Raw genomic sequence first — 65,764 nt, forward strand, 5'->3', positions numbered from 1 at the left:
CAGCAGCCACATATCCCAGAACCAGAGGCTGATTGGAAACACTATTCTCATTGCACAATAATGCAGGGACATAAACAACAAGAGCCTGTCTTTATTTGAAACTTTGTTATTTTGGCTATCATGGGCTTTTTGCCTTAACGTTGACTTTTCAAAACAGTGCACTAAAATATGCACATTAATGACTTTTTGTTGCCCCCTTAAATTTTTTGCCTTATTCACCTAATCCTGATCCTAGCCCTGGTGAAGGATCATGATGCCCACAACTTACAAATCGTTCTTTTTTTTAATATATGGATATGTATTAATCATATGAGTTTACATATATGGGTGTGTGTGCACATGTGCATTTATATATGTATATATGTGTATACATTTCTATATGCATATGTATGTGTATACATGCCTTATATGTATATGTGTGTATATATGCATGTACATGTATGTACATGTACTTGTATATATGTGTGTGTGCATACACACATACATAGAGAAGCAAATGTAGCAAAATGCTAACAATTGGTGAATTGAGGTGATGGGCATACAGATATTCATTGTTTTATTGAAAATTTTTTGTAAGATGGAAACTTCAGGATATAACAATGGTGGGAGAAGAAAAATTAATAAATGGAAATTAAGACCTGGTGTACATTTGTTTACAAGCAAATTTGTTAAAATAAGAAGCTACTATTTCAAGTATGATCTGTGTATTTGTCCTGGTGCAGGCTCTGCTAAGGGAAGGAGATGATGTATTCCATATGCAAATGGAATATATCCATGCAAGTGCAGCCCCTGGCAGTGATAATGCAATGGGTAAAAACGTGAAGTCTTGCAGTGTGGAGAGCATCCTCCCCGACAAGCTGTGGTTATTCAGCGATTCATCCCTCACCATGGCAGCTTCAGGCGATGTCTCTGAAGTGTCAGCTATTCTCTTTGCATTCAATTCATAAAATCTTCTCAGCAATGAGCATTGTTACTGAAAAAAGATTCATGTACAAATCTCATGTTTATTTGACAAAGCCATATTAGAAATATAAGAGAGGAGAATTACTTTGGGAGAAACAATTCCTTAATCAAATGTGAACCAAAATTAGAGACGTTGGATTACATACCTAAACATTTAAATAATTTAAGGGATTTAGAAGGTGTTGAGACTTAAATCTTCAAGTGACATAGCAAGCTTATTTTTTATTTATTTATTTTTTTTTGAGACGGAGTCTTGCTCGGTTGCCCAGGCTGGAGTGCAGTGGTGCGATCTTGGCTCACTGCAAGCTCCGCCTCCCGGGTTCACGCCATTCTCCTGCCTCAGCCTCCCGAGTAGCTGGGACTACAGGTGTCCGCCAACACGCCTGGCTAATTTTTTGTATTTTTTAGTAGAGACGGGGTTTCACCATGTTAGCCAGGATGGTCTCTATCTCCTGACCTCGTGATCCGCCCGCCGCAGCCTCCCAAAGTGCTGGGATTACAGGCATGAGCCACCGCGCCCGGCCTATTTTTTTCAAATAATAGGTAAAGGTAGATGATGGACTGATACAGTCATATAAATAATAGCTAGCTAAATAGATGGTAAATACATATGTGTCTACATAGACATAGTCAGATGGTTTATGGATAGGCAATATTGGGTATTTGGCATGAAAATATTCATTCCTTAAAATGATTCATTGTGTATATATTTTAAATTATTTTAAACTATTATTTTAAATAGTTTTTATATGTAAATCACGCTTCTGAAAATCTAAGAAATACTTCAAACATTTTTGAAGATTTATTTTAAAATGAGGTTCACATCAATGTTATCTATAATAGCAAGAAACTGGAAATAATTTAAGTATCTAACAATATGGAAATACTTAAGGAATATGATATATTTTAAAAGGTTGTCCCAAAGGGTTTGAAACAGAAAATCATTACAATATGGTTTATGGGAAAAGCCAGAATCATAGATACTTTTATAATAGGAAATCTATGTTAAATCAGGCAAAGGAATAAAAAATATGATGTACTTAAAATACTGAAAAATCTTAACGGTAAAAGTTAACTAATAAATATTATATACATATGTGAGTAGTTAGTTATTCTAAAATTCAGTCACCCTGCCAGGGACCTTGCCTAACCAGCTTATCTAAAATAGTAAGCCTCTTTCATCACTCTTTAATCTGCTTTATTTTTCTTTTTATCACTTCCTGATATGATATTTGTATTGTTTATTCCCTGTTGTCCTCACTAACACATGAGTTTTTTGGAAGCAAACAGCATGTCTGTCTTTCACAATGTTCTACAGTGTCTGGCACATAGTAGATGCTGAGTAAAAAATGTGTTAAAGGAATTAATTGAGAAGCTATCTTAGGGCGCTTCAAATATGACTGAAATTGTAAACATTATACTGTTTTGGGAAGAAAACATCCCATATAGTGTAAAAAATGAAATAATCTGTATTAGTATCTAAGAACCCCAAACCACAGGCAAAATGGAAACCGAAGGGTTAATTTGATCAGGTCTGTCCGCCCTGCTTGCTTTTGGTGGCTTGCTTTTTGTTATTTCTTTTCTTTTTTCATGAAGCTGAAGGCTACAGTAGTTGAATGCCACCCTGCTGAACACTGAAACTTAACCTTCACTGCCTACTTTATAAATAACATTCATAGTTCACCACAGTAATGATTGCTTCAGTTGTTTTTCAGGAACCTGGGCCAGCTCCTGTCCAGTTCAAACCAGTTAAGGCCACTGGCTCTTCAACTAGGCCTCCACAAGTGCCTGAGAAATGGCCTTCTGAATGTCAGAAGACCAAAAATGCCACCCTCAGATCATGCTAATGCCACTATTTTGGGTTTATATGTCCTATGTAATGTCATGAGCCCTGGCTATGCTTGCGCAGAATAAACCTGTTACTTTTTTCCCCACTGTCAATTACTTTTCCCCATGCCTTAGACCACCCCACTTCCCTAACCCGGAAATATAGCTAAGGCTTATCTTTGGGAAGGTGGATTTGAGAGTTGTTCTCCTGCTTTCTTGCTTGGCAGCCTTGTGAATAAATCTTTTCTCTTTTGCAAAACCCATGTCACAGTGATTGGTTTACTGCATGCAAGCAGAACAAACCTAGATCTAAAGTTGGTAACAAAATATCATAAAAACCAGATGATTAGTCTGATGGTCTAAATATAGCTTAATGGATTAGGCCTTAAAAGGACTTAAAGATTACCTCTTGTCTAATACTTTCATTCATAAATTGTAAGACATCGGCACCACTCTAGGATTCAGAGACCTGGACAATCAGATGGATTCTGGTGAATGGTTGTTCAGGATTTGAGTGCCACCTCTTCCCCCAACACAAATACAGGCCTACCACTGTTGGGAGGTCCATACAAATGATTTGTGGCATCCATGGTCTGCAGTTGCAGTGGGCAATGGAACACTTCCCTGGGGTCACAGACTGGTTGAATGTCCTAGAGCCTCCCGGGGCTTAACACAGTACTCAGACATTCAGCAAGATCTCAGATGACAAAAAAAAAAAAAAAAAAATGCACTCGCGAGAACACTTTGAAGGAAAGCCTCCAATTCCTAAACGTTCTATTATAGGAAGAGACTGTCCGTTCTTTCCTCCTTGATCGTTCCATGGCTAATGATGGCTCAAATGGCTCCTCATCCTGTTTCAAATCCATCCTTTCTTTCAATCAATTTTCCATCTTTAACATTCTTATGACTATTTATTTGTATGTTATTTGATAAGTTTACTATTCATTCCCTTTGCTAATATTTCTATTCATGAACCTATATTATTCTTATTGATTTGTAAATGAACTCTTTATATGTTGAAATGTAGATATCAGCTGAGATCATTCTGCCCTTTAATATTTAGGGCACATTGAATTGTACCTCCTTTCATGGCCATTGGACTTACGCTGTACCTTCCTCAAGATTTGTGAAAATTGACTTTCCTAAGGTTTGCAAACGCTCTTCAGTTTTTCTCGTCACATCTCTCATAGAAGGAGAATTTGATCCACCCGAAACAGGTAAGTTTACATATTGTTTTGCCACCACATCATGCAATACATATATTATAGCATGTAGAGCCAGATAAATAATCTAGGTTCTTTCCTTAATATCTTCTAAAAAATGCACAAGGTATCATATACATTTTAGACTTTACTGAAGGTTTGGGTAATATTTACATCCTTGTTCACCAAAATTCTCCACTGGGAAAAGGAGAAAGCTAAGGGTGAGATGTGACGGTCTCCTTTGCCCTAGAATATTGACTTTTGATCTGCTATAAATGTCACATACAGTTTTCCTCTATTTTGGTTTGCCATTTCATTTTATATATGGCATTTTTTGCAACATAATTTTTGATGTATTCCAGTTTATCAGTATTTTCCTTTAACCTTTCTGCCTTTCATATATTTCAAAAATGCTTTCCCTTTCATGTATATTCATGTAATTTTCTTATAGTATTTTTATAGCATTATTTAATTTTTTTAACTTTTTTTTAAAAAACAAGATTTGTTTTGGAAATATGATGTAAGATTAAAATGTAACCTTTTCCCCCAGATAATTAACTAATTAAGATTATTAGATATTCCAAAATTGTAAAAATCAGAAAATGATCTAGAGTACTGTTAATAGAAATGTAATGTGAGCCACACATGTAATGTAAAATGTTATTATAGTCACACTAAAAAAGTAAAAAGAAAGCCAGTGAAATTAATTTTAATAATATATTCTATTTAACCTAATATATTGAAAAGATTATTTCATTGTGTGATCAGCAAAAAAGTTTTTTCATTTAATTTTATTTGGTATGTAATAACTGTATATATTTACGGGGTACAGACTGATATTTTAATACCTAGAAGTAATCAAATCAGGGTGATTAGCATATCCATCACCTCAAACATTTATCATTTCTGCTATGAACATTCAAAATCTTCTCTTCTAGATTTTTGAAAATACATAATAAATTATTGTTAACCACATTTACCCTACAGTGCTATGAAACACTAGAAATTATTTCTTCTAGCCAATTATAATTTTGTATCCATTAACCAACATGCCCTATTGTCCCCTCCCCACTACCCTTCCCAGCCTCTAATAAGCATAATTCTACTCTCTGTTTCTGTGAGCTCAATTTTTTTAGCTTCCACATGTAAGCAAGAACATATGGTGTTTATCTTTCTGTGCGTGACTTACTTAACATAATGTCCTCCAGGCTTATCCATGTTGCTGCAAATGACAGAATTTCCTTCTTTTTTAAGGCTGAATAGTATTTCATTTTGTATATATACCATTTTCTTTATCCATTGATCTGTTGACAGACAATTTAAGTTGATTTCATATCTTGCTCTTCTGAATAGAGCTACAATAAACATGGAGGTGCAACTACCTCTTTTCCATACATTGATTTCCTTTCTTTTTGATAAATATCCAGTAATGGGATTGCTGGATCATACTTGACAACAACAAAACAAATAATCTGATTTTAAAATGGGCAAAGGATCTGAATAGACATTTCTCCAAAAAAAGACATACAAATGGCCAACAGGTAAATGAAAGAATGCTCAACATCACTAATCATCAGGAAAATGCAAATCAAAACCACAGTGAGGTATCATCTTACCCCAGTTAGAATGGCTATCCAAAAAATAGAAAATAACAAATGCTGGCACAGATGTGGAGAAAAGGGAATTCTTATACACTATTGGTGGGAATGTAAATTACTACAACCACTATGGAAAACAGTATGGAAGTTTTCAAAAAATTAAAAATACAACATCAAAAGCTATTAATATTTCAAAACAAAAAAATAAAAAATAAAACAAAAAAGAAGAGGCAGGTGGACCAGTTGAGGTCAGGAGTTTGAGACCAGCCTGGCCAACATGGTAAAACCCCATCTCTACTAAAAATACCGAAAATTAGCCGGGCATAGTGGCAGATGCCTGCAATCCCAGCTACTCCGGAGGCTGAGGCAGAAGAATCGCATGAACCTGAGGGGCAGACGTTGCAGTGAGCCGAGATCGTGCCATTGCACTCAAGCCTGGGTGACAAAAGCAAAACTTCGTCTCAAAAAAGAAAAGAAAAGAAAAAAGTTCATGTATTTCATATTCTTTTTTTACTCAATCATTAAAATGTAATATGTATTTTATACGTGCAACACATCTTAATTCAGCCTAGCCACAATTCCTGTGCTCATTAGCCATATGTGGCTACTAGCTACTGTATTGAATAGCACAGGTTTAGAGGTTGCAATGAGCCAAGGTCATACCATTGCACTTGAGCCTGGATGACAAAAGTGAAACTCCGTCTAAAAAAAGAAAACAAAACAAAGTTCATAATATTTCATATTCTTTTTTTACTCAATCACTAAAATGTAATATGTATTTTACACTTACAACACATCTTAATTCAGCCTATCCACAATTCCTGTGCTCATTAGCCATATGTAGCTAGTAGCTACTGTATTGAATAGCACAGGCTTAGAGAAGGGTTTCTCACTCTCGGCACTATTGACATTTTGGACCTGATAATTCTTTTTTGTTTGTTTTTCTTTCTTTCTTTTTTTTTTGAGACGGAGTCTCGCTCTGTCACCCAGGCTGGAGTGCAGTGGCGTGATCTTGGCTCACTGCAATCTCCGCCTCCCGGGTTCAAGTTATTCTCCTGCCTCAGCCTCTCAAGTAGCTGGGACTATAGGCGCCTGCCACCATGCCTGGCTAACTTTTGTATTTTTAGTAGAGACGGGGTTTCACCATATTGGCCAGGCTGGTCTCGAACTCCTGACATTGCGATCTGCCTGCCTCGGCCTCCCAAAATGCTGGGATTACAGGCGTGAGCCACCGCGCCCGGCCAGATCTGATAATTCTTTGCTGCGGGCTCCTGTGCACTGTAGGGTGATTAGGATTAGCTGCATCCCTCGTCTCCACCCTCTAGATGACAGTAGCAATTCTCCCCCAATTGTTGCAAGTAAACATGTCTGCAGACATTGACAAATGTCTCAGTGGGAGTGGGGCAAAATTGTCTCCAGTTGAGAGCCAAAGGTCTAGAAAATTTGAGGAAAAAAAATACATGTGTGAAATGAGTCTTAGGATGATCTGAGAGGGAATTTTCATTTTAGAACTGAATACTGAACCATGACAGTAATACTTATAATAATTAAAAGTCTATCCAGTTCCCATGTTCTAAATTCACAAAGAAGAGAAAGAATAGAGGAAGAGGAGGGGTGACAGAAGGAGAGAGAAATGAGAAGAAGGAGAAGACAGAAAAGGAGAAGCCTCTTTTTATACACCTTTGTGCTTATTTTGGGCCCCTATCCACAGAAAAAAATATTGGCCCAGGATTGAGCCCACTTTGGTGACTGGCATCAGTATGTAATTATTTCAAAAACCCTGAGGATCTTGACTTTGAAAATAAGCCAGTGCTTGGGTTGCAACATGCCTCAGACAATGACTGTGGGTTCAGGTTGTTGGGGACACCCAGTGTTCTCAATCCTAGAACTGCTTACTTCAAATAACGGCATTTAATATCAGAAGCAATAAGCAATAGATGCCAACCTCTGGGTGCACTGATCTCTTCCAAAGTCTTTCTTATCAACCAGGACCGCAGTAACTGGAAGCCTCAGTTAACTACAATGTTTTTGAAGTCCTTAACTGTATATATGTATATATATATAAAGTCTATATAAACATATATAACTTTATATATAAAGAACTTTGAAAACATATATGTAAGCTTTATACATATATTAAGGACTTTGAAAACATATATATGAACTATATATATTAAGGACTTTGAAAACATTAAATATATGAGTGCATGTGTATATATATATAAAATCAAAATTATACCAGATTTATTCAAGGAAAGAAAGAAAAAAGTGGGGAAGGGCTGAAGGAAGGAACTAAATCAAGAACATATCTTGGAATACCTAACATTTGTTATAATCTTATCCACCTGAATTTATATGTGTCTATACAATATTCAGAATGTTGACTTTTAGGTACAAGAAGATCCCGAATCATCAAAAAATAGCCTATTGTTTTCACTCTACTTCACAGTTTTTTTAAGTTTCTTAACAACAAGAGCTAAAAGCTAAACGGTTTCTACTTGCCCCTTGGTTAATGAGAACATTAAATTAACCAGGAGTTTCCACTCCTCAAGTGTTCTAGCTCATGGGGGATTTACTTCAACTGAGCTCATTTAAAGATACTAAGAGTCTAGCTGTTGAGCTTCTACATTAGGTACTCTAGGTACAGCAGACAACAATCTGTGTCATTCCAAGTATCTTCCCAGGAACACTTAGGACTATTGGTATAGGAGGAATCGTTCGAGTGGCTCTGGCAGATGTAGCTTGTGGATGGCTTGATGACATGCTCGACCGAGACACTTCCGGACACACAGGCGGCAAAGCTGGGAAAGAGCAGGTGGGCCTGAGAGAGAAATAAAAATGGTGTTAACTTCATAGTGGTGGGAGGTGGGGTGGAAGGGGGAAATCAGAGAACTGGAAGAGGCGGAAATTTTCTAAAAGCAGAAGAGAAGCTGGATCTGTATAGGAACTATAGAATGAGGTAGCAGACACTAAATACAGACAGCGGATCCTGATTTGCCCCTCTGGAAGGGATGCATTTCTTTGTTAATCTTCCAATGGTACTTGGATTACCAATGTTGAAGAATGAAGCTAACCAGAGGCAAGTTAGAAATGAGGTGTGGGGTCTAAAGGGAATGCATCTCATTCATGTATTGAATGTGCCAATGAAAGTGATACACGGGGCCGGGCGCAGTGGCTCACGCCTGTAATCCCAGCACTTTGGGAGGCCAAGGCGGGCAGATCACAAGGTCAGGAGATGGAGACCATCCTGGCTAACACGGTGAAACCTCGTCTCTACTAAAAATACAAAAAATTAGCCGGGTGTGGTGGCGGGCGCCTGTAGTCCCAGCGACTCGGGAGGCTGAGGCAGAAGAATGGCGTGAATCCGGGAGGCAGAGCTTGCAGTGAGCCGAGATCTGGCCACTGCACTCCAGCCTGGGCGACAGAGCGAGACTCCGCCTCAAAAAAAAAAAGAAAGAAAGAAAGTAATACACTGGCCAAGGAGAAAATGCAAATGGAAGGACTGAACACGCAGGACTCCAAGACAGAGCCACAGAACAGAGGGACAATATGGAAAGGGTGTCAGCGGGGAAGTTCCACCTGCTTGGTGACAGAGGCAGTGTTAGGAGATGTGCCAGGGGCCAGATATGCAGCCCTCAAAGTACTCCTGGACCTACCGGCTCTAGCTGCCCATGAGGTGGTGCTGGCTGGGTCTCAACTTAAATCTGAAGAGGCCCTTTATTCTTGCAAGGATTCCAGCTCAATAGAGATCTGCAAGAAGGACTCAAGTCAGACCCTATTGTTCCCTGAAACTCAGTCTCATGGACTCTCATGGAGTCTCACAGAATCATCATGCTCATGGCTTTGAATGGCTCTGAATCCTTAAGGAAAATCAGCTGATGAGAGTCCAGAATATGGCTGAATAGGATGAATGAGCTTTTGGCTGCAATACTAGTTGCACAGTCATTATTTCCTAACCTGACTGTATCAATAAAGATCTCTTCAAGAAAACCTAATTACTGGTCTACACAATGTTTTCCTTTTCAAAAAAATCCACTGTTACAGCATCTCACACCCCATGAAAAATGATGGACTGCATATGCGAATAGCCAGGTTAACATTTGGCTTCACATTGCCAAGGAGCATCCATGAGAGCTACCTGGAGGACCAAACAATCGATCTTAATTAAAATCTTGGGAAGCAAGAATAGAAAACTTCTTTATCTGTTGTCCTACTTAACCTCCTCTGCAAAATGGTAATGTAGACAAACTGTCCAGTGCCTAGAGACACTGACAGCAGAGTGAACTCTGATGTAGTTGGTATTTAATCTTTCTTTTTTTTTTTTTTTTTTTGACGGAATCTCACTCTGTCGCCCAGGCTGAAATGCAGTGGTGCAATCTCAGCTCACTGCAACCTCTGCCTCCCGGGTTTAGGCAGTTCTCTGCCTCAGCCTCCCAGGTAGGTGGAATTACAGGCGGATGCCACCACACCCGGCTAATTTTTGTATTTTTAGTAGAGACAGGGTTTCACCATCTTAGCCAGGCTGGTCTTGAACTCCTGACTTCATGATCCACCCGCCTGGGCCTCCCAAAGTGCTGGGATTACAGGCGTGAGCCACCGCGCCCAGCCAGTATTAATCTTTCTAGAGCAAGTGGCTATATTTATGAAGACAAAGGACAGAGGAGCTAGGCCGTGTCCAGGATATCCAGGTCTACAAATCCTAGTCCTAGAAACATTTTTGATGGAAGAAAATAGGAAATGTGAAAACTTCTATAAACTATAGTCTCTACTAACAGTTGGAAAGTACCTGGTATTTCCAAGCTCGGATCTGCTAAGGAAGATCATAATTCTTCTGGTGAAGATTCAAATAAAAGAACAATGATTAATGATCCCTAGACTATTGAAAATAATCCTGGCCAGGCACAGCGGCTCATGCCTGAAATCCCTGCACTTTGGGAGGCTGAGGCGGGTGGATCACCTGAGGTCAGGAGTTCGAGACCAGCCTAGCCAACATGATGAAACCCCATCTCTACAAAAAATACAAAAAAATTAGCTGGGCATGGTGGCGTGCACCTGTAATCGCAGCTACTCAGGAGGCTGAAGCAGGAGAATTGCTAGAACCCGGGAGGCGGAGGTTGCAGCGAGCCGAGATCACGCCACTGCACTCCAGCCTGGGCAACAAGAGCAAAACTCCGTCTAAAATAATAATAATAACAATAATAATAATCTAGACCAGTGGTACGCAAAGTGTGGTCCTCAGACCAGCACCATCAACATCACGTGGGAGCCTGCTAGACATGCAGAGTCACAGGTCCCATCCTAGACCTCCTGAATGAGAATCTGTATTTTAAGGAAATCCTCAAGTGAACTGATATGCATGTTAAATCTTAAGAAGCACTGATTTAGAAAGACTATTCCTAAAATGGTTAAAACCAAGCATTCTACTTGGAAGGTATATATGATGGAGTGGTTTCACAAAATGGAACTGGTGAGTGAAATAAGACCCTCCTCACTGAATGTTTCAGAAGATTCAGGGTTGGGGCCTTATAACATTAAGAGTGCACATTCTGATGGCCGGGTGCAGTGGCTCACATCTGTAATCCCAGCACTTTGGAAGGCCGAGGCGGGCGGATCACAAGGTCAAGAGATCGAGACCATCCTGGCTAACATGGTGAAACCCCATCTCTACTAAAAATACAAAAATTAGCTGGGTGTGGTGGTGCATGCCTGTAGTCCCAGCTACTCAGGAGGCTGAGGCAGAAAAATAGCTTGAACCCGGGAGGCAGAGGTTGCAGTGAGCCGAGATCGCACCACTGCACTCCAGCCTGGAGACAGAGTGAGACTCCATCTCAAAAAAAGAAAAAGAAAGTGCACATTCTGGGGTCAGATGGCTCAGAAACCTACCTAATTCTATTATGTAGCTAGCTGTGTGACCTTGTCAATGCTTTTCTTTTCCCATTTGTACCTGGCATAGCAACCAGCTACTACCATATAAAGTTCCCACTGCTCTAAAGTTTTAAAAATTCAATGAGATTGATCTATGTTTCAAATTTAGCCCAGTGCCTGGCACACGTAAAGCTGAATAATTATAATTATCTTTAATATTCTTCAAGCACACAAATAATCAATATAGGCTCAGAAAATATTTTCTTACTGTATAGACATAGAGGTTCTCTTCTGAATTTCAGATGCTCGCCTTACCTCTTCTGGCATCAGTAGTTGCTCTTAATGCTCATGGTGGAAACGGGAATGAAGCAAATAAGAATGCAGAGCCACCTACTCCCTGATCTGGAGAACAGGCAAGCAACCTCACCATTTAGTCGGGTTTCTGAAACACTCTGTGTCCTCCCCTACCGACTCTGACTCAAGTCTTTTGAATTTGCCATCAGATTGTCTCCCAATATTACAAAGCAGAGTTTTGGTTTGCTCAATCATATGCTTATGCCAGGATAGAAATGGAAATTCAAGATTTTCGGGGTATAAACAAGGTTTTCTGGTTTTCTTTTTTTGAGATGAAGTCTCGCTCTGTCGCCCAGGCTGGAATGCAGCGGTGTGATCTCTGCTCATTGCAACCTCCGCCTCCCAGGTTCAAGTGATTCTCCTGCCTCAGCCTCCCAAGTAGCTGGAACTACAGGCGCCAGCCACCACACCTGGCTAATTTCTGTATTTTTAGTAGAGACAGGATTTCACCATGTTGGCCAGGCTGGTCTCAAACTCCTGACCTTGTGATCCACCCGCCTCAGCCTCCCAAAGTGCTGGGATTACAAGCGTGAGCCACCACGCCTGGCCGGTTTTCTGGTTATTTTCTTGTTATGTAAAATACAAAGCAACACTCTGGTTATATGTAAATGCCCTTTGGTTGTTAGTGAATATACACAGCATATAAAATCCCAGAAGACAGGTCAGTGACGGCAGGGCCTATCACCTCCCACAATGACACCTTCAATTAAAAAGAGAAAAGAAAAAGGAAAAAATGCTACAGATGAGACAGGAAGGGGAGAGAATGTGCTTATGGGAGAGGAATGGATACCCAGCCCTTGGTTACCTTCACAGAGCAAGAGCGCCTGCTCCACGCTGCTTTTTGGAGCCGCCAGATCAAGCGCACTTTTGCCCTGAGCATTTCTACGGTTCAGGTTAGCTCCGTAGTCGGTTAGTAGGTGGATGACCTCCACATTGGACTGCCTCGCCGCAGCATGGAGTGGGGTGTCCAGCCACTGGCCATGGTCGACACTGGCTCCTTAACAAAACAGGTGGCCACAATTCAACACTAAATCGTAATGTAAAGCACAATGAGCTTCAAATATAGTCATTGCATATAAAGACATTTTAAGTACCATGACATATTTGACAAATCTTTGAAAATAAGCAACTTAAGCCTAGAACCTCAGCAATGCCTACTAAGACTACTTGAAATTCTTTGGTGAGAAAAGTGAATATAGATATTTTTAGTCATTTTAAATACTTGCTTTCCCATACAAACTGTGTGGCATACAAAATAAAGTATTTGAGGCTCCTGTTACATAGTTATTATGTTTGGGGGCAAAAGATAAAGCTAAGTTTATTTAGTATTTATATCATTTGGGGCTCAAAAAATGATTTCTGAACTTACTATAGAGAATAGTAAATGATGGGAAATAAAAAAGATAAAAACTTCCTCAAGATAAAAGTTCACAACTAAAGGTTTTTACTACAATCTCCACCTTTATGTCAGGGGCTAAGTTTGTTGAATCTTTAACCAAAGAATAGTTTCAAGATATTTCATTTTTCCAGCTGGACACAGTGGCTCACACCTGTAATCCCAGCACTTTGGGAGGCTGAGGCGGGTGGATCACCTGAGGTCAGGAGTTCGAGACCAGCCTGGCCAACATGGTAAAACCCTGTCTCTACTAAAAATACAATAAATTAGCCAGGTGTGGTGGTGTGCGCCTGTAATCCCAGCTACTCCAGAGGCTGGGGCAGGAGAATCGCTTGAACCCTGGAGGTGGAGGTTGCAGTGCGCTGAGGTCGCGCCATTGCACTCCAACCTGGGCAATAAGAGCGAAATTTCATCTCGAAAAAAAAAAAAGATATTTCATTTTTCCACGGACTCTCGGTTTCTGTATATGCCTTTTAGAATTGCTTTTAAAATGACTAGATACTGTAGCAGGATAGATACAAACTAGCCTGTAGCAAATGTCTGTTGTTTTTACTGTCCAGCATCTTCCTGGCAAGCATACCTAGATTTCCTGAAGGGAAACCACCCTCTTGTGAGTTTCAGTTCTTGTGTTTCCAGTGAAGCCTAATAAATGCAGAGTAGGCTGAAATCTAGGCCTAAACTAATCAATATATTGTATTCCCTTGGCCCCCATGAGGGGTTCAAAGATGGGCATGTGACTTAAAAAGAGCCAATGCTCTTTCTTGCTGTGTACGGATAAGGAGGGCTGTAAACCCAGGTATTGCTGGCAGCTATCTTGTGACAACCAGGGAGAACAATACCAGGTAAATGGAGTTAACATCAGAGGAAGCAGGACTGAGAAATACAGACACTCATTTCTCTAGAGAAGTTTTGTTTTTAGCATTCAAACATAAAATGCTAACCGAATATTTTTCAACCATGACAAGAACTTCATCTTTGAAGCTATAGAAAATCAACAAAGTTAACAGGTTTCTTCATGAAAATAATTTTGGAAATTACCTAATTCTAGAAGTTTCTTCACACAGTCTACCCTCTGGTAGGTGCAGGCTACATATAGAGGAGTTCCGAGCTGAGGCACCTCATGGTCAATGTTAACATTATTTGCCAGCAGGATCTCCATGCACTCTCTGTGACCTGGTGGAACACAAGATACCCTCACTCAAGTAAGGGACATATTAAATATTAACAGAATTACAGCATTGCTTATCTGAAATGGGCTTTAGAAATAACCTAGGTTGGCCGGGTGTGGTGGCTCACGCCTGTAATCTCAGCTTTTTGGGAGGCCGAGACGGGCGGATTACCTGAGGTCAGGAGTTCGAGACCAGCCTGGCCAACATGGTGAAACCCCATCTCTACTAAAAATACAAAAATTAGCTGGGCGTGGTGGCACACACCCATAATCCCAGCTACTCGGGAAGCTGAGGCACGAGAATCGCTTGAAGCCTGGAGGTGGAGGTTACAGTGAGCCGAGATAGCGCCACTGCACTCCAGCCTGGCCGACAAAGCGAGACTCTGTCTCAAAATAAATAAATTAATTAATTAAATAAATAACCTAGATCTCTTTTTGCAGCAGAAAAACATTTTTGTGTTTGTTTTTGGAAATCTTAGGTAGAAACCACCAAAATAATACCAATAAAAAGAGGAGCATGCCCATGCTTCCCCACTCCAGCTCCTCTTTACAGCCCGAGTTAACTTTAACTAAACTAAGGACTCCAAGTAGCACAGTTGAAATCACTCTCCAGAATGATGCCACCATTTTACAAACGGAAGTGACAAGACCCAGAGGGACAAACTACTAGGCCTATTATTACTCTGAAAAGCTAGTGCTCAAACCCAAGAGAACCCTGTCCCCTCTCCATTGCAAATCTCTCATTCTCTTCTTTATCCATGCGTATGAGATTGGATATATGGCCTGCAACCTTATTTTGGTTAGTCTGGAAAATACCTATGAGAAAGAATAAAGAAGTCTTAAGTATAGAATATATTTAAATACACTTTCATATTCAGTGGCTAACAACAACTATGTAAGCAAGCATTCTCTTTTGAGAGTTTGCCCAATAAATACATGGACATGATAAATTTGCAACCTGTGAATGCTTTGTTCAGGAGAGAGTGCTTCTGAGGTATTGATGGGAGCTTACAAAGAGTTAGTTCTCTTTGAAGATTTAAATATCTCCCTAAAAAATCGTGTCATTACTAATTAATTTAGCCAACCTATTTTTTGTAGATAACATAAAAGTAAGCTTCATTTTAGACCTACCTGATTTATCACAAATTCTAAATTAAGTATAAATATGCATTAAAATGTACAAATCAGGACTGTCGATTCAAACTATTTGTTCACATAATTAAATATTATACCTGAATTACAGCATCAATATGTCAAGGTATTGACTCAAACTATGACTCAGCTTGTTCATAGAGGTTTAGAGCTATAAGAATCCAGAAATAATATCTAGTAAGCCCCTAAAACTACTTGGAAAATACAGGGTATTTAATATACATTTTTGAATAATTCTTGTCTTTTTTTTGAAGAACAAGAAACAGCCTAGTTTGAGTTAAATTTAAATATTCTCAGAAAGTTTTAAAAATGAATACAGAAAAGTTAAATAGCACTAATACAAGTGTATAAAATAATGAATTTGCTAATCATGCTTACATTCTGTGGATATTTATCATTAACATGCTTTTACAATACAGAAAAATATACAGAGACACACAAATTATGTGTTTATTATGAGCATATATATGTTTTATAGGCACACAGATACCAAAAGCTCCAAATATAATCAGTCAAGCACTGCAGACATACTTAATTAATTCAAACCATTCCCAGTACTTATCAGCTTTTAAACATTTGTATGGAAATACAAATAATATTAATTTTTGCTTCAAAAATTTACTTCAAATCAATATTAAATTTTTAATAAAGACTTTTTGTAATACCAGCACTTTGGAAGGCTGAGGCGGGTGGATCACCTGAGGTCAGGAGTTTGAGACCAGCCTGGCCAACGTGATGAAACTCTGTCTCTACTAAAAAATACAAAAATTAGCTGGGCACTGTGACAGGTGCCTGTAATCTCAGCTACTTGGGAGGCTGAGGCAGGAGAATTGCTTGAACCCAGGAGGCGGAGGTTGCAGTGAGCCGAGATTGTGCGATTGCACTCCAGCCTGTGAGACAGAGCAAGACTCTGTCTCAAAAAATAAAAAAATAAAAACAAAAAAAAAGACTTATATGGCTGAGCACAGTGGCTCATGCCTGTAATCCCAGCACTTTGGGAGGCCAAGTCAGGTGGATCACCTGAGGTCAGGAGTTTGAGACCAGAGTGGCCAACATGGTGAAACCCGGTCTCTACTAAAAATACAAAAATTAGTCAACTGTGGTGGTGGGCACCTGTAATCCCAGCTACTGGGGAGGCTGAGGCAGGAGAATTGCTTGAACCCGGGAGCCAGAGATTGCAATGAGCAGAAATCATGCCAATGCACTCCAGCCTGGGCAATAGCATGAGACTCTGTTTAAAAAAAAAAAAAAGAAAGAAAGAGAGACATTTATATCATTTCCAAAGTAGTTCATTACTCTACAACTTAAAGGACTTACATGATGTTTGGGAAATGACTAACATCAACTATTAATTAATAAATATGTATTAAATACATTTAGAACATAAAATACATAGATAAATTTAGATTTGGGTCTTTTGCATCATTTAAACTAAACCACTGGAAAAAATTGGCAAGTGACATGTTTAATAATCTGGAACAAATCTTTCACTTTTGCTTTTTGAAATAAAATATTTCATCTCCAATTACACCAGCAAAGATCGCTATTCTAGAGTATTTTAACTTCACCATTATATTTCTGATCTCAGTATAAGAGAACAACTCCCTCACCTGCTATTATCAAAATGTTACTCTTTGGGTGTAACCTTTGACAAATGGCCTCCTTTCAGTGGCATCTTCTTGTTCAGGTCTAGTCTGTGCATACAGTCTTTAAATTCCTTAAATTTACTATTTTCCTTCATGTGGAAATTAACTGACAACACAGGAGTCTAGAGTCAGCTTCAAGATTACCAATGCTATACTTTGGAAAGTTGCAGCCTTTTCTTTTCAATAACTATGACCTTGAAGTCATCAGCCCATCTAGATTGTGTAACTTATTATGAACAGTTACATTTACTATTCCATTAGAGATAGTATCAGCCTTGGCTTTCAGATACTTTCATAGTTTATTTTAGGTTAGTGGTTGGTATTTTATGGGCTTTAGAGGATAAGCTATTCTTGCCTACTAAGGACAGAGACATAAGCATAGTACAATTCAGGGAAGTCAGAACTACTGCCTTGGCTGTACCAGCTGCCACCAAAACACCAGCAAAGAGGCTCTGGAAAGGCCTGCCAATAGACCATCCACAGGAAATGGGAAATTGGAGTCAGGAAAGTATTCCGAAGTTATAAGTAGGGCTCTTTTGTGCCACACTGGTATTTCCGGAAGATTTAGGCAAATTGAAGTTACTGCTGTGGGATTTCTAGGCCACACATATTCTAACGGTGAGGAAGATCAGGGTCACCCTTGAATGACTAACACTAGACCATTGATTCATACAGACTGGAGTGAGCCCATCAATGTTTCACATGCATTGTGGTGGCTCATTTACCTCTCTTCACTGCCTCATGGATGGGTGAGGCCAGGTGCACCTCGAACTGGGCCTTGGCTCCGAACTCCAGCAGCACATTGACACATGCAGCACTGCCGCTGCAGCAAGCATTGAAGAGGGGTGTGGCTCCGTGAACTGTCACTCCATTGACCTAATGATGGGCAAAGAGAGACCCAGAGAATTTGTTATTTCATTCTCACCATCTCCAAGTATGTCTTCCTATGTATTTGCCTAGAGGAATTCCCCACGCTGGTGAATGAGTGAGGGAACTCCACATCTTTACAGTATTATGAAACCTCATGAAGTTATTGGGTGGATCGAGCGAGTTACTATATGTTAAACACTTAAAACATTACGTGTCACCCAGTAAGCACTCAATAAGCATTTGCAACAACAATTGTTTCCATTTTCCATTTTCCATTAATATGACTCCCCTCTGAATCATGAACAAACATGGCAGGAACCAAAAGCACTGGAGAAATCAGCTAGCTGTGGTCCCAAAATCCATGCTTACAAAATCCTTGGCAATTCTCCACAGATCTACTGTCTTTCTGCCACAACTTCCTCTCTGGTCTACTATAATCCACGCAAATTACACATGCCAGCTGTTACTTCTAGAGATAGCATGACCAAGCCAAAGGGACATAGAAAATAGCCATCAACATTTTCTTAATCCAGTCTATCATTGTTGGACATTTGGGTTGGTTCCACAGGAAGGAACATCACACACCGGGGACTGTTGTGGGGTGGGGGGAGCGGGGAGGGATAGCATTAGGATGTAAATGACGAGTTAATGGGTGCAGCACACCAACATGGCACATGTATACATATGTAACAAACCTGCACGTTGTGCACATGTACCCTAGAACTTAAAGTATAATAAAAAATAAAAATAAACACAATAAAAAGATTAAATAAAAAAAAGAAAAGAAAATAGCCATCAACATGGTGTCTGCAACCATCTTTGGTACCTTGTAGGGATGTGGGAAGCACATGAGAACCAGCAGGGCTGGGAGACATCTTTGTGTATCAGCAATAGATTGGAAAGAACATCGGGAACCGCAGGAGTGGTAGGGAGCCTCTGATGCCATTGAAATATAGGACAGTCAAGTTTGTGATGTGAAACAATTTTGCTTCAACAACTAAGGATGCATGCTTGTGATAATCAGGATTCTAAATGTCCTTGCTTTGGACACAAAAAAAGACTTGTTTCCAGAGTTGCAATATAACCCATGAAACAGGGTCTTGCTCTGCTATCCAGGCTGGAGTGCAGTGTCATGACCATAGCTCAATGCAGCCTCGAATTCCTAGGCTCAAATGATTCTCCTGCCTCAGCCTCCTGAGCAGCTGGGACTACAGGCGTGCACCACCATGACCCACAAATTTAGAAAAACTATTTGTAGACAAGATCTAGCTATGTTGCCCAGGCTGGTCTCAAACTCCTGGGCAAACTCCTCAAATGATCCTCCTGCCTCAGCCTGCCAAAGGGCAGGGATTACAGGTGTGAGCCACCACACCCAGCCTAACCCCCATTAAACTGGAAAGTTAAAGATAAGATGTTAAGATGGCAGAGACAGACAAGGTCAGAGGAAAATGTGTGTAAATTCATATTGCTAGGGGTTTCTATATTTTTACTAAAAAATATTTGGTAGGACTAGTTTGATTTGTGTTTTACTAAGTTTCTTCCTCACCCTCAGTCTAGGAAGTTGTCTTCTTATGTGATTTCCTATAAATTTCTCTCTTAGTTCATGTCAACAAACATTTATTGAGCATCTACTAGGTGCTAATGTTTTGGAAACAATGATAAGACAATTGCCTCTCCTTGGGTAAGCTGAACAATTGCCTTTCCTTGAGTAGGCTGAATTCTATTAGGAAAGACAAACACAAAAAGAATTTTTTTTTATTTTTTTATTTTTTAGACAGAGTCTTGCTCTCTTGCCAGGCTGGAGTGCAGTGGTGTGATCTCGGCTCACTGCAACCTCCGCCTCCTGGGTTCAAGAGATTCTGCTGCCTTACGCTCCCAAGAAGCTGGGACTACAGGCGCGTGCCACCATGCCCAGCTAGTTTTTGTATTTTTAGTAGAGACAGGGTTTCACCATGTTGGCCAGGATGGTCTTGATCTCTTGATCTCGTGATCCACCTGCCTCGCCCTCCCAAAGTGCTGGGATTATAGGCGTGAGCCACTGTGCCTGGCCAAAAAGAAATCATTTTGAAAATATAATAAATAATTTAGATGACTATGGAAATAGGACAAAGGAGAGGATAGACTTGGGAAAAACTTAGAAAGTAAAATTAGCAGGATTTTTTAATTAATTAGATAGGGAGATGAAAGAAATAAGATGACTCTCAGGTTTGCAGCTTGGGAAACCAAGAGGATGTTTCACCAGGCCTCTGAAACTAGGAACCCAAGATGAGGAGCAGGTCCCAGAGGGAAGAACATGATAAGCTCAGTTACAGATGTACTGAGTTCGAGGTATTCATGGGACTGCCAATTGTGGGGGACTTTCTACTGATGGACCAACTTTCTCTTATTTCATTTCTCATTCTGATTTAAATGTTAAATGGTGTGCTACAGTATTTATTGGCTGTTTCTTTATAAAATTGACAAAGACAAGGAAACATGTCTTATTCTTCTCTTTGTGCCCAACAAAACCTCCTCTCTGACCTGATATTGTCAGCAGTCTGCCTGTGACTCCAGTCATCTAGCTTGAGAGGAAATGGCTCTCACATAGCCTTCCTTCATCATTACCCATGAGCTGACTGAGTGGTAACTTAGAGAAGCACTACCTAATGAAAATGCACGACCACTTGGCAGGGCACGGTGGCTCACACCTATAATCCCAGCACTTTGGGAGGCCAAGGCGGGTGGATCACCTGAGGTCAGGAGTCTGAAACCAGCATCACTGTTTTCACTAAAAATACAAAAATTACTGCACTAAAAATACAAAAATTAGCTGGACGTGGTGGCGGGCATCTGTAATCCCGGTTACTCAGGAGGCTGAGGCAGGGGAATCGTTTGAATCTGGGAAGTGGAGGTTGCAGTGAGCTGAGATTGTGCCACTGCACTCCAGCTTGGGCAACAGTGTTAGTGAGACTCTGTCTAAAAATAAACAGATGGAAAAAAAAACGAAAAAAGAAAATGCACGACCATGACGGCATCAGGAAAATTAGTTTTCACAAGGAAGACTTTTATATTCAGCTCTACATGTAGAAACCCAATTTCCATATAAAATGTTTTAAATTGTCATTAAGCACTTAAAAACATTGCAGCTCATAAAGTAAATAATGCAAGGACTGAGTTAAACAACAAAATTAGAAACAAGGAACATCCGGCAACTAAATACAGAAGATTTTTAGAAGTTGTGATTTTATGATTCTATTCTGTATCTATACAGAATAGATTCTTTAATGATTCTATATCTGTATTATATATTGCACCTCAGTCACCCTTTGAAAAAAGTTTGGAGATAAATTTAAAATAAGATAAAGTTCAATTCTGTAGGTTTCCCCCAATGTATTATTTATTAAAAGCTCGTTTATTTTGATAATTTTGCTCAATAAAAATAGTTGTTCATTTAAGGTGTTGAATTAAGAGTGTTTTCCATTGTTCTTTAAAATCTTGTTATTAAGCCTCATACAGTGTTAATGGGATTATAAATTAGTACAACCATTATGGGGAACAGTTTGGAGGTTCATCAGAAAACTAAAAATAGAGATGCCATATGATCCAACAATCTTACTGCTGGGTATATACCCAGAAGAAAGGAAAACAGTATATCCAAGAGATATCCGCACTCCCATGCCTGATGCAGCACTGTTCACAATTGCGAAGACCTGAAAGCAACCCAAGTGTCCATCAACAGATGAATGCATAAAGAAAACATGGTACAAGGCCGGGCACAGTGGCTCACGCCTGTAATCCCAGCACTTTGGGAGGCCGAGGCGGGCGGATCACAAGGTCAGGAGATCGAGACCATCCTGGCTAACACAGTGAAACTCCGTCTCTACTAAAAATACAAAAATTAGCCAGGCGTGGCGGTGTGTGCTTGTAGTCCCAGCTGCTGGGGAGGCTGAGGCAGGAGAATGGCGTGAACCCGGGAGGCAGAGCTTGCAGTGAGCGGAGATTGTGCCACTGCACTCCAGCCTGGGCGACAGAGCGAGACTCCGTCTCAAAAAAAAAAAAAAAAAACAGAAAACAAAAAAACATGGTACAATAAAGATTTCTTAAGGTCAGCAACACAGTTTTAAAAGGTTCCTGTGAGTTGCCATGTCTGAATATTTACACACAGGGGTGTAAGCTGAAGAGAGAGGAGTAGCCTAAATGATGGAATACGGACATGGATAGAACCAGCCCAGCCCATACCCACAGTGGGTAAGCCATCTGGAAGGTAAACTATCATTAAACATTAACAGATGCATCTGGCCAGACAGACCCAAGTGGGCAGGGGCAGTACTCACGTGTGCACCATTTTCCAATAAGGCTTTGGCACAGGCCACGTGACCTCCAAGGCATGCCTCGTGGAGAGAAGACACCCGGTTAATTGTCACGAGGTTCACATTGACACCCTATAATTTAGAAAGAAGAGAGTTTATTTACTTTTTACAGACTGGGGTCTCACTATGTTGCCCAGGCTGGTCTCAAACTCCTGGCCTCAAGTGATCTTCCTGCTTCAGCATCCTGAGTAGCTGGGATTTCAAGTGCAAGCCACCAAGCCCAGCGGAAGAGAGTGAAATACTGCATTAGTGATAGCAATGAAAACAATGTTGTTTCACATGTTTCTGACATTTTCAGTCTGTGGGTGTAATATTAGCACCATAGAGAGAGAAGTAGAAGTTACGATCAGGGGAGCCTAAAGACAGCGTGAGAGCCTCACATTCATTTATCCAAAAAAATGTTAATTCCACATTCTGGAGCAGGTAATGGACTAGGACCTGGGTCTTCAAAACTTATGACATGGGTCTCTCTTCTCCCAGAGCCTACTGGGGAGGCAGAAATGAAAGAACAAAGAGCAAGAATATTGTTATACTGGAAGCATGTTCAAAATTAGTTTGGGAGCATAGGATATCCTTGAATCTGGCTTGGGGAGTAAGAAAAACCTTGCAAATGAGGTAGTATTTAGCTAAGACTTGAAGCATAAAATGTTTCAAGCTGTGAAGACCAAGAAAGAGTATGCCATTAGGAGAGAATAGAAACTGCAAATTCAGGAAGCAACAGGAAGTTATTTCCTGTTATTTCCTGTTGCTTCCTGTGGCAGGGCCACAGTTGGATTTCTGGAACAGAAAGAATCCACAGAAAGTAGAAGCAGGAGATGGGAGGAGACGAAGGAGGACAGTAAGCTGGAGCTAGGTCATGAAAGGCTTTGATTTCCAAACAAGGAGGGCATGTCTTAGAGGAAATGGAGCACCTATGAAGTCTGCTAGGCTGCAGAGGGTCTGGAGCTAATAGATTAGCCTTTTTAGAAGCCTACTGGTAGCAGCATGGAGGGCTGATTGCAGGAGTAGGGATGTAAGACCAAAGCAAGGAGAGCCACAGAGATGTCACTATGAGTCTAGGAACAGGCTGGCATGGGCCTGCTGTGGCTGTGAATAACAGTAGTTATGAGGTATAGATGATGGAGTGCAGACAAGTTCAGGAGGTCGAACTGGATCTGGAACAAAACAATAACTCCCAGGCTTAAGAGTAAGTAGACTGTGCTCCTAGGATTCATGTGCTGTGGAGTAGCAGCACTGCTTCAGCCATGACTCCACTGTGTGCAGAGGTCTCTGAAGTCCTAGAGTCCGGGGCCAGCAGACTTCTCCTAACCTTCATTTCCTCACCCAGGTATGAGTGCCTCCACCCCGTCCTAACACATTCTCCCTCCCCATACTACCATGTTTCCCTTCCTTGTCCTGGACTCCATGTGACAGATGACAAGGTCAGCCTAGCTGCTGGACAACTCTGACTTCATAACCTGATTTTAACAACTTGGCTCTTACCGTTTCCCTCCCTCTGATGATCACTTTCTATCTGCAAAAGTGTTGACAAAAACAGTCAAACTCTGTAAAATATTTGAGGAGATTTATTTATTCTGAGCCAAATATAAGTGACCAATGGCCTGTGACAAGCTCTCAGGAGATCCAGAGAATATGTGCCCAGGGTAGTCAGGGCACAGCCTAGTTTTACACATTTTAGGGAGACATGAGACATCAATCAAATACATGTAAAATGTACATTTGTTTGGCCTGGGAAGGTTGGACAACTCAAAGTGGGGGCCTGGGGCTCCAGATTATAGACAGATTGAAAATTTTTCTGATTGGCAATTGGTTGAAAGAGTTATTATCATAGAAATGTCTGTCTGGGTTACAATAAGGGGTTGTGGAGACAAAAGTTTTATCATGTGGATGAAGCCTCCAGGTAGCAGGCTTCAGAGAGAATAGATTGTAAATGTTTCTTATCATACTTAAGGTCTGTGTTGATGTTAAATTCTGGTCATCTTTTCCTGAGTTCCAAAAGGGAAGAGGGTATAATGAGGCATGTTCAACCCTCCTTTCCTGTCATGGCCTGAACCAATTTTTCAGGTTAGTTTTGGAATGCCCTGGCTGAGAGGAGGGGTACATTCAGATGGTTGGGGCGGCGGGGGTGGGGCTTAGAATTTTATTTTTGATTTATAAAAGGAATTAGATCCCTGGTCTGTCCTTCCCAGCTGAGTCCTGCTTTTGATCCTCTGCCTTGTAACTGACCAACCGAAAGCTTCCAAAACCCAATGCCATGACCCTGAACCCCAAACTCCTACTTACACGGCCACCATCTCCTGCCAGATCTCTGGCTGCATCCTTGCTGTGGCCAGCAGCTGTGATTTCCCAGAATTGTCCCTTCATCATAAGGCCTCTTTTTGACTCCTGAATTCTGTCTATTTTCATGTCCTGAATATGACATCATTACTCTAGAGCTGTGCTACATATTTCAAACTGGGCATCTAATAAGAGTTAGAAAAAGTCTTTTCATTTTTCTTTTCCTTTTGAGAAAATAAGAAAAAACAGACTAGTCCACAAGGTGGCAGAAGTGTGCTAGAAAAAAACTGTTATGGTGCAAAATCTCAGAATCCCTCAAATTGTAGAAATGTAATGCTGGAAAGGCCTGAAAGATCACCTCAACTGTGCATGAGAAAATGGAGGAGTAGAATGTTCAAATACTTTTTAAGACTGGTTGTCAGTGACAGCCAGCAGTGTAACCAAGAGCTCCTGAATCTTGGTTTAATGTTTTACTCACATTTACTCACATTAGCTTAATGTTTTACTCACATCGGTTTAATGTTTTACTCACATCGATCATATTATCTAAATGTAAAATAAAGTTTGTAAAAGTAGACAAATACATTTTTTAACAGTGTATAAGGGTAAAGAAGTAGGGGTGTAAAAGAAAAAGTTGAACTTTTCTATAAAGAATGCCCCTTTACACATTTAATCATATTATTGAAGCTAATATACTTATTAAGTATAGTTAGTGCAATGTGGGATCCTGGAACAGAAATAGGACACAAGAGGAAAAACTGGTGAAATCACAATAGTGTGCAGTTTAGTCAGTGGTATTGTATCAATGTTAACTTCGTATTTTTGACTAATGTACCATAGCTATGTAAGATGTCAATATTAAAGGAAGTTGGGTGAAGGGTACAGTGTATATGGGAACTCTCTGTATCCTTTTCAACTCTTCTTTAAAATTATACAAAAATTTTAAAAGCCTATTAAAAATATACCAATGAAAGTATTGAGGTGGGAGACTGAGAGAGAAAAGGTGGGTGCAAGACGTTTCATTGTGCACCTTTTAAATTTTATTTATTTATTTATTTTATTGAGAGAGAGTTTTACTCTTTCACCCAGGCTGGAGTGAAGTGGCGCGATCTCGGCTCACTGCAACCTCCACCCCCCCAGGTTCAAACGATTTTCCTGCCTCAGCCTCCCAAGTAGCTGGGATTATAGGCACCCACCACCACGCCTGGCTAATTTTTGTACTTTTAGTACAGACGGGGTTTCACCATGTTGCCCAGGCTGGTCTCGAACTCCTGACCTCAGGTGATCCACCCACCTCGGCCTCCTAAAGTGCTAGGATTATAGGCGTGAGCCACCACATCCGGCCAGTCCACCTTTTTAGATAATTTTAATTTTTGAACTATGTGAATATATTACATATTAAAAGTAATCAAATCATATCAAATTTAAAGTACTTAAAAATAAATAAGCAAGTGATAAAATCAGGTACAAAGTTCATTTGATCATTGCTGGCAGTGATGATTTCCATTTACCTCTACTTTTTAAGAAGTAACACAACTCATAAAGGAGAAATCAAAAAACAAATAAATGAAAAATACACACACATGCACACACAGACAGAGAGAGAGAGACAGAGAGAGAGAAAGAAAGAAAAAGAGAAAGAGAGAGAGAGCAGTGCACCCAGCTGTTTAAATTCAAAGTAGCAAGAAAGCCAGATGATTGCCTAGTTGTGGAAGAAAGACATGATGGCTTACCTGCTCTGTATAAATGTAGACCCTAAAACATACAAAGCAAATGGAGCCTGCACACTTTCATTCATTCATTTCACAAATACTTACCAGGCCCCTACTCGTTTTTCAAGGTGCTGGGGATGTAGTCATAAATATAAATAAAGTAGCCTTCATAACTAAGACTTCAATAAATGTTCCCTGGGGAGTCAGATTTACCCATTGTCAACCTATTTTAATGCTTGTTCTTAAAATAGTGTATCATTGGGATAGGCAACCTCTAAGATAGCACCCAGTAATCTTGGAATCCAGGCATTGCCTCCCGTGTATAATCCCTGCCCCTTGAGTGTGGGCTGGACTTGTTGACTCACACCTAATGAGTAGAATATGGCAGAAGTGGCAGAATGTCACTTCGGAGATGAGGTTATAAAACAACTGTGACTTCCTTCTTAGGTACCTCTTGCACTCTCTCTGGGAGAAGCCAGCTGCCATCTCATGACACAGCCCTGTGGAGAGGCTGATGTGGCAAGGAATTGAGGTTTCCCAACAACCACGTGAGTGAGTTTGAAAGTAGATCCTGCCCCCCTTGAGCCATGAGATGACTGCAGCCCTGGCTGACACGTGGCAGCCTGTGAGAGACCCAGAGCCAGAATCACCTAGCTAAGCTGCTCCCTGGCCCACAGAAACCATGAAAATCCAAGTATCTGTTGTTTTCAGCCATTATGCTTTGAGGTCATTTTTTAGGCAGCAATAGCTGACTAACTTAACTTCAGGACTGCTGGTGCTAATGCATGCTGGAAGAGCATGAGGTGAGTTAGTGCAACAAACATTTGAGAGCATTCTCTATCATTCCTCATAGGGAAACTTCTTATGAGGTAAAGGAAGGCCCAGAGGAAAAGGAGGGAACTGGGCCGAAAATGAAGGAGCTCTCCAGGAAAGGAGAGGCAGGAGGAGGACAGGCAGTGAGGTATGAGAGGACATACATGCCTCGAATGGCAATGGTGGGACCTGGATAGGGTGAGCCACACCTCTGCTACAGCCAAAGCTAATAAAGAATGATGTGTAATTATAGCATAAGCATGAAGGATCAAGTCTTCAGTTCACTTACTTGTGCAATTAAAGTTTTAAGGGCCAGTAAGCGCCCCTGAGCTGCAGCTTCATGTAGTGGGGATCGATCAGCCCAGCAATCTGAAACACAAATCAAGCTCAAAGTCAAGGCCTGGAGACTTCTTCCTGCAACTTGTCCATGCTGCCCACCCACTGTGAGAGGAGATTTGGGGGAAGAGGGGGGAAGAGGGGGGAAGAGGAGGGAAGAGGAGGGAAGAGGAGGGAAGAGGAGGGAAGCAGGTATCACACATCAGGCTCTCTCGTCAGCCACTTTCAGGGAGACAAGCTACTGAATGTAAAGTCCTTTACGGTTTGGTGGTTTGTGCCAAGAGAAGGAACAGTCAATCTCTCTGGTTTTTGGGAGGCAATTTTAATAAGCAATAGATTTAGTTCAAAAATATAGTGCCCAGTGCTTGAATCCGATAGCTCTATATAAGACAAAATGAAGGGCCAAGAAAGTCAATGAGCTTCCACATTTTTATCCTTCCCCTGCCTTCCACCTTCATCCACACCCCAAAGACTCAACAGCCTGTGTATTATGAAGGAGACTCTAAGGCAGGGGTTTCCAATATTTTGGTTTCCCTGGGCCGCATTGGAAGAATTGTCTTGGGCCACACATGAAATATACTAATACTAACAATATCTGATGAGCTAAAAAAAATCACAAAAAAATCTTGTAAGTTTTACGAAAATTTATGAATTTGTGTTGGGCCACATTCACAGCCATCCTGGGCCGCGAGTTGGACAAGCTTGCTCTGAGGGATCAGTGAAAATGGTTTTTTCCCCAAATTCCCTAGGTAATTTTATCTGCTTCATTTGATAATGAAGACATATCTATTATAATGTAGAATGTCATTTTTCAGACAATTTAATCTCCCAAAAGTTTTTCCCTAAAAGCTTTGTTGTGGGCAGCTTAGTGTGATGACTGAGCATGGGCCAGTGGAGCCAGACTGCTAGGGTTCAAGTCCTACCTTGATCACTTTCTCTGCCAAATTCAGCAAGTTACCAAAATTACTTGAACCCTAGTTTCCTTACTGGTAAAATGGAAATATAATAATCTGATATTTGTCCAAGTGCATTGGTCTTTAAGTAGGCCAATCAAATACAACCACGATGTTAGGTGCTCCAGACATTGTATGATTAGTAAGTAGGCACAGTAGAGCAGTGCCATAAGGAACAGCCTTAGAGCTGCCTTCCAGACATATTTTTCTTATAATTGCTTATCTGCAAACAAGGCTAACTAGTTTAAATGAGGATTTGAGAAGTAACCCCCCCCCATTAAACCTGCCAAAGGGCAATCAATTATTTTGGAAGAAAACCTACTCCAGTTTGCAAAATGTAGGACTTTTTCACATTATGGTTGTGCTTTTCATGCACTGAATAGAATGTAATATAATTTGGATTTAACACAAAGTCTCCTCAACCTCTTGTGGGTGATCCTGATGGTGTTAAAAACTCAGGTTTCCATACCTATAAACTTGGTGAAACGAAAATCCCAGCAAAAATAGAATTGTGTGAATTTGAAATAACTGAAGGCCTTAAGGAAAGAAAGAATTTTTCCAGTGGATGAGAATCAGGGTTAGAAACATTTCAATAAGCCCTCTTCCTACACTGAAACTCAATGTATGAACTTCTCTCACCCTTTGGGTTCTGAAAATGGGGAAAACTTGAATGCACTTTACAGGGTTGGATTGATATTGGAGCAATTAGCATGAAAATGTGATTTTCAATATATCTAGATATAAAAGTAAATTTAAATGTAAAACATAGATGTGCGTATATACATATTTTTTAGCATGGTGCACTGAGAAAACCTGAACCAGGACTCCTTAGAGAAATGTTGATCCCAGGTCTGGGCCAGGTAAAATATAAGATGGGCCTTAAACATCTTCCAAGAAAGTAAGAAAGTGCTGGCCAGGCTCACGCCTGTAATCCCAGCACTTTGGGAAGCTGAGGCAGGTGGATCACGAGGTTAGGAGTTCGAGACCAGCCTGGCCAACATGGTGAAACCCTGTCTCTGATAAAAATACAAAAATTAGCCGGGTGTGGTGGCACACGCCTGTAGTGCCAGCTACTCAGGAGGCTGAGGCAGAAGAATCGCTTGAACCCGGGAGGCAGAGGTTGCAGTGAGCCAAGATTATGCCACTGTACTCTAGCCTGGGTGACAAAAAGACACAGATGCTGGCTTGATGGGGCTTCCACCGGCCAAATATGGGACAACCTGATTATCAAAATAAACAATGAGATAAGAGATTATATCCTATCAAATAAAATGGTAATCTAGAAGTCCTCACTGATATAAATGAATATATAAAGACAGAGAAGAGAAAGTGCTTTCTTATAATAAAATCCCAACTTAGAAATTGAAGAAATAATAGAATCAGCTTCAACTCATCTCCCTGCAAAATAATGACTAATTAGAAAAGGAACACGGGTAATTTTATAGAACAGAATTGTAGACATCACTTTGCCCAAGTGATCAAAGTTAACATCAGCAAAGTTAACACCAGTGATGGAACAGATTGTCATCTGATGGAATGCGATGAGTAACATCATGTCCCATAAGAAGAAACATAATGAGGAGGAACACACCACCGCTTCTGTGGTATTTCTGCCCAAAATGCATAACCAAAATCTAATAAGGAGGAAACTGTGCACCAACCCAAACTGAGGGGACATTTTACAAAATAATTGGAGAGACTGAGGAACAGTTCCAGATTGAAAGGGATGACGAAATGCACTATCTAAAGGCAAGACACCTGATCCTTTTGCTATAAAGGACATTATTAGGACAGTTGGCTAAACATGAATGGAGTCTCTGGGTGAAGAGAAGCGGAATTTTTTGTACTGTTCTTGTAACTTTTCTGTCGGTTGAAATTATTTCCAAACATTTTAACAAGAAAAAAAAAGATTAGATAGATAGATAGAATCACTGGTGATCCCATACTCCTGATATGAATGTGTATTGCTTTTTATAATAACAAAGAAAAACAGATAAAAAAATTTCCAAAGAAAATAATTATATGCAATAGACATCATCAATTTCATGTTTTTTGACTTTTAAGTTCAGGGGTACATGTGCAGGATGTGCAGATTTGTTCCATAGGTAAACTTGTGCCATGGGGGTTTGTTTTACAGAGTATTTCATCACCCAGGTATTAAGCCTAGTATCCTTTAGTTATTTTTCCTGATTGTCTCCCTCCTCCTACCCTCTACCCTCCGATAGGCCCCAGTGTATGTTGTTCCCCTCTACGTGTCCATGTGTTCTCATCATTTAGCTCCACTTATAAGTGAGAACATGTGGCATTTGGTTTTCTGTTCCTGTTAGTTTTCTAAGGATAGTGGCCTCCAGCTCCATCCATGTCTCTGCAAAGGACATGATCTCATTCTTTTTCATGACTAGATAGTATTGCATAATGTATATGTACCACATTTTCTTTATCCAGTCTGTCATTGGTGGGCATTTGGGTTGAGTCCATGTCTTTGTTATTGTGAATAGTGCTGTAATGAACATATGCATGCATGTGTCTTTATAACAGAACAATTCATATGCCTTTAGGTATATACCCAGTAATGGGATTGCTGAGTCGAATGGTATTTCAAAAACAGATAAAAATTTTTAACATGAGCATATACTGCATTTGTATTTACCCCTGTCTTTAGTTGGTTGAAAGTTGACAAGCAGAATATTTTAAAATCTCTTTGAGGCCGGGCGCAGTGGCTCACGCTGTAATCCCAGCACTTTGGGAGGCTGAGGCAGGTGGATCACCTGAGGTCAGGAGTTTGAAACCAGCCTGGCCAACACGAAACCCCGTCTCTACTAAAAATACAAAAATTAGCCCGGCATGGTGGTAGGCGCCTGTAATCCCAGCTACTTGGGAGACTGAGGCAGGAGAATCACTTGAACCTGGGAGGTGGAGGTTGCAGTGAGCCAAGATCGCGCCATTGCACTCCAGCTTGGGTGACACAGTGATACTCCGTCTCAAAAAACAACAACAACTCTTTGGATATTTATAATTTGCATAAACTGGAAATGAGACAATGTATGCATATAATGACCAATTAGTGAGGCTTTTCCTCTAATACATCTGCATCTCATTCAATATGAAATGTACTTCAGACATGTTACGCTCTTGCCTAATTGCTCTTGGAAGTGAACGCATGCACTGGGGCTGGTAGGACAGTCTTTACCCATGGCTGCCAGCTCGGCACCCTGACCAATGGAAGAGGCAAACCCATAACCTTGGCTTTGTCACTTCATTGTTCTGACAATAACCAGTCAACCTGAGTCACTTGAAGGTACTGTAAGTATTCCATTTAGAAATAAAAACAAGATTTATGTGGCAACTTGCAATTAAAAGAGTTAACTTAGGTTATCAACATGAACGTTTTCATTATTTCTAAAACTTGTCTCCAAGTGGGCTGTGGTGATCCTCAATTTCTAGTAACTTTCCGTTACTTATCAGTCCCATTAGACTCAACTTATATACACAACATGGATAAATCTCACAAACCTAATGTTGAGTGAAAGAAGCCAGACACAAAAGAACATGTACAGTGTGATTTGGTTTCTATAAAGCAGCAGTCTCCAACCTTTTTGCCACCAAGGACTGGTGTCGTGGAAGACAATTTTTCCACAGATGAGGGTGGGCAGGGGATGGTTTCAGGGTGACACTGTTCCACCTCAGATCATCAGGCATTAGATTCTCATAAAGAGAGTGTAATCTAGGTCCCTCACATGTGCAGTTCACAATAGGGCTCACACTCCTATGAGAATCTAATGCCACCACTGATCTGACAGAAGGCGGAGCTCAAGCGGTAATGTCCCTCACCTGCCGCTCACCTCCTGCTGTATGGCCCAGTTCCTAACAGGCCATGGACTGGTACTGGTCTGTGGCCTGGGGGTTGGAGACCCCTGCTATTAAAGTACACAAGGAAGGGAAACTTGCCTTGAATGTTAGGCGTCAAAAGCACCCGGAGGAGGGGTGAGGACTGTTTGCAAGAGGGCATGGTGGGGGCCATGCTGATAATATGCAATTTCTTGCTCTTAGGTGCTGGTTCCTGATTGTGTTCACTTTGTGAAAATTTATGCAGTTGTTCACTTAGGATTTGTGCATGTCTCTGTATTTACATCATACTTTCATGAAGAGTTTCTAAAGTAACACAGACTAGCCCTCTTTCTAACTGTAATCTCCGATCCTCTTCACAGCTCCTGGCCTTTTTCCACTCACAGGGCAGGGTATGGCCTTCTCCAGCCCCCCCAGCAGCTGGAGACAGAAGGGCAGCATGTTCTTCACATGCTTCCCACCTCCTTCTTCTAGGGTCCAACTCTCTAGTGCCTTGGGAGTGGCGAGAAACAAGAGGGACAGGAAAGGGAAATGAGATGGGAAGTGTTAACTGGAAGAGGAGGCTGGTCCTGCTTGATCAGTCTCAACTTCAGGCCTCACTCCAGGTCTGTGGCATGCCCTTCACACTGGGGCTTACACCCATGCACCTTTTCTATCCATTGGCATTTGGCCACCTCTTCTAGTGTCTGTCATCACTGCAGCATCCTCTGATGTCCCCAACTCCGATCCTGTGCCTCTGAGATCAAGGTAACAAGCCTGTGGTGCCATCTTTCATTCCACCAAGAAAGAGGGAATGGTGGTTGTTCTGAGCTTCTCCCTCACCACACCGCTGCTTTCCAATTCTCTTCCTCATATTCATGTGGCATGGGGCGTTCAGCAAGTTGTCTCTCTAAGCAGATTTCCAACTTGAGAGTGAAATACTAGGCTCCCCTCCTTTTGAATGCCCCTTATCTAAACTTGTATTGCTCCTAGAGTACCCATCCCATAGCTTCCAGTGAAGGGGGAAGAGCCTTGCTTTTATGAATGGTAACACCCCAAAATGCATGACAACCACTGCTCCACATGAAGCTGTCTCATGGCTAGGAAGTATCAGAAATGGGACTGAAACCCTAGTTATGGGGACTTTAGAACACACCTTGTTCTGGTTTTAAGAACTATTGGTTTTTAATTTCTCCTTATTCTCGTGGTACATTGACTTGTCTTGGGTTGCTCTGACATCCACCTCCCCTCTATAAATCAGGGGTCCCTAACCCCTGGGCCTTTCCGTGGCCTGTTAGGAACCGGGCTGCACAGCAGGAGGTGAGCAGCAAGTGAGCAAGTGAAGCTTCTTTTTTTTTTTTTTTGAGATGGAGTCTTGCTCTGTCCCCCAGGCTGGAGTGCAGTGGTGCAATCTTGGCTTACTGCGACCTCTGCCTCCCAGGTTCAAGCGATTCTCCGGCCTCAGCCTCCCAAGTAGCTGGGACTACAGACACACACCACCACTCCCAGCTAATTTTTGTATTTTTAGTAGAGACGGGATTTCGCCATGTTGCCCAGGCTGGTCTTGAACTCCTGACCTCAAGTGATCCACTTGCCTCGGCCTCCCAAAATGCTGGCATTACAGGCGTGAGCCACTGTACCCGGATGCTTCTTCTGTATTTACAGCCACTCCCGATTGCTTGCATTACCTCCTGAGCTCTGCCTCCTGTCAGATCATCAGCGGTACTAGATTCTTATAAGAGTGTGAACTGCACATACAAGGGATCTAGGTTGTATGCTCCTTATGAGTCTAATGCCTGATGATCTGTCGCTGTCTCCCATCACCCCTAGATGGGACCATCTAGTTGCAGGAAAACAAGCTCAGGGCTCCTACAGATTCTACATTATGGTGAGTTGTATAATTATTTAATTATATATTACAATGTAATAATAATACGAATAAAGTGCACAATAAATGTAATGCACAAGAATCATCCCAAAACCATCCCCCCACACCCAGGTCCATGGAAAAATTGTCTTCCATGAAACCGGTCCCTGGTGCCAAAAAGGTTGGGGACCACTGCTATAAATGGTGTGAAATAAATCAATTGTACCGCCCTAAAAGTAGAAATCCAGGGCAGGGCGCAGTGGCTCACGCCTGTAATCCCAGCACTTTGGGAGGCTGAGGTGGGTGGATCACGAGGTCAGGAGATCGAGACCATCCTGGCTAACATGGTGAAACCCCGTGTCTACTAAAAATACAAAAAATTAGCCAGGCGTGGTGGCGGGCGCCTGTAGTCCCAGCTACTTGGGAGGCTGAGGCAGGAGAATGGCGTGAACCCGGGAGACGGAGCTTGCAGTGAGCCGAGATCGCGCCACTGCACTCCAGCCTGGGCAACAGAGCGAGACTCCGTCTCAAAAAAAAAAAAAAAAAAAAAAAAAAAAAAAAGTAGAAATCCTTTTCGTTTCCCAACTGGAAACAAAGTAACTCTCAAGAAAGTAGCCTTTCTAGTTCCATTATTTCTCAGAACTTGCTTCAAAGGACCTTCAAGGGTTTTCACACAGAACCCTTTTCCAGAAACTGCCACAGTGGGGTCTCCTGCTTTTCTATCCTTGTTCCCAACAGAGTCTCTCACTCTTACCATTCTCATTTTGCAAATTGGAGATAATTGTGAGAAATTGAGGATAAAAGTTACTTGGCAGCTTGGGAGTTTTTCCATTCCCTTCAGGAGTATGCAACTGAGCTCTCCAAATAAATGAATGCTTAAGTAGGACTCAATCATTCTCTTCTAAGGCAATCTATTTTTAGTTTTTTGGCAGACTGCCCATGTCACAGGGCTGCAAACACATTATGAAGATAGTTTACTCTACAAATATGTTTGCTTATTCCTGATGAGGTGTACGGAAAATGTTCAAGTACTTTTTCATTTCCCCGTTTGAATTTTTCTCAGAATGTGATTTGTATCACAGACTGTTTGAATGACAACTTCACAACAACTTCTAAAACCATATATATTTCAATAACATTGGTTCAGATGGAGTACAGTTGTCTAAGTGCCAACCATTTGAGATAAAAAACGATTAAACTGTTTTTGTAATTTTTACTCTAATTTCAACAAATATTTCAGATTACTGTTTTTTTATTTAAAAAGATGACCCAACGGCTGGGCACGGTGGCTCATGCCTGTAATCCCAGCACTTTGGGAGGCCGAGGCAGGTGGATCACCTAAGGTCAGGAGTTCGAGACCAGCCTGGCCAACATGGTGAAACCCTGTCTCTACTAAAAATACAAAAATTAGCCAGTGTGGTGGCAGGCGCCTGTACTCCCAGCTACTCAGGAGGCTGAGGCAGGAGAATCACTTGAACCCAGGAGGCAGAGGTTGCAGTGAGCCGAGATCACATCACTGCACTCCAGCTTGGGCAATAAGAGCGAAACTCCATCTCAAAAAATAAAAAATAAAATCATACGAAACAACATCTTCTGTAGCATTTATTAAGGAAAAGAAAATTCATAAGGAATTTAAATTTTGAACCAAAATACAGGCAAGAGCCTAGCAGAATTAATGGTATTTTATGTGAAACAAAGGTAACTGGGAAAATAGAATATATTTCCTGAGATATCTAAAATATTGTAACAAAACTGAGTTAAAATAAATATTCTCCAGAATGTCCAGTCCTAGAGAGGAGATGAGACACTGTGAGCTGTGTTAGACACAATTAACTATGTTGCAGTGTATTAGAAAGAAGGCTTCTTTGAACTCTTAAGGGCAGGAGAGCTGAGCTAAAGGAGACTGGTGGAAGGCAGAGCCTCTGCCAAGGACTGGTTGTCCCAACCTAGGAAAAGCCAGCAGGCACCTGATATGCAACTTTGAGGATGGTTAGGCCAATGTTTGTGGAGACAACCAGCAAAACTAAATAAGAGCAGAAGGCTAGGTCGAGGTTTGGGCAAGAATGAAACAAAGGCGATCCTATTGGAATGGAAAAGACAGAAAAAAGGATTCAGAATGCTGAGTTAGGCAGAGGCATAGCTGTCAAATCATGATCAGTCCATCAACAAGTGATTTTAAGCATAAAACGTAGAATAGGACTGATTTTTTAGACACAGCTTAAAATAGCCTTTTTTTTTTTTTTTTTTTGAAAGAGGGCACTACAGTTCTACAACATCTTATCTGCACTTGTAAAGTTCCTCCAATTCTGAAAACCAAGCGTTACCCCAAATTTGATGCAAACTTGTTTAGCAGCAAAGCATGGCCAGGACTCAGGTTAAGCAATTTATTATTTTTCTTTATATTTCCACCAGGTGTGAATACTTATATGTTGACTATAGAAAGATCAAAATGTTTGATTGTGGGAGGCAGCTCCAGGCCCCACCAGAAGTGCTGTGTAATAGACAGTACGCACATTGTATGATCTTTCTAACATTCAAAAGCTATTGAATTCTGAAACATGGCTGGCTGAAGGGTTATGAATAACAGATGATCAATCTGTATCTACACTATATTTTCTTTCTTGATGACCAAGTCACAGTACTAAACATAGCTTAATACAAATTAGCAAAGCTTGAAAAATCATACAACACATCTCTCCTGAGAAAGCGCCTGCAGAAATATCTATGGACTGAAGGTGGGATCCAGTGATCCATCTGGTGCTCTAGGCATAACACCAAAGGCCAAGGACAACGTATTAAACTTTAAAAAAGAAAAAACTATATACATATAATAGACAAAATAAACAAAGAAGCTTAAAAACCAAAACTAATAACAGTCAACCATGGCTTAATTCAACATGATGAGTGAACAGCAAATGTAATAGTTTAAGCCGCAAAGACATATAAAATAATGTATTCCAGACTATGAAATCCACCCCCACCCACCCACTGCACAAAAAAAAAAAAAAAAAAAAACTTTCCAAAAGGTTTTACAGCACAAAGAATGATATTTAATGAGGCATGTGGTGTTAAATGCAGCTTCCAAAAAAAAAAAAAAAAAAAAAAAGAGTGCTCTGGACCTATGAAAGTCTAACCTGTGTGCTGGCTACGTTTTTCCTGCCCTTCCTTGCTTTTGACATTGCTGACAATAGTTTACAGGAATAGCATATGCTAGCAGACTCAAGAAACTTAACCTTGGGCTGGGACTTTTGTAAGTCAATTAGCTAATTTACTGATTAAATGTCATATATTTTCCCAACAAACATTTGTCTGACCAGTGCAAAAGTGACCAAAAGCAAAGGTGATTTCTGGTTTGAGTTTGATTTCTGGTTTGAGTTTAACACTTTCACAAAATTTTGTTCTTGATTTTTAATACGCCTAACTTTAAATATATTGTTATGGGATAATTTAGGAATTAGAGAGACTGAGGGATTGAGGAGGATTTATTGTTTAGGTGTATTGGCCTAGTTGCATTAATATTTAAAGGACTGGGTTTTGAATAAAGAGTTGTTATTTTTTAAGTATTTTGTGGGGCAGGGGAAGATTTGTAATAATATAGTATCTGACTGTTAACAGTGGTATCAAAAGAAAAAACACAGAACCATGTGAAAAATACTGGTCCGGGCATGTTACTGCCTACATTCTTATAGAAAGACTTATTTAGTGGCTGGGCACAGGGGCTCACACTTATAATCCCAGCACTTTGGGAGGGCAAGGTGGGCGGATCACTCAAGGTCAGGAGTTCGAGACCAGCCTGGCCAACATACCGAAACCCCATCTCTACTAAAAATACAAAAATTAGCCGGGCATGGTGGCGTGCGCCTATAATCCCAGCTACTCAGGAGGCTGAGGCACGAGAATTGTTTGAACCCCAGAGGAGGAGGTTGCACTGAGCCAAGATCATGCCACTAAACTCCAGCCTGGGTGACAGAGCAAGAATCCATCTCAAAACAAACAAAAAAAACAGAAAGGCTTATTTACCAAATCTTGATAAACTTGGGGGTGGAGGGATTCGTGTATATGTATACACACACACACACACACATACACATATATATGAAAGAAATAAAACTGGGAAATTAACATGCACCATTCCCTGCCTCTTTAACAATAATTGAAAAATGTTTTTGACCTTAGAATACTATGCTACTTGCAAATTAAACTATTTTAAGAGATTGAACAAGTAAAGATATTTGCACTACAGAATGAATGAACTGTATTTAAGAGATTTGTATTCCAGCTCCAGATTAAATGCAAACCATGCTTACATGGGTTTTGACTATAAGGAGGTTTTATACCTTTTTTAAGAGTGCACTTGAGGCCGGGCGCGGTGGCTCACGCCTGTAATCCCAGCACTTTGCAAGGCCGAGGCGGGCGGATCACGAGGTCAGGAGTTCAAGACCAGCCTGGCCAACATGGTGAAACCCTGTCTCTACTAAAAATACAAAAAAATTAGCTGGGCATGGTGGCGTGTGCCTGTAATCCCAGCTACTCAGGAGGCTAAGACAGGAGAATTGCTTGAACTGGGACCTGGGAGGCGGAGGTTGCAGTGAGCCGAGATGGTGCCACTGCACTCCAGCCAGGGCTACAGAGCGAGACTCCATCTCAAAAAAAAAAAAAAAAAAAAAGAGTGCACTTAATTAAAGACCACAAAGACAGAAATAATGCGCAGGTGCAACAGGAGAAAACATTTTTAACATGTTCTTGCCAATATTAACTTTGTTGGACTTCATCTAATTTAGACCAGAAGAATGATTTATCTATGAGAACACCAAAACTATTACTGAAAATTTTAGAAAGCCCTTGCCCAAATTGACAAATTAAATTTGAAGATAACTTTTCAGATCATGCTTAACTTGAAACTTAACAGAAACATTACTTTTTTTTTTTTTTTTTTTGTAACTAGTCAAAGTAACATACCTCCCTGAAATGTGTGACAAATATAATCCCCAAAAGAAATCTCTTTCCATGGTCCGGACCTTCTGATACTTTCTGAAACTTCACAATTCTTCTCATTTTCCCCAGTTAATTGAAGCATTCTGATGCTTCGTCCTTGGAGGTCTTATTTCTTTAGATAAGACTGCTGTTGTCTAGTGTCTTCTGAGTTGTCTAGTGTATTGGAATCACATAAGACTATTTTGAAAGAGAATCCTGGATGCAAATTGAAATGGATACTAGATAAAGAATGATGTAATCCTGGAACCCCTGCAAACACTAAAAATACATGGGGAAATTCCGAACTCTGTTTATGAATAAATACTCCTCTATTAAGTGACAATCCCAGCAGTGACAGGGATATCTGACTCATTTACTTTTGTAGCATCTCACTACAATTAAAGTAAACCATTTCTTGAAAGAAATGGACACTATTCTCTACAAAGCATGAGAATTTAAAATGTTTTGCCCAAATCTTGGCATTTCATGTTAGAATAAACTTTGTTTGGAGTGGTTTGCACGCTACCATATAAAATGGGTTTAGTGAAGAGCTTTTCCTGACAGTGACGAGTGGTTAATCAATTCTAGTTGCAAATGACAGCAAAAAAAATACACATAGCTTGCCACGTTTGCTGCTTTAATTATAATTTATTAGTCATTCTATTTCCTGAGAGAATTTAGTCTGGTTAGAATGCCCTTCATTGTTAAAGTTTGCTTTAAAATATTAAAGAAAATAATTATATACAAGTAATTACTTTGGCTAGTAGAAATGAAGTTTCTCAAAATACTCTTAGTAAGCCACTACCTATTTACTTCTTAAATAACAACTGCTACAAGATCTACGAACTTGCAAAAAATAAAGCTGAAAATCCTCCGCAAATTGATGCAGCCAGCAGCATTTGCTACTTTAAGTGACAATTTTTCAAACTACCCACTTAAAATCAAAGTATAAATATAATCTGCCTTCCAGAAATACTAGTCATATGAATTATCTAGGAGGGATTTTCTTTAAATATTAGGAACAAATTCATGTACTTTTACCTGAAATTCCACCATAGATCTCTTCTGCTATCCTAGCCGCTTCTTTTCTATTTCCTTTGACGATATAGAAATGGGTTAGGAGAGCCAAAAAAACTTTAATTAAAAGCTTAAAGAAAAAAAAGGTAGCAAACATTGTAATAAAAATATTTTTAAAGCCATAGAAAACAGGACCATCTTCCATTTTGGCTTATGCTCTGTATAGGGTCCTAGGACTGTACAATTTCACTGAGTTATAATTGGTATCATATGACATCTATTTTAAACCTTCTAGCACTCAGTACTCCTGTTACCGAGAAATCAGTTTGTAGGTTCTAATCTAACTGATTTGGCGACTGCATGTGCTGACTCCACAGCAGTGTTAAATAAACTAAAGAAACTTCCTTCTAACCAGAAACATCCAATAGTTCTAGAACTACATAACTCAGTACTAACAAATAAGATTCATATCCAAACATTTTATACTCCTAAACCCCTATTTTTCCTATTTTATGTTAGAAAGCAGGGTTGGAAAGATAGAAACTTCTCGGCTTCCACAGAAACAAAGCAAGTTATTTGACATACAAAAAAAGTGCAAATATGCTGTATGTTCTAAGTGGGAAATACTACTCCCTGGAGCATTTCATTTTCTCTTAATTCTGAAGTTTATAGAGGATTAAATCCAAATCTAAAATATGACCAGTTAAAAAAGACCATTTACCTGGCCGGGTGCGGTGGTTTCACGCCTTTAATCCCAGCACTTTGGGAGGCTGAAGCAGGCGGATCACCTGAGGTCAGGAGTTTGAGACCAGCCTGGCCAACATGGCGAAACCCCCGTCTCTACTAAAAGTACAAAAATTAGCTGGGTGTGGTGGCAGGTGCCTGTAATCCCAGCTACTCGGGAGGCTGAGGCAGGAGAATTGCTTGAACCTGGGAGGCGGAGGTTGCAGTGAGCCGAGATTGCGCCACTGCACTCCAGCCTGGGTGACAAGAGCAAGATTCTGTCTCAAAAAAAAAAAAAAGACAATTTACCCTAAAGCTGTATGTATGTATGTATGTACGTATGTATGCATGCATGTATGTATGTATTTAGTTTTAAGATGGAGTCTTATTCTGTTGCCCAGGCTGGAGTGCAGTGGTGCGATCGTGGCTCACTGCAACCTCTGCCTCCCGGGTTCAAGCGATTCTCCTGCCTCAGACTCCCGAGAAGCTGAGATTACAGGCATGCGTCACCACGCCTGGATAATTTTCATATTTTTAGTAGAGACGAGGTTTCGCCATGTTGGCCAGGCTGGTCTCGAACCCCTGACCTCAGGTGATCCGCCCACCTTGGCCTCCCAAAGTGCTAGGATTACAGGTGTGAGCCACTGCATCTGGCCAAGCCTGTATTTAATAAAAGGCCTATCTTGGATGCCTTTCCAGGTAAAAGTGTCACACTAGAAGCATCAGACTACTCGCCATGGTAGTTCCATCTGGGACAAGGTCCCATGGCAAGGTTCCCTCCTGATCATTCACTTGCATTTCAAGCATTGGTAAAGGTGGTGCCCATTTCTGAAAAATGTGGGCTATCCTTGATCATGGAAGGGTCATAGTGAAATGGACAAAAGAGATGTCCTAGGTTCTGGATGAAGTACCCAAATATTTCATGAATCAACCTTCTCTAGTTGGGCAATTTTCTCTTATCAGCTGGCCAACACAAGTGAAATGGGTTTATTTTTAGTTTTCCTCATCACTCTAGGTCTCTGCCTTCATTCTTGGCTATGTTAGATTTTGTAAATTTTTAAAATCAATTAAAAGACAAGCCAAAATATAGTTATACAAGCGGCCTAATAAATCTTAACAAATGCTTTATGCAAAAATATGGGAATTTCTCCTAGCATGCACGCAAATTAGAATGACTGCCTGGTTAAGAACTGTTTCACTACATTAAAAAGCTGACATGTAAGAATACAACCTTGAGTCACAACATACAGCTCATCGATTTCAGTGTATCAGAGCACTATAAAGACCTTGAGTCGTCTTAACTCTCAAGGAACAGATATTAACATAAGATTTACTTTACTGAGCTTATATTACCTGGTAGAATGCCAGTGTATGAAAATACATGAATACAACTCTTTTAGTCCTTTTCGTTTATCTTTGTTCAATTATACTCTAAGTAGGCAATCATTTAGTCATGTCAGACCAGTGATGTATATTGTTCTACAACATTATTCAACCTTGTTTTGGTCTTTTCATTTAAAACATGGCTGTCCTATGTTTTACACGCCAAAAAAGTTGGCCATGAGAAGCTCAACTTTATTAAGGTTCAAATGGATGTCTATACTATTTCTGAGAGACCATCTTTTTTTTTTTTTTTTGAGATGGAGTCTCGGCTCTGTCTCCCAGGCTGGAGTGCAGTGGCGCGATCTCGGCTCACTGCAAGCTCCGCCTCCCGGGTTCACACCATTCTCCTGCCTCAGCCTCCCAAGTAGCTGGGACTACAGGCGCCCGCCACCACACCCAGCTAATTTTTTGTATTTTTAGTAGACACGGGGTTTCACCGTGTTAGCCAGGATGGTCTCGATCTCCTGACCTCGTGATCCGCCTGCCTCAGCCTACCAAAGTGCTGGGATTACAGGCGTGAGCCACCACGCCCAGCAAGACCATCTTTACTGTATTTGAACATTACATTTGTGATGGGCATAAAAGGCTACTGATATATAAGGACAGTTGATTCATGCTATCTTTCACACATGAAATCATCAACAGCACCAAGGTTTCTCAGCCTCAGCACTATTGACATTTTGGGACAGATACATCTGTTGTGGGGGATGGCCCAGAGCATCGTGGAATGCTTAGCAGCAACCCTGACCTCTACTCACTTGATGCCAATGCCCCACCCCATCTAGTAGTAACAACCAGACATTGCCAGATGTCCCCCGGGAAACAAAACTGTCCCCCCAAACCCTAGTTGAGAACCACTGAGCCATACCCAAATAGAAATGATAAAGGATAAAAATCAGTTCCCTCAAGTACTATAGGCTACAAATCAAATTCTACATAGAACTTTTTCATAATTTTATATTAAAAAATCCAGCCACAGGATGATACAATTTAACATCTAGCCACATCCATTTGGGAATGCAGAGATGGATAAAGAGGCTTTAAAAATATTTCACAAAAGTAAACACAGACCTATACTACGCTGACTTTGCCAAAAATAAGTTTTGGCATAAGATAAATCAAAACATAAACGTAGGTGACTGCTTTCCACTGCTTCCCACAAAAGGGGTGGGAGAAACTAAATCAGGGATGTCCAGTCTTTTGGCTTCCCTGGGCCACATTGGAAGAACTGTCTTGGGCCACACATAAAATACACTAACAGCAGATCATGAGATCAGGAGTTCGAGATCAGCCCGGCCAAAATGGTGAAACCCCATCTCTACTAAAAAATACTAAAGTTAGCCAGTGTGGTGGTGGGCGCCCGTAATCCCAGCTACTCAGGAGGTTGAGGCGGGAGAATCATTTGAACCCGGGAGGCGGAGGTTGCAGTAAGCCAAGATCGTGCCACTGCACTCCAGCCTGGGCAACAAGAGCGAAACTTATTCTCAAAAATAAATAAATAAATAAATGAAAATACACTAATAGCTGATGAGCTAAAAAGAAAAAAAAAAGAAAGTCACAAGTCTCATAATGTTTTAAGAAAGTTTACAAATTTGTGTTGGGCAAAGTAGAAAGCACGGTATAGTTTGTAGATATTTTCCTTTGTCTCACGTGATAATGCTAGGGCAGTGAAAAACAAGGGCTTATTTGGGTAAGGAAACAAAGGCACAATTGAACTTGCTATTCCATGAGTAAGAGAGAGAAGATATTCTAGAAACAAAAAATGACAGAGTAATTCATCGCCCAAAGGGTATTTCTTGTTTTACTAATAGACCAAGCAACACATCCAAACTGCACTGAAAAAGAATGTGTCGGGGGCAGGGATAGCCTGTTCCACTAGTAAATAATAGTCTGTTCATAAAATAAGACAAACTCAGAAAATTATCAAAATGTCATTCTGGTCTTTATTTTTGGACACGTAGCATGTTTTAACAAATCAGTTTTTCATAGGCAACCTTTTGAAACATCAAAAGAAATATAATATATTTTTCACAAATTCTTCATCACCGTAAATTCACTTTAAAATCAACGTAAGTAGCAGGGTAGAGCAATGTGTTTCCACATACCGACCAGTGCAACACTGACAGTTACAATTAAGGTATCCAGAAAGGTTGAAAATTAAGATTTAGTGAAACAAATTTACTTCCATTTGTTAAAAAAAAAAGAAAAATAATAATTTGCAAATCACATGTTTTACAGGCAAAGGCAACTAACTTTAGATCTTATTTCCATCTCAAATAAATGAGAATTTAAGAATTAAATGACAATTTTAAAAAATTAAGCAAAAATATAAGGAAAAAATGGTGGCGTGCCTCTAAAACCTGTTGAATAGAATAATGGCCAAATATTATAGTTTCTCACTTTACTATGAATATTGGCACTGTTTATTTCATGTTTATATGTGAGTTTCTATGCATAAAAATCCCAATAAGACTGAATAGTTTAAAGATCAGTCCATTTTTCTCCAACAAAACCCCTAACTTCTAGATTTTAAAAATTGCACTCTTGCTTTTGCATTTTAGTACAAACAAAACACAAATATATTTCTTTTATATCAGTGCAACCAGTTAATAGGCATATTATTTTTTAAAAAGTAATAAATTTTGTGAATGTTGTCATTTTTAAAAATCCTATACAGAATCACAACACTGTCAGAATCTATGTAGTGCACCCACAAGTGCCTCATTGTTTTGAATTCACAGTCCTTTTCTCACAAAAACCGTAAGAGTTCAAAGAATTCATAATACACACCATGTGGATAATTTGGGGTTAAAAAACCCATGGCTCTGGGCAACAACAATTACAGTTAATGACATCCACCCACAAAGACTGTTCCTAAAATTTTCAACTTAGTTTGCTATAAATAAAACATTCTGAAGTAAAGCCTTTTGCACACTGACAATACTTATCAGACATCAGCGAGGCCACAGTGAAGGGGACTGACTTACATTAAAAGGACAGGGTAGCAGCTGGTTTTGGGATGGCACACCTCGTACATTCTGCTCAGAAAACACGAAGGCATTTATAGAAAACTCAATTATGCACTGAAAAATGTGGAGGGTTTCTCTGCACTATCAACAGTGATATCGGTCCCCAGTATTTAAAAAGCAAAAAATATCTTCATAAACACAACTGAAGATGAAGGCTCTACCTAGGAGAATGCATACAACAGGAACAAAGTACTAGTAGTGTGTCGGTGACTTTTTTCCTGGCATTAACTGGCATGAGCATTTTTGGCATGTTGGATATTGATCTCGTATCAACCACGATCACAATGAAGTAAGCCATTTGAATGGTAAACAAAGAGTGAATGCACCCCTGCTCCTTAATGGCAGGAAGCATCTAGTTCAACATTCTACACAGAGCAGGGGTTCAAAATGTGCTCATAACTGATGGACTATCTTACTCAAGGAACCTGTTAATTATATGTAACACCTACTGAGTGAACCTAATAAATGTTTAAAGACACGATTTAGATTCCTAATAAATGTATATGAACATGATATAAAACAGTTCATATAATTGTTGTAGTTCCCTAAAGAAAACTTGTAAACATCTGGTGAGTGTCTAATGGTGTAACATTAAAAACTGGCCAAAAAATGCCCAGAAAACGTTTGGCCCTTCAGCACCCAAAGCTCTCAAAATATAATGTTAAAACATCTCTGCTACAGGGATTTCAGTAGTCTGAAAAATTTCATACCTGAGTGGCTTAAATGTTCTCTCCTAAATTTTAAATAAGTGCAAGAAGTTTCTACACTCAGGAATTGCATAAATTTTTATCTTTCCTCAACAGAAAATATTGAATGATATAGAGGTAGCATAACTTACTAAATTAACTCTAAAAAAACAAAAACCCCCAAAAGCAAGGTTATTTTCCAGAGTCTTTATAGAACTATTACAAATGTTTAAAATCTTACAGTCTAGGCTTTCTTCTACCTGGTTTCAGATATCTCATTATTCTCACTCCCTCTTTTACTGTGAGAACAGTTATTAGTCCAGGCACTCCGTGGCCCAGTGGCATCTACTGCAACATCAATGATAGAATCTGGAGTCATCCATCTCAAGAAAATGAGGAAGAGGAAGTTGAAAACTGCCAACAAAGCAAAGATGTAGCCTGTTACTGGGCCACAGTGAGAAATAAGTCTGTCCAGTCGTTTGTCCATTGGCAACACAGCTTCCACTGATACCCGGTCATATACCTGGAGGGAGAGAAGCCAAGTGTGAGCACTTTCACCCATCACCCGTCCCACGATAAACAATGACCCGATCCTGCAGGAGCATTTTATAAACAAATGCAAACAAAAGTTGCTTGTGTTTTGTTGTTGTTGTTATAGTAATGATACCCTTAATGAACTTAATCACGATAATTATTGCCATTTCATTCAAAACTTATTGGGTACTTATTCTGGGCAAAACACCGGGCTAGAGGCTGTGTGATACAAAGAATAAGCCACAGTTCTTCTCCCCTAGGGAGTCACCATCAATTTTAGCCAACTACTAGAATTCCCTAGTCCCGCAAAGTCTGAACAGCTTTTGGGGTCACTACTGTAGGGTCAATATTTAATTCAGCAGTGACTTCAGCAGTACTGAAGCAGGATTTGCCTTTGAAGATTCCTTGACTAAGCTGAGATGCTCTCACCGGCATCTGGCAGACATCAACCACAAGCAGAGAGCTAGAATCTAGCATACTTCTGGGAACACAGAGGCTCCTCTTTCAACAGCCACATGAGGCTGTACATGTTGCTGAGCATGGATGGTGAGAATATACAGAAGCATTTCATGGATTTCAAATAAAAGAAGATAAAGAGATGGGGGAAATTTCAGCAGATAGTATAGGTCAAACGTTGGCAAATGAAATAACGTTTTTTGCTGAGCAAGTAGGTGGCTTGCTTTTTAAAACACTGCTAAGTACTAAGCTCTAAAATACCAAAAAACAAAGATCTTTAAACATACTGTCAGTAGTAGTATAGGTCAAACATTGGCAAATGAAATAACGTTTTTTGCTGAGAACTCGAAGTAGGTGGCTTGCTTTTTAAAACACTGCTAAGTACTAAGCTCTAAAATGTCAAAAACTAAAAATCTTTAAAAATACTTGTTCAGAACACATCAAATGGGCCAACATTCATATTTTGTAATTTGAGTATTACTTGTGCTTAGTCTCATATATTAGACCTTTAAACCGTCTCCTTTGGAACTCAAGAAAGTTATAACATGCAGTGTATGTTGTACAGGTCAACAGCCCTTGAAAGGTACGGCATGTTTTCACCCAGCTCTTTTACCCTGAGGACGTTCTGAATACAAACATTTTAATCAGAATTATGTTGAGAATTATGCTGAGACTGGTGAATTGCAATTGAAAAAGTATGTTTACAGCATGAACTCCAAATTAATTTCATGATCGATTTCCTAAATAGCACAGTTAAACTAAGAAGGAGGAGTTGAAATGAATTAAAATGTCATAGGGTTAAAAGAGTAACTACAAACTGACTTTTTTGTCCAGCTTTATTTCAGGTCAATTAATCTACTTCTAGTTTTAAGTGATAAAATAACAATTTACTACTATGAAGAGAATGTTAGCGATGACAATCCATTATAGGCAAGGATTTACTTTTTTCTAAAAGTGTATTATAAATCGCCATAGAATTAAAAAAATACAGATGCTGTACTATTACTTTAAGTATAACTAAAAGAAAAATGTGGTTACCAAAAAAATCCCAATTAGCCCCTTTAATATATGCTGACAAACCTTCACCATAGTTCTTTCCCTGTTAACTTATTACCTACAGTGGCTCAAGCTTCTGGGGTTTATACGATGTCAATCAAGAAGGTCAAGTCACAACTTAACAGTGCCGTGGTTCTCAAAGGGAGTGGGGGTCAGGATGGCATCATCAAAATAACCTGTCTGACCAAACATCCCTGCCAATTATACCCCCAATTCTATCTCTGCTCCTAAAGGATAACATTGGAATCTAGGGAGTGGTTGGGGAGGCAGGGGGACAGGAGTAGAGAGAGTCTGAAAAGGCTGCCCGGGGACTCTGACATGTACTCCCAACAGGTAAGCACTAGACTCCAACTTTCCATGTTTCATGTGGGGGAGATAGTACAAGACTTGTAGAAGGTCAGAATGTCTCAAAATGCTTCAGTAAAAAATGTTTGACTGTTGCAAACATCTCATGTTTCAATGGAAAATGTGTAAGACAATTTTTAGAGATAAGTTTTTAGAACTTCCATTCAAATATGAGTTCATCTTATATACTGGAATTCATCATTCAAACCAAGTAAGAAAGCCTTACAGTAAAGAGCTATTCTCCTCAGCTCTAACTTGCTATCTACTCTAGGCTAAAAACTCATTGTTCCACTGAATATCACGTTGGTAGCATTACTCTAAACTACCTTCTCCATGTTCCACCTGATTATCTTTCTGGTTCACAATTTCTGCATACTAAGAAGCTGAGTTGTTTCTGTTCAGCTTGTTACATGGTAATAATAGGCATGAGGCAGAGAACATCATGAAAAGGATGTAAAGGATGAAACTGAGAATAAAAGCAGTCCCTAATTCAAATTCAGGAAGCATTCCACAACTGTAATCTCCTACCTAAGGGTGTTAATCTATTTCCTATACCCGTCCTTTTGGAAATTCTCTGTTGCTGCTTTTTATTTGTGATTTTTCCCACGTTTGTCACGTACATTTTGAATTCTAACTTACTATGTTCTCAATCAGCCCAAAGATGCAAAAATCCTTTTCCTGGAGAAAATCACAGTAGTTAGCAAAAGGGCTACAAGAGGTTTAGGAAGTAGCCTGAATTAAATATTCACAAGTTATAAAGTTGCTGCAATCAGCAAAACCATGCATTTTCTAATAGAGTTGTTTGCTTTAGAATTATCAACAGCTTCAAGAAAATATCTAAGAGTAGATTTAATACTCGTCTTGTCTCTACTCATTGTGACTTTTAGAAAATTCTGTAACTTCTTTATGCCCAGTTTAATGAGGGGGCTAGCCTGTATTACTGCTATTTTCAAATGTCAAATGCAATAATTTGACTAGACACTTAGTCCGGTGTGTGTACCAAAATCTGTTTCTTTTCATCTGGAAGAGATTTCATCAACTTAAGCAATAGAACAGAAATGGTAAACATCTATGTAAGAAAAAGCAAATGTGCATGTGAAACATCAAGTAAGAGTTCAGACACAATCTTTTCTCAGCATGTGACATACCTTTTCAGTTCTTTCCGCAACATTCCTCCAGGTGTAGAAAGTCTTTACTATGTTATGGATGTTTTCTGGAGCCGGCAATGTCCCTGACTTCAGTTGGAAAATAGCCCTTTCCAATCCTTCACACAAAGATTTTACTGAAGGCTCACATAAAATAATAAGGTTTTCTGGAAGCACCTCAGGAATTCCACCAACTCTGGTACTTACAACCTTAAAAAGAAAGAAAGAACACATACTCCACCATAATCATACCTCAGGAAGATCAATAAAACCAGTTAAAACATTATTATGGAATGTGTCTCATTATTTTTCCAAATACACAGAAATCCCAACCATGAATGTCCTCAAAGCTTTTTACCTGTAAACCACAACTGGCTGCTTCCACGATCGCCATGCAGAATGCTTCAGTAAGGGAGGTATTCAGAAAAATATGTCCTTGAACTAAGACATTTCTAACATCCTTGTGTTCTAAAGCTCCCAAAAGACGCACCCTGATTTTATAAATGACAGGGGAAGAAAGGAGTGAAAACTCATGCCACAAAAGAAAATTAATTTATAAACCAAGTCTGCTATTTATATTACACTTAAAGTCTTATTGCTGCTAATGTTCTCCACCTCAAAAGATTAGTATCACCAAACACTGATCTAATAGAAACAGCCTTATAAAGCAGTTGGGTTAAAACTCATACAGCGAACATTATTTCTAACTTTTGTTACACATATCAAACTTTATCTTCTCCAAAACTAGTCTGCATGTAATAATATTAATAAACTTTGATAATTTAATGTTAAAGTGCCATTTCTAAACAGGAAAATGGCCTTTTTATTAAAATTGATGCTTTACACGTACATGCCTTGTGTTGTGTAAGTTATTGAGGAAGAGACTTGTCCAAATCTGTATGTGCAGAGCAATTTACATGATTTGAGCCCTATTACTTAAATCACTACACAGTATGGCCTGGAAATCTGCAAACGCTTCCAGTTAAAGCAGTTGTTTTTTGTGCCTTTCATGGTGCCTCCAACAATGGTTCCCCAAAGTCAAATAATATTGGGCTAATGGAAGAAATAAAATTGTGAATTCTTTAACTAGGTTTCCTATTTTATATAAAAATTTTGAAAACAGTCCTTGCATTAGATTTATATCAATTATATGTATATCAATTACATGTAAGAGAAGCAACACACCTAACGTACGCATGCAGTTAAAACCAAATAGAGATAATTGACATCTTCTCCCTCAAGACAACATGAAATTCATCAATACCTGTCATGCAGCTGGTATCTTTCCCGAACTTCTTCCAAAACGATTCTCTTTGGTCCCTCTCCTCCAATTATGAAATTTAAATCTGGATATTTCTGACAGAGTTCAGGTATTATACCACTAAGCAAATCGATCCCTGAAAATATAAAGTTGAATGTTGGAAATATTAATATTTAAACTTAAAAAAATTCACCAGAACTACTGAGAATCCACTCATTTTGATTAGCTATGCACTCCATAAAGGAGAGAAACTCTCTTAAACCTTTTCCAGGAGTGGAATTGTTTGCAAACTGGCAGTGGTCCCCCAAGAGTTATAATTCTTGAAGACATAGACCTTGACATGCATTACCTTCCACACACCCAAAATATGGACTATTCTGTTTCATCTCAACAGACTATTCTTTAAGTTATTCACTTGTGTTTACACATTGCATACTTCTAAAAAAGGTACATTTAAGGTGGCTAAGGTTTGAGTTCGTTTTCTCCAGAGCAGGCAGCTGATTGGAGATCTGGGTCTTGTCCCAGCTTTTTTACCAGCAAGCCCATTGATCGTGGGGAAGTTTCATGATCTATAAAATAAAGATACCTATGTACCTAAAGTCTCTTTCAGCTATAAAATTCTATCAGTCTGTGATTCCACTTACTGCCACAGGAAAAGGCTAAGCAACGAAATCTAACTGCTGCTTCCACTTTGTTTAAAATGTGGCTGGTACAGAGAATTTTGCAGTGAACACTACATTATCAGCAAAATTTAAGTTCAAGCCAGCTATAGCCCACTTTCCTGGAATGAGGGTAAATGAAGGTGGCAGGGCATCAACTGTTAGATCACTACAGTCCATAGAACAAAAGGATGCATCTTGGTTCCGTTTTTCTCCAAAATGATTTTCTTATAATATATAAACACAATCTCAGGTAATAGAAAACAATAAAGTAAATCATGCCCTATTAGTCTGAAAAAGTGAGTAGCTATCCAAAGTCACAACAATGTCAACACTATTTGCGAATCTAGTTCATTAACAATTACAAATCGTACATATTCAAAAGTAAGAGTAGGCAGGGCGCGGTGGCTCACGCCTGTAATCCCAGCACTTTGGGAGGCCGAGGCAGGCAGATCACGAGGTCAGGAGATTGAAACCATCCTGGCTAACACGGTGAAACCCCGTCTCTACTAAAAATACAAAAAATTAGCCGGATGTGGTGGTGGGTGCCTGTAGTCCCAGCTACGCTGGAGGCTGAGGCAGGAGAATGGCGTGAACCCGAGAGGCGGAGCTTGCAGTGAGCCGAGACTGCGCCACTGCACTCCAGCCTGGGCGACAGAGCGAGACTCCGTCTCAAAAAAAAAAAAAAAAAAAGTTAAAGTAAATATAAAATAATCCATCTAGAGCTAAGTTTATTAATTTTAAAAATGCACACACACATAAGAATTGCATTTCTTAATCTTCCACCCCAAATAGGCAGATCAGTTATAAAATAGATGACAGGAGAAATGACATATATATATAGGGTCATTTTTATTAAATAATACAAAGTAGAATTCATTAAGTAAACTCTGCTAGTACTTTCAAACTATCATTGTATGTATCAAATTCCCACGCAGCTTTTCTGAATATGAAGGCTTCTCATTAAAATCATAGCTATCTTTGTTTCATGTCTACTAACAAATCACTCAATTGGATTTCTAGATAAACCAGAAGGTAGTTTAATGACTTTTAACATTTAGTCTCCTACAATTCCTTCAATCCATTTTCTTCCTCACCCTTTTCTTTCTCATACAAGGTTAAGAGCCCATTCTTCAAACAAACAAAATACAACATAGAGCAATAGTCATAAATGATAATAGCTAACAGTAACAGAGTGCTTGCTATGACAGGCAATATACTTTAAATTCATTATGTCATTTAATCCTGACAACTATCTCATAAGAAATGGAACTGATTACTATTACCAATGATCTATATTCTTATTCTAAGAATATAAGGGCTTTTCCCCACCACTATAAAAAAATTTATTCTGGAGCCTCTAAGAAGGGTATAACGCAATGGAACCTAGAGACTTTCGACTACCATGTGAACACAAAACAGACAATGAAAATCTCTGATTCAAACTGCTTTTAAAGCTCAGTCTAACAATATTTTTAAGAACCTTCTGATCTACACCTAGGATATGAGTGGCTGGGCATGGGTGGAGGAAGAGAACTTAGCTCAAGAAAAGCTGAACTCGTGTGTCATCTCTGTTACTTACTGTGTAACCTGGGTGAGTTACTTACCCTCTCTGAGACTCAATTTCATGTAGATAACATCTACCCTACAGTTGTTGGGAGGGTCAAATGAGGTATTGTACCACGAACAGGCTTTATCCACTGCAGAATACAAATGTAGGTTGTCATTACCACTACAGAAGGAAGCAGGCAAGCGTGCCTACACGTGCAGAGTGCTGGTAAATCCTGACTGAGAGCAAAACAGGCTTGGAAGAGGAGGCTCAGGAAAAAGACAGCCAAAAAGCCTGGATGAGGAAAATTTTGATTTATCCTCTCTCTCACTTAAGACATTCCAGTGGGACTTTGATATCCGGTCCAATAAACTCCTGAGGAAATTAATTTGTTAATAAGGAACGGACCATTAATACAACTACTCACTTTTGGGCTACAGGCATGGCTGTTCCTTCTCAGAATGTTACCTTCTGCAGGGTGCCTGGCATCCGGAAAGGGTTCGATAAATAACTGTTCAATTACTGAATTGAGTACAGGAAAGGCCATACCACCACTCCATTGGAGGTTAGCTCAGCTGATTAAAATACCACATTAGGGAAGTAAAGGTAACAAGTTTAATCTTTGTATAGGTAGTTAATTTTGCTGATCCTTGATCACACATGTGTCATACTCTTTCTCAGCTAGCCATCTCAAGAAGATATGCTATTTGGTTAAAAAATAAATTAGGTACATTTCCTAAGTTACAAAAAAACACATCACTAATGTCCCAGGAGGAATTCAGAATACAGAATGCCAGTCAGTTCACATGTCCCTGATTAAAGAATGAAAGCATGTCATTGCCTTCAAACCAGAAAATGAAGTTCTGGCCAAGTTTCCTTGCCAACCTCCACTTAAATGGACTGCTGGGTCAATCAAGGTTCTCCATTCCAAACATAAACTGACCAAGGCCCACATCTAGATTTTAGGCCACTCCCTAGCACACTGGCACACCACTGAGTTCAGTGCTTGTCAAGAATCCATTGTTTGTTCACACATCTGTTTGATGTCAGTTGTACTTGTTATCGTCGTGTTCAGTAACTTAATTCATTATCATATAAACTGACAAAAAGAGTATCCACAAAAACTAAGCTGAACAGTTTGAAAAATCCAATAAAGGAATGTCACAGAAAAAAGTTCTTGGCAGATGAGGGGTGTTCTAAACTACTGTATAAAACTGAAAACAAATTAAAACTCCTGAAGCGTATCAGTTCATATGCCTTTAAGTTCTGACCCCACTCAAAAGAAACTCAAAGTAGCAATGGTAGATTATATTTTATGAAGGAGAGTGTACAAGATGCAGCTGGAACCAGTGGCCCAGCACTCAAAGCCTGCAATCCTACATCAAACTACTGGCAACTCAGTGTGTATTAATATTTTGAGTTTAATTCAAATATTAACTATTTAAGGGGGTATGTATTTATGTATTTTTTTAATGATTCCCTACTATAAATGACACTTTTAATTAGTGGACAGGTTTTCAAATAGCACTCAGAAGACACTTTTTTATAACCAGACTGTGTCAGACTTTTAGTAAACAAGCCTCCACACATTCAACTGCAGTGTCCATTAAGTGCTGTAGAGGTACAAAAAACAGCCTCCTTGGCCAGGTGCAGTGGCTCACGCCTGTAATCCCAGCATTTTGGGAGGCCGAGGCAGGCGGATCACGAGGTCAGGAGTTTGAGACCAGCCTGGCCAACATAGTGAAACCTTGTCTCTACTAAAAATACAAAAAATTAGCTGGGCTTGGTGGTGGGCGCCTGTAATCCCAGCTACTTGGGAGGCTGAGGCAGGAGAATCGCTTGAACCTGGGAGGCGGAGGTTGCAGTGAGCTGAGATCGCGTCACTGCACTCCAGCCCAGGGGGTGACAGTGTGAGACTCCGTCTCAAAAAAAAAAACCAAAAAACCTCCTTGATAATAGTGGACAGTTACAAACTAGGCTAATAGTTTATAGGAACTATCAATGAATCCTTGCGAGGTTCCCAATGTTGCTTAAATTACACAAATGAAAAAACTGAGACTTAGAGATGTTAAGCAACTTGTCCTCAATCACACAGCAGGACAGACCCATCATCTGATCCCAGGACATCTAATCCCCTTTTCTTCATCACTTACCTGCCAATATGTTATTAATGTCTTATACATGATGAAATGAAACAAGCAAGCTACAATACAGTAACGTGCAGAGCAAGTCCACTGATTTTCAGTATATGTACGTACACATAAAAAAGACAGGAAAGCTATAAATCAAAATACTCATTAGGGTATCTCTGAATAATACAGTTACAGCTGATTTTAGTTTTCACCTTTGTGCTTTTCTTAGTTTCCAAAATATCTGCAATGAAAAGACATTACTTTGGCAATCAGAAGAAAAAAGCCATGTGTGAGCTCTGCCCTTCACTTCTTTTTTTTTTCTTTAGAGACGGAGTCTCTTTCTGTCGCCCAGGCTGGAGTGCAGTGGCACAATCTCGGCTCACTGCAAGCTCTGCCTCCCGGGTTCACGCCATTCTCCTACCTCAGCCTCCGGAGTAGCTCGGACTACAGGCACCCGCCACCATGCCCAGCTAATTTTTTGTATTTTTAGTTAAGACAGGGTTTCACCATGTTAGCCAGGATGGTCTCAATCTCCTGACCCCGTGATCTGCCTGCCTCAGCCTCCCAAAGTGTTGGGATTACAGGTGTGAACCACCGTACACGGCCTGCCCTTTACTTCTTTACCATATGTGCAGGGCTGTTTTAATTTTTAAAAAGACCTGAAATTTAACAGCATCAGGTTATTCTTATTTTTAGTAACCATTAAAACATCAAAGGTTGGGGGACAGCATTTACCACCATCCTGAAAAATCTCTCTTCTTGGATATATAAACCAATATTAGAACTTACTTTGCTATAATTTATAGCATTATAAAACCATAAAACAAAATGAAAAGCCAAACAATCATTATATACAAGTATTCAACAGCTTTCTATAGGGAAAAAAGTCTACAATGCAATTATAGCTATCATTTCATTACCTTTTCTGTAAACAAGTCTGCTGACAACAACAATAGTTATACTATCATGCCTTCTAAATGGGTCTGGAGTGAAGTCAGTAGGATCTACAGCATTAGGAATGACGGACACTATTTCAGGATTCAGTGCTGCTCTTAGTACAGTATTTTCCTTACTAGTATAAGACACACAAATGATGTGGTTTGTATCACAAAGAGACACGGTTAGAAGCTTGTTTGTAAGCACCGAGCTGACATCAGCAAATCCAAAAAGGGAATGGTCCGTGAAGACTGTCTGAAGCCCCATTGTCTTGGCGTGGAAGAGAGCATCATGGGCCATAGCAGAAAAAGAACTATGTGAATGGATTATCGTGACTCTCTCCCGAACAAATATGTACCTGAGCAGTGGCAGACTGTGAAAGAGGGTCGTGGCTGTAGACTGGTTGTACATGACTTTCAGAGGCAAGTAATAGACTTTGAGGCCATTGGTGAGGTAACGGATGCCTTTTCGATTTCCATAAGCATGGGTGACAATTATAACTTTGTGCCCTCTTTCAATCAGGCACTGAGAGAGCTGGTAAATGTGGCTTTCCACGCCTCCCATATTTGGGTAGAAAAAGTCAGATACCATGCATATATTATGGGTATGGGTTCTACATGTGTAAAGACTTCCAGGGCTAACCCGAGACAGTGTAGCTGAGGCACGATGGCCATCCCCAGCTCCTCCTCTACGGGCCATGCTGAGAAGGTTTAGACATCAGTTCTTAGCGCAACCCAGTTAAGAGATGTGTCCTCTATTACCTGAAAAAGAGTAAAACAGGATCTCAGCTCAGAAACAAAACACATTCCATATTACAAATCCAGACATAGATACTGTTTTAATGTTAATGTAAATTTGTTAGCTTTCCCCAGAATTAAAAACAAAGCATATCACCAATTTACTCATTTGACGTTTACTTGCTTGGCATTTACATACAACAAAACTAGGTTCTACGAAGTCTTAATTTTGCCCTAAAAATACTGCTACATGTAACTTTAAATAGTAAGTTTGTTACACCACAGCATATCATGGTTTACCATGTTAACAAACCAGTCTCTTCCAATAATTAAGTATATATACACACATACATACACACGTTTATATACTTCCCCTTTACTCTTACACTTTACCAGCTTCTATTAATACTTATTAAACGGCCACTATACATCAGCTACTACATGCTAAGACTCTTCTATATCTTATTGCGGCCTCACCAAAACTCCATGAGTTATCAACTCCATCTTATAAATGGAAAGTCTAAAGCTTAAAGGGGTTAAGAAATTTGTTCAGTTATTCAGTGCTTAGAGGTAACACAATGTAGCAGTCTGATTAATTAGCGGTCATGTCTTCTGGTATTTATGCCCTTCTATAGTATAGTCCCTTCCCCTTGCACTTGGACCTGGTTTAGCCCATAGAAGGTAGTGAAAGTGATGTGCAAATTTTTGGCCTCAGCCTAAACAAGGTGTGGTGGTTTCCAAGGTGTGGTGGTTTTCACTTGTGTACTCTTAGATATCCTAAGCCAACATGTAAGAAATCCATCTACTGTGCTAGAGGGGCAAGGGAAGAGACAATATGGAGAAGGAAGAGCTCTGAGACTACATGGAAAGAGCCAGAGGCCCAGCCATCCAGCCAACTTACCAGCTAAATGCAGCCTCCTAGTGACCACTGGCAAGACCAAGAGAACCACTCAGCTGAGCCTAGCTCACTGCAGTATCATGAAAAATACCAAAATGGCTATTGTTTTACATCGTCTTGGGGTGGTTTGGTAAAAAATAACAGACAACTAAAACAGGCCAGGATCCAAACTCGGTTATACTGGTCCACTGCCTGTTTTTGTAAAGTGTTATAGGATCATAGGTGTGCCCATTCATTTATGTGAATGGCTACTTTTGTGCTACAAGAGCAGAGTAGCTGCAACAGAGACCATATGACCCACAGAGCTGAAAATATTTACCATCTGGTACTCTACAAAAGTTTGCCAACCCCTGCTCTATAGCTTAGCCACTGATTCAATTTATCTCATAAAGTTTTGCTAGTATTACCTTTGTGGTTTACACTAAAACACACCTGGAGCTCGAACTATCTTTTTGAGAGCACCTTTTTCAAATGTCACCAGAGCACATGCTGCAAACAATCCACATGTTCTCCTTCCTTATTCAAAGACGGTGATTATTTAGGCCGGGTGCGGTGGCTCACGCCTTTAATCCTAGCACTTTGGGAGACCTAGGTGGGTGGATCACCTGAGGTCAGGAGTTCAAGACCAGCCTGGCCAACATGAAGAAACCTCATCTCTATTAAAAATACAAAAATTAGCTGGGCATGGTGGTGCCTGCCTGTGGTCCTAGCTACTCAGGAGGCTGAGGCAGGAGAATCGCTTGAACCCAGGAGGCCGAAGTTGCAGTGAGCCGAGATTGCGCCGCTGCACTCCAGCCGGGGTGACACAGCAAGACTCCATCTCAAAAAAACAAAACAAAACAAAAACAAAAAACAAACACAAAAACCAAAGAGGGTGATTATGTAACTGCTCCCTTCACTTTTTAAACTTTTCTATCAGTTATGCAGGCCTTTCAAACTCAATGAGTGTCCCTCCCTTCAGTGTGGTGTCTAAAGATAAAGGCTAAACTAGAGATGGGCTGTATCTGGGACCATTTTCTCAATTTAAAGTGCAAAATGTTTATCTCAGGGGTCCCCTAAAGCCTTATTAATGTGAAATGCCCACTCAATATTTAGTACTATTGTACATTCTTAGACATCTAAAGCTAAAAAGAATCTTGGATATCTAGTCAAAATCTTCCTCAGCTTTACAAATGAGATTTCCAAGGCTCCAGAAAACAAACAACTATACAATGAGAAGCCATCCTAAAGCTCTGAGTTTCCGGTTTCACCTGCAAACTCAGAAAATGCCAATTAACTGTATGTGCAAAGGCTTAACCGTCTAATCTCTCCAACAAATTCATCTACTTTTTTTTTTTTTTTTTTTTGAGACGAAGTCTCACTCTGTTGCCCAGGCTAGTGTGCAGTGGAGCGATCTCGTCTCACTGCAGCCTCTGCCTCCCGAGTTCAGGCGATTCTCCCACTTCAGCCTCCTGAATAGCTGGAATTACAGGCGCACACCACGACGCCCAGCTAATTTTTGTATTTTTAGTAGAGACGGGATTTCATCATGTTGGCCAGGCTGGTCTCGAACCCCTGACCTCAGGTGATCCGCCAGCCTCGGCCTCCCAAACTGCTGGGATTACAGGTGTGAGCCACCGTGCCCGGCCTCATCTACACTTTAAATACACTCTCAGAAAGACTCCAGAAGTGTTTGTTGACCTGAGTTTACTAATTAAGATTCAATACTATCAAATATTGAAATTCCCCAAGTTTGTACTTTTAGGTGGCTTAACTAACATTTTCTTACTGTGGTCACCTAAACCCGAACTTCCAGTTCTACCAGTTTTAAAAGATGAACGATAGCAAAAACAGTGAGTAATGAACCAAATGATACCATTTAAAATTTTGTCATTAGCCTGCAACGTTCTGTGAGGAGTCTGCCCACTTCCGCCAGGTTTTCACTCCAAACATCTTTGACATAAAAGTTCAATATGCTGCACAATCGCAGAATCTTAGCTCTTAAAGCCGAAATGAGGCTTGGAGCTCTAGTGAATACCTCTCTCGTTTTACAAATGAGAACCCAGACAAGTTGAGTGATTTGTCCAAGGTTCCCACCCAGCCACTTAAAGTGGCAAAGAAGACACTATCGTAAAACTCTCGACCACGACCAACGACCCCCGGGCAATCATTAGCAGTAGAGGTTCCTGAAGAACCTTAGGGAGACCTGGCAGGAGTTGTGGGTCAAGAGAATGGTACTTCCACCGACAATTCCTGGGCACTGTCTGAGCTTCATTCCCTGATTCCCTGAGAGGTCGCTCGGGCCAAGGAGGGGATACCCCTGCTCAGACAGCGACCCCGCTGGGTTCATGGCGGGGACTGGCCAGGCCCAAAGAGAGAAGGAAAACAGCCAGAGAGTGGACGTTGGTCTCAGGCCCGAGGTTCCGGAGACCCGAGTCCCTCGACCCACCCGCCTGAGCCAAGGAACCCAGCGCGTCCGCCCTAAATGCACCCTCAGCCCCAACCTACTCTGGAGACTCTCCGACCCAACTTCCGGGCTTCGAGCCGGGTCGGTTTCACCCCCTCCACCACCCGCCACGATCCCACGCGCGCAGAACAGCCCCATCCGGAAGCGGCCCAGAGCGCTAGAGAGGGGCGGCGCGACGCGCACTCACCGGTGAGTTCCATGGCCGCCAGTGTCCGGACCTCCCGCGGCTGCAGCCGGAGTCCCTCCCTGCTGTCCCGCAGCACCAATCTAGGGCGTCCGCGCCCAAGGGCCGCGTCCCCGAGGCAGCCAATCACAAAGAGGCGCTGAGGTCACGTCCGAGAGCGACGCTCTGTCGTCCCCACCCTTAAGCGCGGGATGCAACGTCAGCGCGCGCCTGCGCCCGTCTCCTAGAAGCGGCCAACGGTAGGGTGGGTGCTCACCCTGGTTTCCTGGTTACAGCGTCTCTATTCCGGACGCCAGTTCTCTCCGCGCTTGCTTCTGATTGGAGAGACTTTGTTTGTAATCAGCTGTGCCACGGCAGAACGGTGCCGGTTCTTACCGCTCTGGGACGTTTGCCAGATAAATAAATAAAAATACCCAAATAAAAATACACAAAAAGTCAAAACAGATGAAACTGTGAAGTTTTAATTTCAGATAAAGCACAAATGATGGTTAATACAAGCATGTACCAAATATTGGGGACTTCACTACACATTCGTTTTTTTATCTGACATGTAAATTTAACTAGACATCTTGTTATTTATATGGCAACTCTACACTCTGAGGGAAACATACAAGGTCTGATCTGAAATATCAACTCCCACTCGAACTGGTTCAACTAGTTGTGATGGTGCTTGACTAGGAAGCTAAAGAATCAGTGAGAGTGGTGTGATGGTCATCCATGCGTCACAGCTGGTACTTGGAGTCCCCCATCCCTGCCATACGTGCGTTTTCGAGAACAAATTCCTTTCTGAGTACCATCACTGCCACCATTACTGGCACCCATTTTATTAAGCCTAGTGTAAGCCTATTCATCCCTGAAAATGTCTGCTCCTTTCTGATGCTTTCCCCAAGCCTCCAGAGAATGAAATACTCTCACTTTTTAATTTTAATAGTACTTTGGCCACATGCTGGTATAGCATTTATCAGATATTCAAGTTGTTTGCCTGATTGCATTCTCCCTCCTCACCCTGATCCTTGATTACTTGTCTCTTGAGATCTCACATGGACTTCTTTCTGAAAACGGAAATTGTATTTGCTTGTTAAATGTCTGCCTTCCCTGCCAGATAGTAAACTGAGGCAGGATCTGTTCTTGGTAATGGATGTTGAGGAAGTTTTAGTTTAATACATGAATTTCTTTACCCAATGTCAGCACGCTCCCTGACACATATTAGATGCTCACAATAAAATGTATTGAAAGTATTTCATGGAGTGTACCTTATACAAATTACAGTGCAATAACGTCATTGAAAGAGCATTTTAGTTGTGGGATTTGAAGCGAATTAATGAGTTGATGAGTAAGGCTAGAGTAGCAATAGATACTTTGCCCTGTGTTAATACTGATGAAGCATCGGAGAATTACAGTGATGAAGACTCAAGGACACTTAATTAAGCTTTATAATTTGTAGTTGGTTTCACAGATAACAGCGACATTACCAGATAGGTACAGCATTGCTTTGGCCTCCTTTTCATTTTTGTAATAAGTTTTAAGACAAAGAGTGGGGGTAGAAATCCTGGAAGGTATAAATGAGGGTTAAGCCTCATTTATTGAGCCCCTGGTTTGCCCCTGCCATAGTTCTGATCACAATACACATTTGAAATTCCATCATGAATCTTTTTTCAAAATATAACAAATATTTCTTATTTTTATCATCAAACATTTACTGGATGTCTGCTCTGTAAAAGGCCTTGTGGGGAATACAGGAAATATTAAGCATAGTCCCTGTGTTTCAACAGCTTTTTATTTTTTCCAGCTTTTCCTATACATGTTATCAATAGTCAAAAGAAATCCACCTTTCTTAAAAGGTTCTTTGTGTTTCAAATATAGAATAGGCTGACCTTTATAAATAGATATTAATAGAGGCACACTGTTGCTGAGTCTCTGTGGGGGAGGGCGTTGAGGAGCCTGCAGGCTGTTCCAACAAAGTCTGAAAACATTGAACATTTATTTAAAGCTCCAGCTTCTGTCCTAGGCACTGAGTATTCAAAGATAAATAAATCATGATTCCAACTCCCAAGGGTTCACAACCTCACCTGGGTACATGACTTCATTTATAGTCAGTTAAGTAAAGGTCTCCATTTAAGGCTATATTCCAAAAAGTCAAAAGAAATTTGTAGTAGCAAGATTAAGATATAAATCTGGAGATGATTCTAATTATGGCATCCTGCCTAAATGTATGGTCTCAAGGTATGTCTTGAGAGAATTTTCTCCGGAATCATTAAAATTAGACTAAGATACTTATACATTATATTCTGATTGCACTTAATAAAATATGAGGGCAATTGGTACCAGTTTTAGTATTAAATGAACTGAGATGATGAAGATGTAAAATAAATGTAGATATCATCTTCCCTTGAAATTCAGTTTTTTGCAACTTCATATGTAAATTAGCTCTTTGGGATAATCTTGGAGTGGGAAGGCAACAAATATGTCTTGAGAGCCTACGATCTGTGTACAAAGCACGATGCAGAGAAAACCTGGCATGAGCTTTACTTGCAAGGAACCAAGACAGAGTTAAGGCATATGTAAATATCTATGATAAAAAGCAGGAAGTGATAAATGCCATAAGAGAAATATAAGAAAAATACTGGGAGTTCAAAGGGAAAGAGTATTTCTAGCTGCCAGCATTTAGCTAGAAGAATAAGTAGATGGTGTCATGCAAATCTTGGGAACAAGACAATTCCAAGAACAACATGAATGAGGTACAGACAGGTGCTGTCCAGAAAACACTGCTTTGTAATGACAAAGGAAAAGAGAAGGGAAAGTGGACAGACAGAAGAAGAGTGGCATTTTCAGTGAAGGTTAGAGCAAACTGGTAGAAGATCTTACTAAGGTAAACGGGCTTGATGTTGAGGCGGACTTCCAGCCAAGATCACATTTTCAATTAGTATTTTGAGACTCCTAACTCCTGATTCTGCTTCAAATATGACAATAAGTGATACAATATAAATGAGAAAATTTAATGTTTTACCTGTGATTTAAACAAGAAGATAAACATTTCCTTGTATCAGAAACAGAACCAATATGCAAAATGGTGATCAGGAACAAAGCCACATAGGTCCTGGATTCTGTATGTGCCAGCAGGAAGATGTGAACCAGGGTTCAGCCCCTGTAGAATAATAGACTAACAGGGTTCCATGTGTGGCTTGATACAGGAACCAGTTTTGTGAGAGACTGTTACAATGGTGACCTTCAATAAACCAGTATTCCATATTGGCAACCTTGTCTAATCCTCTCCCACATTGGCTCTGGGTTTGGGCATGTGACTGGAATGGCCAAATGAGATGCCACAGATGCTTAATAAGTGTTTATTTACTGGGATGCATCTTGTTGGAACCTTTCCTCTTGAAAGCCAATGACCATGCTGTGAAGCTCAGACAAGATATTGGATAATGGCAAGCCACATGGAGAGAAGCCCTGAAGAATGAGAGGTCATCTTGGGCATTCCAGCAGTAAGTGAGTTCCCAACTTAATATAACCACTGGAGTGACTTCAGCCTATTATGTGGAAAGAACCACTTAGCTGATCCTAACTAACCCACAGAATTATGAGAAATAATAAATCGTTATTGTCTCAAAACATTAAGTTTTTGGGTGATTTGTTACATAGCAATAGATAACCAAGCCTTGTTGCTTAACCATCTCCCCTACTTGTGAATAGAAATTGAAAGAATTTTTTGCCAACAGTCTGGGGATATAACTTTGCTAACAGAACTGAGCCAAGCAACATAATTTGCAATTTTCCACTATCACTGCTAGTCTGGGGGATATAAGCGCACGCGCACACACACACGGGGAGAGGAGAGAGTGAGAGTGAGAGCGAGAGAGAGAGCTCTCAAGATTGGTTTATAAACCAAAATTCAAAAACAATGGAAGATATGTAATATTAAGAAAGACAACACACAAATGTAACAATGGAAGAAGAATTCACTCTAGACGCAATTCAAATAATTTTTGAAACGACATTTTTAAAAGAATAAGAATTTGGAAATAAAAACATGCAGAAATTAAACAAACACCAGTGGATATAAAAGAATCAGTTAGATACTTTGAACATGAAGATGTTACTAACATTTTTAAAACTCATATTGATAAACTTTAGGCTACACACTGTTGAAACAAAGGTTAGTGTGGTGGAAAAGAGTAACTAAGGCAGTTACTTCTTTTTGATGCAGAATATGAGATGAAATGTCAAACCACAATCAAAGCTTTATCCTAGGAAGATTGTTCCCAGAACTGGAGAAAAGGAAGGTGAAAGAGTGGCACAGCTGGAGAAGAGACCAGTTAGGCTGTTCCAGTAGTCCAGAAGCCTCCTTGCAATTTAAAGTAGGGGCTGCAGATCAACAACAGCAACTGGAAGCTGGTCAGAAATGCAGACTCTCAGATTCTCCAGACCTGCTGAATCAGAATCTGCAATTTAACAATATCTGGAATGATTAGTATGCACATTATAGCTTAAGAAACTAGCTCTAGACTAGAGGCAATGAGGACCTGATGTTTTCTCGTGGCAAGAAAAAAAAAAGAGAGACAAGGAAAATCACGGGATATTGGGATTTGTTTGAGTGATGTCTTCTTTTTGTTTTAGCACCCTTTTTTGAAGACCGTCCTCCAGTAGCCTCCTAAAGAAGAGTGCATAGGAGATCGGGGGATTTTCTAAGAACTTTAATGTCTGAAAATTTATTTTTCAGCCCTCCAATTTTATTGATAGTTTGGGTGCCAAATAGTAGGCTGGAAATTATTTTCCGTCAGAAGTTTAGCAGCATTGCTCTAGCCTGCTAGCTTTTGGTGTTGCTATTGAAAAAACTAATTTCATTCTGATTCCTGGCCCTTTGTTTGAAATTATCATAATTTTTCTTTACTCTGGAAACTTATACATTATCTCTTAGTCTCCTGTGTCCTGAAATTTCATCATTTTGTGCCTTGGTATAGGCATAGTTTCACCTTTTGGACTAGGGACTCAGAGAGCCTTTTCACTTGCCAACTCATGTGCTTCGAAATTCTCTTGAATTTTTAAATTGTTGATTACATCTCCTATTGTGTCTCTTCTCATTTCCTGTAACTTCAGTTATTCTGATGTTAGACCTTCTTATCTTTTCACTTTTAATTTCTTATTTATTCTACTTCATAGGAAATTTCTTCAACTCTGTCTTCCTTTTTTTCTATTGATTTTTCAATTTATTATAGTAGTTTTAGTTTCCTAGGGCTCTATTATGTCCTCTGACATTTTCTTTTTTAATAACACCTTCATTTTATTTATTCGTTGCACTGTCTCACCTTCTTCCCTCACCCCCTGGCTATTAATGATGTGAAGTTTTCTTCTGTTTCCTCCAAATTGCCTTTTTCTGTGTGTTTTACTCTCTTTCATGTTAGAAATTTCCCCTGGAGGTCTGGGAATTCATAGTTGCT

The 65,764-nt window shown here is 40.2% G+C and overlaps 2 protein-coding genes across 6 annotated transcripts; both read right to left on the reverse strand.

Annotated features, from left to right (window-relative positions):
* Window positions 1-4,752: 4,752 nt before the first annotated feature.
* On the reverse strand, window positions 4,753-40,510 carry ASB11 (ankyrin repeat and SOCS box containing 11). 3 transcript variants are annotated; one of them, NM_001131112.1, is given in 8 exon segments: window positions 4,753-5,854; window positions 7,830-8,411; window positions 12,615-12,806; window positions 14,244-14,378; window positions 17,897-18,047; window positions 22,355-22,462; window positions 27,482-27,561; window positions 40,189-40,386. In NM_001131112.1, coding segments are annotated over 7 exon segments (972 nt in total). In that variant the 5' UTR covers window positions 40,370-40,386; the 3' UTR covers window positions 4,753-5,854; window positions 7,830-8,286.
* Window positions 40,511-44,190: 3,680 nt separating this feature from the next.
* Window positions 44,191-60,415, reverse strand: PIGA (phosphatidylinositol glycan anchor biosynthesis class A). 3 transcript variants are annotated; one of them, XM_002831408.6, is made up of 6 exons: window positions 60,327-60,415; window positions 56,043-56,819; window positions 50,786-50,918; window positions 49,880-50,012; window positions 49,525-49,731; window positions 44,191-46,508 (listed from the first exon to the last, which is right to left on the reverse strand). In XM_002831408.6, exons 2-6 carry the CDS (start codon window positions 56,755-56,757, stop codon window positions 46,242-46,244), a joined length of 1,455 nt encoding a protein of 484 aa, XP_002831454.1. In that variant the 5' UTR covers window positions 56,758-56,819; window positions 60,327-60,415; the 3' UTR covers window positions 44,191-46,241. The 3 variants fall into 3 exon arrangements, with proteins under 3 accessions (XP_002831454.1, XP_009232885.1, XP_009232886.1); XM_009234610.4 differs by lacking the exon at window positions 60,327-60,415 and adding an exon at window positions 60,181-60,296; XM_009234611.4 differs by lacking the exon at window positions 56,043-56,819 and having other exon boundaries at window positions 60,327-60,381.
* Between the last annotated feature and the right edge of the window lie 5,349 nt (window positions 60,416-65,764).

The sequence above is a fragment of the Pongo abelii genome, chromosome X, assembly GCF_028885655.2.
Source record: "Pongo abelii isolate AG06213 chromosome X, NHGRI_mPonAbe1-v2.0_pri, whole genome shotgun sequence".
NCBI classification, from domain to species: Eukaryota; Metazoa; Chordata; class Mammalia; order Primates; family Hominidae; genus Pongo; species Pongo abelii.

Bases quoted from the DNA above. Each gene is read 5' to 3' on its own strand.
- ASB11 (XM_009234606.2), bottom strand. From the start codon at position 40,369: ATGGAAGATGGTCCTGTTTTCTATGGCTTTAAAAATATTTTTATTACA. The intron at 12,807-14,243 runs GTAATTTCCAAA...TGTTTTGTTAAG, and splicing joins GAAGAAACTTCTAGAATTAG to GAGCCAGTGTCGACCATGGC. The intron at 8,412-12,614 runs GTAACCAAGGGC...TTTCTCTCTCAG, and splicing joins GGCGCTCTTGCTCTGTGAAG to GCCCACCTGCTCTTTCCCAG.
- PIGA (XM_002831408.6), bottom strand. From the start codon at position 56,757: ATGGCCCGTAGAGGAGGAGCTGGGGATGGCCATCGTGCCTCAGCTACA. The intron at 50,919-56,042 runs GTAATGAAATGA...TTATATTTTCAG, and splicing joins CAGACTTGTTTACAGAAAAG to GGATCGATTTGCTTAGTGGT. The intron at 49,732-49,879 runs GTAAAAAGCTTT...TTTCTTTTTAAG, and splicing joins CAGCCAGTTGTGGTTTACAG to GTTGTAAGTACCAGAGTTGG.